The following is a 58,126-nucleotide window of genomic DNA, read 5'->3' on the forward strand; positions in this document are numbered from 1 at the left end:
GGATTTGGTTCTAAGTAGCAGAATGGTTAAGGGATGTTTTCTTTCCACCCCTAAGTTGCCATAAAGATTTAAAAATGCAGCAGTGAGCGTGGCGCCACGAGCGGTAGTCGCTTATTAACAAAATTGCGGCAAAGAGGATGAAGTTATAAGGGTGTATGCACCCCCTGAACCCTTCAGTTGCTCAAAGGTAGTCGGGACGAGGCCAAAGGTGGGTTGTTTTTGCAGTTCTGATGGTTAGAACCAGAGATTAAGATTTGCAAAGATCACAAAAAGTGAAAAAAATTGACTTTATTTCACGTTTTTCGAAATTTTGCAACTCTATATCTCGCGTTCTGAGTATCTCGGTTGCAAAAACTACCCGTCGTTGAACTCGTATTAGTTTTCTCTATGGAACTGATAGGTTAAGAAGTGTTTACTCTCAACCCCTAAGCCGCAATAAAGCTTTAAATATGCGACATTGAGCGTGGCGCAACGTGCGGTATTCGTTTATTACCAAAATTGCAGCAAAAAGGAAGAAAGGGGAAGAATGGAAGAATGTATGCAACCCTTGAACAATTCAGTTGCTTAAAGGAGGTTGAGACGAGTCCAACGGTGGGTAGTTTTTGCTATTGAGGTGCTTAGTTCTTGAGAATTGGAGGTACAAACTACATAAAATCTCGAAAAATAGAAAACAATTTTACTTTTCGTTATTTTTGCTACTCGAAATCTCGGGTTCTAAAAGCATCAGAATTGCAAAAACTACCCATCATTGGACTCGTCTCAATCTCCTCTAACCAATGACACTATTTAAAGGGTGCCTACCACCATCCCCTTTCATCCCCATTGCCACAATTTTGATAATAAGCGACCGCCGTTTCTGCCGCCGCTCTCTGTAGTATCTTTCAAGCTGTGAGGCAACTTAAGGGTGGATAGCATGACCCGATGAACCCTTCAGCTGCTTAGAGAAGGTTAAGACTAATCTAAGGGTGGATTATTTTTGCATTTCTAACGCTTAGAAACCGAGATTTCAAGTTGCAAAAATTACAAAATGTGAAAAATTCCTTTTTGTTGCTATGATTTATTTGCAAAGCTCACACTTGTCATGTGATCGGAAAAAACTTAAACACGTTCGCTTAATTTAAAAAATAATATAATTAGGTTCACTTTATTCTAAATAATTTGACACATTTTGAACTATGTGCGGAATTATGTCCGTATCGTAGCTTATTTATTTATTTATTTAAATATTTATTCATGAAATAAAAAAATGGTATGCAACTCCAAAAACATAAATATATTTACGCTAAATAATAAAATATTTCGGATGTGCTGATTAAAATAAATTTACGGTTTCAATCGTAAATAAAAAACGGAATGTTATGCGTTACACAAAAACTTCATTTTATTACGGCAATTTTGTTCGGTCAGGAAGAAACTAAAAAAACCTTATATATTTCACACTTTGACATTTTTAAAAGTACAAAACTCTGAAGAACAGTTTACAAAATTAAAAACTCTTAATTTTAACTTGTTGAAAATCGGACAAGAAAACATTTTTCTTAAAACGATTTACTCAAGCCGGAATGAAACCTTTTTTGTCCAAAAACAAAACACTCGGAAATGTGTGAATATAGAGGGCAGTCTGTTTCGGGTGCTCAACCCACTCGCAACTAAACTTCAGTGCGGCTGAATGGTGAAACATAAATTGCGCTCCAACAAAAACTTTCAAGAACAACAAAAGGCAGCAACTAAAAGTAAGCTAAAAACAATATTTAGCAGATGCGGAAACGGAGATAGAAAAAAGGGTTCCACATTCCTGCGCTCTGTCCATGAAACGTCCAGGAGAGCCTTCCTCTCTCAATTCAAAGCACCATCAGGAGAGATTTTTCCGTCGTCGCGGTCAGATTTCAGTCCATAATCGCCAGGACCAAAAATGTTGTCCTCTCGATGACGCCTGTGTCGGTCGCAACGTAACAGACGTTTCGTTGCACCTTTCCATAATACAAATCGACGCCTTCCACCTCGACACTTCCGATGAACAAAGGCTCGTTCTGGGCAGTCCTGCCGACCTGAAGGGCCTTGAAGGGAAAAGGATCGCCCTGCTCGTATTCCAACCACTCGAGTTTTCCGCTGATGAAGAGTTGGAATTCCTTTTTGGTAACTACCTGGCCTTCGTGGGCGAAATAGGCGACCTGGCTGCTCAGCACCATGTACCCTGGCACGAGGCTTCTGCCGATCCACGTCCTGGCCATCCAAATCGGCTCCTCTCCGTTGACCCAAAATTCAGGTGGGATTTTCGACGCGTCCAACTTTCTGTCCGCTCGAATGTTCAACCACGAAGTCATCGAAGCCATAGTTGCGTGTGGCTCGGTTTGTGGTGAATTGCTGAATGAAGGAAGGAGATTCGAGTTTGTGTATAGATTTTTGTTTATGGGCCAAAGGTCCAGCAGGTAAACATTTCCTTTTATTACCATCCTGCAGCACTGCTACTACTTGTTTAATCGTGAAATAACAATAAACAGTACATAAATTTTGTTTAGAGAATAAATAACTAGTAAACAATTCTTTTGCGACCGTCATTTAAATATTTAACTTTGGAATTTCTTGCAAATGACGTGGATCATGACATCAAATACTTATACAATATCTGAGTTATATTATTTCTTAAAAATGTATTAATTGTTATATTGTTTCTTTATGAATTTTATCTTTAGATTTTTAAACGCACTATTTTGTGATCAAATTTAATTTATATAAAATGAATTTTAATTGAATTTAACTGGTTTGAATTTAAGGATTAATCTTACATAACTTTATTTTATTCTTAATTTTAAATGAAATTTACTAATATTTTCCTTCGCTTATCTAGAAATATAAAAAATTAAACTACTTTGTATTTTTACTATAATTTATATCTGTTTACTCAGCACTAACTTAATTTTGAACTACAGATCTGAAGCTAATATTACAATTGAAATTGTCGATTTTATGCTCCAAAAACAGTACATAATAGTTTAAGAACAAAAATACTTATAAATGTTAATAAATCAAAATTCAGCAAAGTCCCGAAACCACCCCGCAGCCTTCAACTCTTCATTCGCACCAGGATGGAAAAGGTTCTGCTCTCAAAAACTCCTTGGTCTGTCGCAACCGAACAAACGCTTCCTGTGACCTTTTTTATAACAAACATTGAAGCAAAAAATAATTTTTCATCAAAAAAATCGTCTTACCATTCCTAGTAAAGCCTCTCCGTTAACTTCAGCTTTCCCAAGGTATAAAGATTCCTGGCAGGTCTGCCCAACCTTCAGGGCGTTGTCTGGCAAGGAGTCCCCCTCTCCAACTTGCTGCCATTCCAGGCTCCCAGCATCCAGTAAAATTTGGTACTCGGATTTCTTTACCGCCTCGCGCCGGTCTACGAAGTACCCCACATGGCTGCTCAGGCGGACGTACCCTGGCAGAAGGTGGCCGCCGTGCCACGACCTTGCTATGCAGATGGGTGGTTCTCCATTGACGTAGTAAGCAGGGTCGATAATCGAGGTGTCCAAAGTCCTTCCTCGTCTCACGTTCAGCCAAAGGGTCGACATGTTTGTTGAGGAGTTGGAAGTAGTGTTGAGATCGAGCGAGATGAGAGGAGGTTGGCGGCTGATCAAGGAATGGCCCTGACGGCTTGAGTCGATGCTGTGTATACAGGTTGTTTGTTTAGGATTAAACAATTAACAACCTTGTACTTTGTACCTGCCTCAAAAATGCTCTCCCATATAGCCATCTTGAAATTTTACACATTATTTCCGATGTATTTGAATTAATTTTGATAAAACTAAATAAAAAAGGGTTTTCGGTAAAAACTGCAATTTTTTTCACTATTCCGGATAAGGTTCATGAATGAATTAATGCATTAACTGTGGGAATAAACAGAATACCATCGGTTTTAATTTTATTTGAGAATATTTAGCATAATGGTCTGTTTAAGTTTTCGGGAAACAGCTAAATTAAATAATTTTTATCCATAAAAATGTATTTACTAAAAACCAAAAATATATAGAGCACTAAAAATGTTATTGCTCAATAAGAGCATCATTTATTACGAAAAATTTTATATCGATGAATTTTCCTACCGTACTTTTCAGAAATGTTTTTAAATATTATGCAGCAATAAAGGGTTTAATACGAATTTAAAAGAAAAGCGCAGATTATAATAAAATAGCGAATACATTTCCGAGTTCCGACATTTTCTCGCTTCTTTATTCTAATGAAAAATGATTTTATTTTCTAGAAAAGTAACACTCCAAAATAGCATACAAAATTTTTTATTTAATTTGATTTGAGCAGGAAAACATAATATCTCGGTTGATAACGTGGATTTTAAATGATTTAAAAATATTTTTTCTGTTCTAAATTAGAGTTAAATATTTCCTACAATTTATTTGACATTAAAACTACAAAATTCTAATAAATAAGTATCAACTGGGATGTATAAAACTGCGTTTTCTAATTTTCCTTCTAAGAAATTATTCGTTAGTCAGCCACGAGGAGCTTCAACAAGAATTAAAAACGTCCTGGCTTCTAAAATCTTGTCCTTGATGGCAACAAAACATGATTCCGGCCTGTTTCCCGATTTGAAGAAAATAAAAAAATCCTTGACATTTTTTTCATGATTTTATTACGGCTGCAGCGGCAAATGGTATGCAACGCGTCGGTCCTTCCCGCTGCACCGGTTCGCTAGCCTTTCAGAATCATTTTTAAAGCTTCACCGTTGATGCTAATTTATTATTTTTCTCATGATATATTGTTTTTTTATTTTTCCTCTGATAAAAATTTAATTCCTGCCTGATCCATATTTTAGATCGATTCGTGTTGGAGGCGATTCCGACGCCGCAGCACCCGTCCGATCCGTACCTGCCGGCCTCCCCTGTCGCCTCCACCCTGGACATCCCGATTTCGATCCACCTGGACCACCTGCACAGCGTCTACATCGCCGTCGGCACCCTCGCCTGCGCCCTCCTCATCGTCTCCATCACAGTAAGAATACAAAAAATGTGAAAAATATTTAAAAAACTAATTAAAAAAATGTTTCAGGTGACCGTGTGCCACTGCCGACTGCACAAAACGTACAGGAACTGCTCGGTTTTGCCCTTCAGGAGTAGCAGACTCAGAGAGGAACATTGTCCTTCGAGGTAAGAAATCTTTTTTAATTTTGAAATTAATTTATTTAAATTAATCAGATTAATTTCCACTTAATTGTGATTTTTAAATACATAATTAAATTCTGAGCAGTGATCAAAATTAAAATCCTATTTATATTTATTTTGGAAATCATTTAAAAATGGAATTTACAAGCCAGTGATCAATCTTTAAATTTCTGAAATGCTCCTATTTGAAGCATTGTGCTGGGAAAGCTATAAATTTCCTTGTAAATGACTGGAAATAATTTCTTTAAATTTTCTGAGCTGATTATATTTTGGAAAACATATTTAATTCTAACTTTAATTCGTAATTTTTTCGAATAAGACTAAAAGAAAATTTTGAGTAGTCGAGAAATCCTGGAACGTACACTTTGAGTAATTATTTTAACTTGTAAAATAAAGAGTTTTCACAAAATCGTATTTTTCCAGACCATCAAATGAGCATGGATCTTGGGAATTTTGAGTTTTTCGGCATTTTGACACAATGCACAAATCGATTATTCTCGTTTCTCTGTCGCAAAACCGCGGGATCTGGGATGCTGTGCGGCGCGCGACACTTTTTGCGCGCGCTCAAATCTCTCGTGGTTCTCGAAGCAGCCACGTGACATTACAGCTGCCAGCGCCGAGACCAGCTAATCCAAGCAATGACGTCACTTTCACTACTGGCAGGTAGATGGCGCAAAATTCACTGTTGCAGGCGCACCACTTCTCTTGCTTGCTTCATTGTTTGTCTGTCGCCATTGTGCTTTAAAAACACCGCATCTGCATAATTTTTTTGCGCTTCTTCGCCTTCGTTTTTGAAAGGGTTTTATTCGCATAGGCGCTGAATTTTGGCAAGCGTCCTATTCTTGAGAATCTGTGCTCTGCGTTGAGGGTAAGTTTAGGGGATTAAGTCGCGCGAATCTCTTCGCAGAAGCGAGAGAAAATGCGGCTTGCTTACGATTAAATGACCACGGCCGTGTCGAATCGTCGTATTTTTGGTATTTTTGTTGATAAATTATGGAAATTGTCAACGCACAGAGGGAATTTCGGTGATATTTCATTGCGAGAACTAACCAGCAGTGCCCTGCTGCACCTCACATTGCCGACGCGTTTTGTCTGACTTGACTAAATATTATGTATGTATCTTTGTTTTGGCAGACGTTGGATGTCGTGCAGAGCAGATGCCTCATTCGTTCCAAGGCTGCGGCCGAAGTCTGGCGATGACTTCATTCAACAGGAGAGCCAGTCAGCGCTTGGACAAGAGGCGCGTCGTTGTCACACGCATCCCCGAGCTGGACGTACGCTCTGGGTCCTGCTCCCTTCGGAGGGCACTGAGGAAAACCTCCAAAAGACCCTCAACAACCTTGTGGGTTGCTGGTGGCTCACACTGTTACAAGCGCTACCCAACTGTCTTGAATCACTCGCCACCAGGTTTCCTCCCAGGTGACTATTCTTGTCCTGAAATATCAGTTTTTCTCTTTTCTTTAAATGCTGGTCTTCAAACTAACCATAAATTTATGTTATGACGGTGCAAAATGTGCCGGCAGTGAAAATAATAATATTTCAACTCGGGAAAACGAGGAACTAAAAATACTAAACAATATTACTCTTTGCGACCAATAAATTTTACAAGAATTTGGGCTGAATGCTCACAGAAGTGTCGTTGATATTTTTCTTATTAAATTCAGCACTAAAACCGGTGGAATCATTGAATTTCTGTGTTGCACCTCCTTCCTTCGGTATATCCGTTTCACGCAGATGGTTCATTTTTATTCTTGTGTGTTTCAGTGACATGAAGATCGCCCTCTGGCCTTCCCTGAGCAGTCTGCATAATTATGGAGGCGCTGCGTCGTGAGGCAAAAGGCGTTCAAGTTGATGGAAAAGCAGAAACTGCGTAGAGAGCTGGCGGCTGCGCGAATCTGTGAATAGATAGGACGAGGTGCAGACTGGGTGCAGATGTGGATACAGGCGCTGGTCCACCTCAAGGGAGACTACGCCAGCGCCATCGACGCCCTTTGAAAGGTGAAACACCACCTCTCTTAGAATTATATTAAAGTTCATTGCTTAATAATAGTAACACACTTTTAAAAATGTAGAAAGTAACGAAAAGCATTTTTAATTTCAGGTTCAAACGTTTCATCCGGTGGTTAGCGCTGGGCAGGACGTTTGTGAAGACTCTCTGTGACGCGAGAAACGTACCAAGGGATCGAGAAGCTGGTGTCGACCAGCGTTAAGGTGCAATTGGTGTTGACGCTCAGCTTAGCAAAGCCAGTCTCGATTCTCGGCGTCCACGGCCCTATATTCTGGGCTGCAGTCCCTTGGTAAGTGTTTCTCTTTAATTTTCAGCCATTTATCCATACTCCAAACCTCAAATCGTGTAGCTATTAGGTCCACCCGTTCGAGGGAACCACCTGGTGGCATGTGCCAAGAAAATCAGTTCGTCCGAGGCTAAAGCGTGGAGTCTTGACGCCGTCATTGCGTGCTGAGCGTGGCGCCGAAAATTTTCAAGACCGACGAGGGCCTCTTCAACAGCTAGCTGGCGGCGACTAAATTTTTGTATGAAAACATTTTTTAATTTGTTGTACTTTATTCCTTATTCAAAAATGGAAAAAAAACGAAATGAATTTTTCCTCTGCCGGCTTATTTGTTTGCGTCGCATAATGCCCCTGTCAGGTGAGATTTGCAACAAAATTATTTTGCAGTTTAGGCAGATGTTTCATTGTAATTTTCAAACGTACCTGTCCAGCCAATTGAGCATTTAGGTCAACTTTTAATTAATCCCATTAGCTATTTTTGGAAATTAGGACAGATTGTAATCGTTCCCGAAAGAGGGCGGATCACGGCAAGCGTTTGTAAAAAGTATCGGTCGATACTGGGCGAAAAGTCGATATCCCGCCGTTAAAGAATAGGGAAGTATCGATATATCGCCAAGTATTGACAGATATTTTGTAAAACGCTTTCTATTGAAAATTTTGTATTTTTTAATAATTATTGCTCGAAATTATGTACTCTTGTGCTATTATATTATTATTTATTTGTATGGCATTTTCAAGAATAAACAAATATTACGCAAAAATGAAGTATTTATTTGAAAGGAGAGCACCAACTAGCCGAGGAGGTACCTACCAGCTGTTTTCACCTGAAAATACAATAATAGCAAGCATCAGTGTCTACGTCTTTATTCCGTTAAAATCGGGCTTTTGTATCAGGTACGCAGGCAGCAAGAGGAGGTAAAAACACCGCTTGATACCCTCTACGATCTCCTGCTGGCTGGATACAACACGCTCCATTTTTAATGTAACGGGATCCCTATGCTAAAACCGCTTTAATCGAGGTTGTGTACGCGGTCAGCATGAGGCTGTAGAAGGTATCAAAAGGAGTATTCTGAGTACCTCCTCCTCTAGCCAGCTAACCTAATACAAGTGGGGCATTTTCACGCCAGAAAGAGAGCCATGCTTGCTTTTTCTCTTCAAAATAAGGCACTTGATACCAGGCTGGCATGCGATACAAGGAGGTACTTTTGTACCTACTATTTCCCCTCCTTACCTTTTAGCAAAGGCCTGATGAAGTAGGATATTAAGGGGGAATGGCTCACGGCAACGCTTCCTTGGAACGCCAGTCGATACTGGGCGATTAATCGATATTTTCCTATCCGTAAACACGGTGCGATTTCGGTACATCGCCCAGTATTGACCGATATTTCTCAAGATCGCTGTGATTCGCTCATTCCTTTGGGTTAATATAATCTTGTAGAAATAATAATAAAACGAATAATTATCTCAGATTGAAATAGTTATATTTGTATTGAGAAAAGAAGATTACAAAAAAAGTAATAACAGGATTTCAGAAGTCGAAATTTCAGTAATACGGGTGATGATGCGAACAGCGCAGGGGCGGCCGCTGCCTCGCCTCAACCGACATCACCGACCAAGAGATGGACTTTGAGCAGGCGGAACTCCTCGACATCCGCATCGATGGCCCAAGGGCTCTGGTCATCAACACGTATGGCAGCACCGCGAGGAACACCTTCCAGCCATCCTTAACATGGCCCCTTCTTACCCTTTATCCAATTATTTTGATTAACGAAGAATATACGAGATTTTGGGCCAGTTTGCGCCTTCGCCTTCGTCTAATTGAAAATATAATAAAGAATTTTTCAATTAAAAATATTTATACAGTCATTTGCTGATGACAAAAAATAAACTGAAGCTTCAAAGGTCAAATTCAACAAATCAGGGGACATTTTGTCCATGTTGCTGTTGTCAAAGGCTTCTTAAACGTCAAGCTCTTGTCGGCATCCTTGACGCCGGGCCTTGACAGACAACATGGCGAGTTCATCAACCTGCTGGATTTGCCCTGCGCAGTCTGTATCTTATCTGCTCCCGCCTGCGCCAGCGCCACTCGGTTAAACATACCGAAAATGTACAAGACAAAAAATTGTGATGATGTGGCGCTGCAGCAGCGCAATTGCGTGGTCCTCCAGCATCTCTGCCAAAAGGAAAGGTTCAACGCCTCCTCTAAAGCACTGTTCGTCTATAACGTCTAATCTGGCTACTTCATCAGCACCTTTGTGCAAAGCCGCAGCTGAAATTGAAAAATGGGTCAATTTCAGAGACATGGCCATTGGTTGCGAATTTATTTAAAAAAATTGGAACTTTCTACTAAAAATGGCTTCGAGGATGCCTGTAACTAGCATTCTGCGCCTATGCAACAAATGCAACAGATGCCAGGAAAAAAACTGGGGCGTGGTTGAGCTTGCGACAGGAAGTGGCGGCCAGGGTGAGGGCCTCACGCTTCCTGTTGGGCGCCACCAGTTAGTTGTTGAAGAGGCCCTCAAAGGTCGTGAAAATTTTTGGCGCCACGGTCAGCACGTAATGACGGCGTCGAGTCTTTTCAACTGGCGCCACGTCTACACGCTTTAGCCTCAGAGGAACTGATTTTCTTGGCCTGTTCCCTGGCCAGGGGTTCACTTGAACGGGTGGACCTAGCTACACAATTTGAGGTTTTGAGTATGGTTAAATGGCTGAAAATTAAAAGAGAAACCCTCACAAAGCGACGGCAACCCAGACTCAAGGGCCGGGGACGCCGAGAGTCGAGACTGGCCTCGCTGAGCTGAGCGGATAGACACCAATTGCGCCGTAACGCTGGCTTCTCCAGTTCCTTGGTGCGTTTCTTGGGGTACAGCTAGTCTAGCTCTGCGTTTACTGTAAAATAAAACATTTTAACATAAAATTAAACAAGTATTTCAATATTTTTGTTTTAAATTAGTCGATTTCCAAATTACTACATGCTTATTAAGATTGATAGACTTCAAATATCAAAATCAAAGCAGCAGTTCTCTTATAAAGGTGGTGATTGACCTTCTGAAGGGCGTCGATGGCGCTGGCCTGGTCTCCCTTGAGATATGGAGCAAGCAGCAACAGAGGATTATTTTATAGTCGTGATGCAGGTAGCCGGGCGCACGCACCCAGTCTGCAGTGCCTCCAATCTATTCACAGATTCGCGCAGCCACCAGCTCTCAACGCAGCTTCTGCAGCTTAGCCATTAGCTGCTGGTCCATCTTCCGAAAAGCCTTTTGCCTCCTGACACACCAACTCCATTTCCACATATAAGGAGTTTCTGCTGCTCAGTGAAGGTCAGAGGGCGATCTTCAAGTCGCTGAAACCGACAAGAATAAAAATTAGCCATCTGCATGAAGCCGAAATATTGGAAAAAGGAGGTGCAAAACAAAAATTTGATATTTCCACCGACTTGTGAAGAATTTTCTAGAAAATGATATCTAGTCACTTTAATGAGCATTCAAGCTTTAAATCATTTTAACAGTTATTTGGTAGCAGGCGAATTTTTTAGTATTTTAAATCCTCAGTTTGTCGCAATAAATCAATTTTAATGTTTTTTTGGAAGCAAGCACTTAATGCACTGCCATAACTGCGGTATATAACTTTTAAATTATTTAAAAAGGATTTATTGGAAACCCTTCTTTCATCATCAGTTTGAAGATTAGCATTTTAAATAGAAAAACTCATTAAATTTTATAGCAAGAAAAGTTCCAACCACCAGCAACCAAGCGTGGTTCAGGGTCTCTTGGTGGGTTTCCTCGTTGGCCTCTGAAAGGAGCAGGACCCAGGGCAAGGGCGTCCAGCTCTGGAATGCGTGTGGCAACGACACGCGGCTCTTTTCCAAGCGCTGGCTGGCTCTCCTGTTTTGCTCCCTGAAGAATGAACAAGTCATCACCACAGCCTTCGGCCGCAGCTTTGGGAAGGAAAGAGGCCTCTGCATCTGCATCATCCAACGATGCCAAAACAAAAATATACATATTTAGTCTTTAATCAAGTCAGACAAAACGCGTCGGAAATAATGTGAGGTCCAGCAGACCACTGCTGGTGAATTCCCGCAATGAAATATCACCGAAATTCCCTCTGTGCGTAGGCAATTTCCCTAATTTATCAACAAAAATACGATGATCAGACGCGGCCGTGGTCATATCATAATCGTTACCAAGCCTCACTTTTAACTCGCTTGTGTAAAGAGAATCGCGCAACTTAATCCCCTAAACTTACCATCAGCGCGGAGCACAGATTCTCGAGAGCAAACTGCTGCCAAAATTCAGCGCCTATGCGTCTCAAAACCAAAGGCGAAGGAGCGGAAAAGTTATGCAAACGCGGTTATCTCGAACACAAACACAATATGGCGGCAGACAAGCGACAAGCAAAACAAAAGTGAGCTTGGAGCGCATGCGTGTCAGCTTGAGGGGCAAGAAGTAGTGTAAGTGACGTCATCGCTTGGATCAGCGACCCGCGAGGAACAGCGCTGCCAACTGTGTCTCGTGACTGGCTCAAGAGAGAAAGAAGCGCGAAAGAATCGCATTAAATTTATTTTCTTTGTATCGTGATGAGAGCAGCACGCGCAGCACAGGTCGGTGCATCCCGTGTATCCATTCAATTCAAGTTCACTACGCCTGGCGGCCAATGACTGGCTGATTGGGAAAGCGTCCAATTCAGGACAGGCCTGCCACCAAATTTTGATTAAATATCAACAAACTAACAAGATTGACATGAGATTAACAAAAGAATTTTAATTAATTTAATTTATCTTTATTTCACTTACAAAAATGAAACAGGCAAGTACATATTCATACGCCGATTCCTCTGCGTGTCAGGCATCTGATGATGAAACCAGATTTTTCAAACGGACAGTCCACGATTCTGCAACAAAAGATAAGAAAATATGATTAATAACACTGTGAGAGTTGAAAAAAAATTAGTTAAAAAATAATGGTTATATCAGATTGGTTTCTCGTCACGGCATTATTTGCTCAACATATCAAGGCATTTTCCTTACAAGCTAGTACATAAATACAACTTAACAAATAAATAATAACAAAACAAAAATTAAATAATAACATGGTAACAAAAAAGAAAAATGCAGTCCGTCTATTGAAATTCTATATAAATTAATAAATAAATAACAACAAAGAAAAAATCAACAAAAAAGAAACATTAATAAAAACGTTGAATCCGGGGAAAAGAAATAAAAACTGCAGCAAAAAACCGCGTTAAAAATTTGTACTATTCGTGCATTGAGCATCAACAAAATAAGAAAATAAACTCGTAAAATGACTAGAATTAAGTTTCGGTTACTATCACAGTCCGTTTCATGCCTTTAGTCTTCTGAGCAATAATAACATATCAGTGCGCACCAGGAATCATTCATCACGCATTAAAGAATAAATATAAAAAGTCTAAGATTTAATTCTCACCTTTTTTATGCTGGCGCGCTGTGTTGGACACAACCCCCCCGTTCGACAGCCATCCGAATACTGAAACGAATCCTTCTCGTTCTCCCTTCTTTCGCCTCTCGCTTCCCCCTCTTTGTAGCTTGGCCGAGGCGCTCTCTCATTGGTCAATCTTTGATTCTCTCCTCTCGCAGGTGAAGCCCAAGTTGAAAGGAGCGCGGGAAAAAAATCACGCGAAACACAACAAACGTGAATCCGAAAATTTGAAATATTTATTTGTCTCGAAAGGGGCATGCAGACATTAATATAAATTTAAATTCCTAGGCGTTCCCAACTCTACGACCCATAGAAACCGAGCTATTAATTTGGGCCAGTCGACGCCCCTCGGTTGGGACTCGAGCTCTCGTGTTCAGTTTGTATAATTCGTATAATAATTCGACGGATTGATGGATTTTAAGTCACGAAACCTAAAATGAAAGGTCTCGCCGAGTCATATCACCTGACTAACCTTGACGACCTTTTTCAGGGTGCCCTCACCCTGAAATCGGTCCTCTTTACGATTCCCGGTCTCATTTTAAAAATACGCAAAAATCCAGGATATTTATCTGTTGTTCGTTCAAAAAGGATCAGTCTCGTGGTTTCTGAACCTGTAAAAAGTCTCGATTTGAGTTATTACAAGCATATTTTTGGATAAATTTCGAGAAAAGTTATTTCATGTTTTTTTCAAAGTAGAGGAAAATAAATATTTTGAAGATCATTTGAACTTTTGACCTCAAATTTGGGCAAGGTTCTTGATTGTCCCAAGCTGGATTAAACCAACCCTGTTTTTACGGTTTTAACCGCGCTAAAAAACCAATAAAACCCAATATTTTACCCAAGGCTCCAATATTTTTAGTATAAAAAATAAATAATTGAGTTTTTGGCAGTTTTTACTCTAAAAAGGAAGTGCTGCACTTTTGCGCTTTGCAAAATTGGCAAGCCCTCTGGCATTCAAAAGCAAACTGCTTGGCGCTGGTTCAAATGTCCTCTTTCTTTTCTACAAATCTCGGTCACTCTTAGCATTAACTTCGTATTTTCAGTTTCAAGAGCAAAAAATTATAGATGAGATTCAGTTGGACGCTGCCCTAACAAAAAAAGCGAAATTAAATTCTCGATTTTTTTCCAATCTAAACTCTCGATAAATTTTCTGAAAATAAATAAATTATTTATTCCTTTATTCCTGTGACGTTACAAAGGAGCTTAACAATATTTTATCCAATTGGTGAATCAATCCTTTTTTTCCGGAGAAAAAATAATTCATACGAAACGAGAGTTTCGTGATAATTTTAAATGGTTAATTGCGGTTCCAATAATCATTCCTGATTTATTTTAAGAGGCAGCAATCAAACGGGGCCTGAAGACCGGAACAGAGGTCTCTAATTACTCACGTTGAAATATTTAAGCGCTGTAGGGCCGGCGATCGAATTGTGAGCCTCCGTCTCCCTGGCAGGCACCAAAATTCAACGATGAGCGCTTTTCTCTGCTTTTTGGGAACAATCGATTTGAGCCGTGTTTATTCTCAATTTTTTCGCACTCAAATAGCCATTATTTTTACAAGTTTGGAATTTTGCCTGTGTTCCATTTTTATTCCTCATCAACTTGCCTAATTTGCTAAATCTGTGTTCCTTAATCCAAATTATTCCATCTCCGGTATTTAGTGTTCGCAATGCAGGCGTAATTAATTAAATTTAACTGCTGGCTTGAGAACCCGACCACTTTTTTATTTTTGGTTAAACGCCTTTCTGCTGTCTCCTTTACTGTCACAATTCCATTTGCTATTTTTTATTGTATTTAAATCGCTGATCTCGAATAACAAGAGTGTACTTTGATTTTTGTCTATTTTTAATATGTATTTTAAATCAGTTATAATGATCAGAAACTGTTATTTTTGCTCAGTTTTGGCTTTTTGTTGTTCACGAAAACTGTGATTTAAACAATTGAAAACATTAGACTGTTTGGGGTGAGATTTAAATATATAAAATCAAATTTTAAAATTATTTTTTTTTTCATAAAACCTGACGAAAAACACCTTTTGGGCTAGAAAATGTCAGTTAGAATGCGTGTTTTTTGCTAGAGCTTGGGTCTTTGGGAGATATGAAGAGGGTTGAAATGATGAAGACCGATGAATTCAGATGAAGAATTTGGTTGGTGTATTGGTTTACAGTTGGAAATCCGATCGGATGCTTAATCAAATACAAGAACTGAAATTGTTTTACAATAATAAGTGATAAATTCTTTTGCTAACTGACGGTTGGACTCACCCCTTTGAATCGGGTTCTGCACTATTAAACGAATCACGTCAGCACCGTGTGGCTGACGGACGAAAACTGAATTCTTATTTTAAAATCATATTTCTGCTGTTAAACAATAATGCAAAATTACAATAATTCAAACAGCCGACAATTGTTGGCTTCCAACAAAAAGCAAGACCGCGTTGTTATACCGCTACAGGTCTATAATGATAAAAATTCAAGCTGGGTAGAAACCCGTATTTTCTCGCTAATTAATTGATTTAAAATGTTTAGCACTATCAATTTTAATTAGAAACATAAGAACAACTTTGATCGCGATGCAAATTAACAATAATTACTCATTTTAATCTATGAAATTTCCTCCTTTTTTCAATTTATCTCTAAAGGTGGAATTTTCCATGAGAAAGAGAATTGCTTGGCAACTGGTATAATTCGTCTTATATGCGCTTCTCGTCCCAACAGAACAGCAGCACTATTTCAGGTTCAAGAGGAGAGCATAACAAAAAGGCTTATTGTTAGATAGCGGCGGCGGAGCGGAAGGCAGGGGAAAAAGTACAGATGATACCATAAATATTTCGTCCATTAGCCGCTGGCCCAAGAGCGACAATCAGTCTCTGTCTTCTGTATCCTCTTTTGCTGCTTTGAAGTGCATGCCCCGTTTATTTTTTAGTTTTCACTCGCAAGGAAAATTCATTCAAATAATATCATGAAATTTAAATCGATTAAAATACGAAGCGTTGGTCTTGACGACGAGAGAATCACAACTCTCGTCCCAAAAAAAGTCTGATATAATTTACATTGTTTCTCTTGCGCCTGCCAATCTCGTTTATTCTTTCCGCCCGACACGCTTTTCACGCCACTTGCGGAGCTAAAAGGAGAGTTTATTAAAATTTGCTTTGTCTCCCAGCTGGCCTCGCCGCCAACAAGCCGCGTGCAATACTTATGTCACAATTATACTCGTTTTCAATGGCTCTCTGACATTTCGACTACTTGCAATAATTATTAAAAGGAAGAGAAGGTAACAATGTGACATTCAGGGGATTTGTTAATTTATTTTTCCGCTTTCACGAACAATACATATAGCTAATGTTCTTGGTAAAGAATTAAAGTTTGTTCAATTCGCTCCTTTTTTCCTATTTCTCTGTTGAGCTTGAAGCAAGAGTGGAATTTTCCAGAAGAGAGCCACGGCAGCTTGGCAGCTAGCTAGAAAAATATATTTGGCTTTTGTCAAGGGAGACAGCTGCCGCACTTTCAGGTACAAAAGCCGAGCTAACAAAGACGCGGCCGTTCGCTGTAATTTGGAGGCTCACGAAAGAAACCTGAACAAAGGCGCAGAGGAAAGGAATAGAGGGTCACGTACAGTTGCTCCTTGAATAATTTTACAAAGAAGACTGTCCGTGGGAATTCATGAAAATATGTTGCCCTAAATTTTTAACTATTAAACCGTGGAGATGCAGCTGACGCAAACACAATTCCCCAGAGCAGGCACTGAAAGGGACAAAACAATTCTAATTTACTGAAATTAACTGTTATTAGCATGGACCATGTGTTCACCTTTTCTCTCAAATAAATACAGAATTCAGAGAAAATGTTAATATTCAAAAGCAGTTATATACTTAATGCTCAATTTAGAACCACCAATTGATTGATGTTGCCTTTGTAAACAATTTAAAAAATTGGTTCACCCCAAAAAGTATAGGAGTTTTCCCTTTCAATATTTAAAGTTTCATGATGAATAGATTTTTCGATTGATTTCTGTGCTCTCCCAACAATTTCTCAAGAGCTCAATTCGTCCAATAATCTCGTGGCGTTTTCCTCTCGCTTCAATTTTCATTCATAAGCGTCTTGTCAATAAATGTAACAAACAATAATCGTAATTTCCTTTGTTACGACATTTGTTTCTGAACGCTCAATTGAAATTAAATTAAACGTTTAAAAATCAGCCAGCTGTTGGCCACCAGGAAGGCCCGGACTGGCGCCAAATTTTTTACTGGGTACATTTGAAATATTCCATTGTTCTGCTCGTGGCGCTTTTATTTATAAAATTTGAGGTAAAAAAATGTTAACACACCATTTTTTTTAAGAAAATCGAATGCATGACATGTGGGGTTATACACATCAAATTCGGCCGTGAATCACGAATAAAAATATTAAAAGACGTCGTTTTGCTCTCTCTGCGCGCCCTCTAGCGTAAAAAACGGACTTGGCCGCTTGGCAGTCAAGTTTGGGAAATATTGGCCGGTCTGGGGTCTGCGGCCCACCGGGGTTTCGCCCGGTGCGCCCGATTACCAGTCCGGGCCTGGTCCAATTTTAATTCAATTGAGCGGTCCGAAACAAATGTCGTAACAAAGGAAATTACGATTATTGTTTGTTACATTTATTGACAAGACGCTTATGAATGAAAATTGAAGCGAGAGGAGAACGCCACGCGAAATTATGGGGCGAATTGATCTGTCCTATAATTTTGTCTGAAAAATAGCTGCCAGAGTTAAGCTTGCCGCTTCTCGGTTGACGCGTAAATCAAAAGCGCGTGGATGCTCCGCTCTTTTTCGCTTTCCACCGAGCGCCAAGTCTCGCTCCTAAAGCTGCCTCCTGATTTAAAACCAAACTGGAGCACTCTTCCTCATTTTTTTAATAAAAAATGAAAACTTCGAAAAGCCTTGTTTTTCAAAGCTGGTAAAAAACGATGACCGACCAAATCTCAACTTCTAGTCATCCGAATTTAAAAAACCGCATACCGTTAGACTCCTCTCAACGTCCCTAAGTGCATTAAAGGGGTATGAGACCCACCAACCCCCAACCCCCATTTCGCCCCCTTAATAATGTGAAATTTAGCATTTTTTCGGTCGTTTCAACACCTTTTTCTTGACGTTGACGAGTAATTGTCTTCTTCAAACCAATTCAGCTACTTAGTTCACTCAAAGATGAGTCAAATGGAACTTATTTTTTGTAAATAGGACCACCACAACCTGAGATTCGGGTGCACAAAGATTTTTTTCCAAACGCAAAGCAATAAAATTCTGGATGATCGACCAAATCTCGACTTCTAATCATCTGATTTTGAAAAACCGCATACCGTTAGACTCGTCTTGACATCCCCAAGTGTACTAAAGGGGTATGAGACCCACCAACCCCCAACCCCCATTTCGCCCCCTTAATAATGTGAAATTTAGCATTTTTTCGGTCGTTTCAACACCTTATCATGACGTTGACGAGTAATTATCTTCTTCAAACCAATTCATTTACTTAGTTCACTTCAAAACGATTCGAACGATACTTAATTTTTGAAAATAGGACCACTACAACCTGATATTTGTGTGGCATAAAGTTTTTTATTAAGACGCGGATGCATTAAAATGCTCGGTGAGCACCAAATCTCGAACAAAACACAAAAAGGTGGTCCTATTTACAAAAATTAAGTACCGTTTGACTCGTATTGAAGTGAACTAAGTAACTAAATTGGTTTAAAGAAGACAATTACTCGTCAACGTCGTGCTAAGGTGTTGAAACGGACGAAAGAATGCTAAATTTCCCGTTATTAAGGGGGTTAAATGGGGGTTGGGGATTGGTGGGTCTCATACCCCTTTAGTACACTTGGGGATGTCAAGACGAGTCTAACGGTATGCGGTTTTTCAAAATCAGATGATTAGAAGTCGAGATTTGGTCGATCATCCAGAATTTTATTGCTTTGCGTTTGGAAAAAAATCTTTGTGCACCCGAATCTCAGGTTGTGGTGGTCCTATTTACAAAAAATAAGTTCCATTTGACTCATCTTTGAGTGAACTAAGTAGCTGAATTGGTTTGAAGGAGACAATTACTCGTCAACGTCATGATAAGGTGTTGAAACGGACGAAAAATTCTAAATTTCACGTTATTTAGGGGGTTAAAAGGGGGTTGGGGGTTGGTGGGTCTCATACCCCTTTAATGCACTTAGGGACGTTGAGAGGAGTCTAACGGTATGCGGTTTTTTAAATTCGGATGACTAGAAGTCGAGATTTGGTCAATCATCGTTTTTTACCAACCTCGAAAAACAAGGTTTTTCAAAGTTTTCATTTTTTATTAAAAAAATGAGGCAAAACGCCATTCCAAATTTTAACGTATTTAACTCAATTTTTTATGCTCTACAAAATGGTCATGAAAAAAATAAAAATTTTCGATATATTCATTTTCAAATTTGAGTTCAAAATAAAAAAATCAATTTTTATGACCTTGACCTTTGACCTACCACTTTGAGGTCAATGTAAAAGTTGTTTGTCTTGTTAAGACGAGTTTGCGGGTTTTTTAATTTTTGTTCTAGGACCACCCTGAGCCTGAGCAAAGTTATGAAGTACTCAAAATTCCCAGATTTTGACCCTTTAACGCCCGCAAAACCCGCAAAAATTGGAAAGTCGGAGTTTTCTCAATTGTATTGTAGTACAATTAGGGCCAAATTACCGCAAAAAAAAATTCATCAAAATCCATCGACCCCCGGACAGAAATTTGTTGCTTTGACGGAATGTGGCTCATTAATAGGATTGTGAATTATAGACTACCAATTTCAAATGAAAATGAACCGTTTAGTTTAATTTTAATAATATTCAGTATTAAATTATACATTCCACGTCAGCCACCCGGGCATTGAATTATGAGCCTGCCTGTATCAACCCTTTACCAGCTCGATTCTGTCAAAGTAAACGCGACACAAAGACCCATCGCGCATTCCAACAACCTCTTTTGTGTTTTTCCCTTGGCATGCAGCTGTGCGGGAGAATGAGTAAGCATTTTATTTTTTTTCGTGCTCCAAAAATATATCTACTCGGCTGCCTCGCGTTTGCAGCCCCAAATTAGAAAATAGGTTATTTGGCTCCAGAATTAAACAAAAAATATCAAACAAAAAATATGAGGGAAGAAAAATTCACCAGAAAATGAATACAATGCATAAGAAACATTAAAGTAAATATTAAAAAGTAGACTAGTAAAATTTAAATTATTTAGTTGCATGTGACTACTTGAAATTGATGTTATAAATAATTAATTAATTGATATCCAATAGCACGTCTTTTGTCTTTGCTCAACTTGAATTTTACCCTTGCGGAAAAGGAAGGATATATCATTGCACAAGAATTTTTAATTTAAAAATATTATTTGAAACTGAATTATCTACTGTGCAAGGATTTTCACAAAATTGCTGGCCGCCAGTCGAATTATTACAGGCGCTCCACAATTAATTAAGTCAAGCGAGAAAAAATGGCCAGAAGGCCGCCAGGGAAAGAGACTGGTTGTCGTTCTTGGCCGCGGCGGCACTAAATTTAGCACCGGCTGTACTTTTCCCCCCTAGCACATTCCGCGCTCAGCCTGGATGCCTTTGTTCACTCCTTGCCCCTGCAAAGCGGCAGCTGCTTTTTTGGCAGGAGAATTACCCCAGCAAACTCTTTTTCTGGAAACTTCAACTCTTGCAACAAATCAGCCAAATTAAAAGATTGATTGAAAATAGAATAAAATAAAATTGGGGTCAAAATTGCACGATATGTTAATTTTCACCCTCGAACCCTGCTTTTGCGTACCCTTGAGGTCAAAAAAGACCGAGAGAACAGGCAAGAAATCGAACCCTAACAGTGTTGAAAAGGGTTTAAATGCAGTGCAGTGGTTAAAAAGGGGTTTTTCAACTTATACCAGTTTGCTGTAGGCCTGTTCTCGATAATTTATTAATTATTTTCTCATGCTCTCGACTTGAAAATTTGTCGGATCATTTTTAGTTGAGGCACAAAACGACAATTTTAAAGAAAAAATATGCACAATAAAGATTATTTTGACAACTCCTACCTCAAACTTTAGATTTTCCCGTGGAAATTTTGGAGAAAATTTGAGAAATTAGAATTTTTACATTGTAGATGAAATTGTTTATCGAACAACTTTTTATTCAATTGTACAAATCAAAAAGTTTTCTATTTTTTAAATGTACTAATAATCCACTTTAAACTGTTAAAAGTGCTGTAATTGATTAAAAAATTAGGAACGCCAAGGAATTTAAATTTATATTAATGTCTGCATGCCCCTTTCGAGACAAATAAATATTTCATTTGTTTAAATTTTCGGATCCACGTTTGTTGAGTTTCGCGTGATTTTTTTCCCGCGCTCCGTTCAACTTGGGCTTCACCTGCGAGAGGAGAGAATCAAAGATTGACCAATGAGAGAGCGCCTCGGCCACGCTACAAAGAGGGGGAAGCGAGAGAAGGGAGAATGAGAAGGATTCGTTTCAGTATTCGGATGGCTGGCGAACGGGGTGGTTGTGTCCAACACAGCGCGCCAGCATATATAAAAAAGGTGAGAATTAAATCTTAGACTTTTTATATTTATTCTTTAATACGTGATGAATGATTCCTGGTGCGCACTGATATGTTATTATTGCTCAGAAGACTAAAGGCATGAAACGGACTGTGATAGTAACCGAAACTTAATTCTAGTCATTTTACGAGTTTATTTTCTTATTTTGTTGACGCTCAATGCACGAATAGTACAAGTTTTTAACGCGGTTTTTTGCTGCAGTTTTTATTTCTTTTCCCCGGATTCAACGTTTTTATTAATGTTTCTTTTTTGTTGATTTTTTTCTTTGTTGTTATTTATTTATTAATTTATAGAGAACTTCAATAGACGGACAGCATTTTTCTTTTTTGTTACCATGTTATTATTTAATTTTTGTTTTGTTATTATTTATTTGTTAAGTTGTATTTATGTACTAGCTTGTAAGGAAAATGCCTTGATATGTTGAGCAATGCCGTGACGAGAAACCAATCTGATATAACCATTATTTTTTAACTAATTTTTTTTCAACTCTCACAGTGTTATTAATCATATTTTCTTATCTTTTGTTGCAGAATCGTGGACTGTCCGTTTGAAAAATCTGGTTTCATCATCAGATGCCTGACACGCAGAGGATTCAGCCTGTGTTATTGCTTTTCATTGACCGAGTCTGATTTGGGTTATGAGAGTGTTTGATCTTCTACAACCAATTCAGTCTCAGTCGATGCGCATTGCAAATATTTCATCACAGAAACAACATGGACAAAATCTCGAATGAAAATCTCCAGCTGGAAGTGATTTTATGTCATTTTGTGCTTTTTTTTTGTCAAACTTGTACGTTTATGTTCTGATTCAAATTTGCACAGAAATTGATTTGTTGCTCTGATTTTTGTAAATTAAAATAAAATCCGATTCTGGTTAATTTAATTCTGCGAGTTTTTCATAAAAAATTACAGACTTTAGACTTGTATCATGAATAATAAAACCCAAGCCACATCTAGAATGACTTGTGTCTCTTTGTTTCAATTTGTTGCAACAACCTCTTTTCACTACGTTGTTATTTTAGCTGATTTTCGGCTTACATTTTTTTTAATATTCCTGGCCCGAAACTTAAAAAAAAGGATATAGAACAAAATTCGCTTACGCGTGACTCAGGTGGATGAGATCTCGTTCTAAGCAAGGTTGTGCAAAAGGGCAGTAGATGGGCTGTTCAACCTAATGGAGCGGCGTCTTCAGTCGGTTCATCAGCCTCTGTCGATCCCAATAGTTCCAAGCGGTGGCCCTTGGTGATTAGAAAGTTCTGGAAAAAACACGAGTCTTTAGCTAGAAATTGAGGTGACCGGAATTTACTAATTTTATTAACAGCAGGGTAATCTTATTAAAAGCATTTAATTGAAAAATGTTAGAAGGAGCATTAACATAATGAACCCACGCAGGGCGTCTGCAATGGGGGGGGGGGGCATTCCGTCTGCGAACCAGCCACCTGCAGCCTTGAGGTCACCAAGGTGGTGCGCATTCTCGGCTTTTCATGCAGGTTTGCGAGGCTTGTTGTGCTTGATGGAGCCTTTTCCAAGAATTGCAGCCCAAAATTCACGCCAAGGAAGGGTGATTACCTTGCAAATTCAGGGAAATGCCTATTTTGCGTGCGTTGCAAAGCAGATGAGGGCGAGATGCAGGAATGGTCGGCGCTCACACATGAGGGCCGCCTTTTGCTCGTCGCTCACGGCTTTGGCGAGGTCACCTGATGACGCCAGATGCAAGATGCAAGATAATTTCAGGCTTCATGGCGCTGTACATGGTGTTTTGACCTTCTGGATCTTGGACTGGTCCGTGGCACCTGCCCTTGAGTGTAGGTGCTTCACCGCAGAGAGCCTGTTCACCAAGTCCTTCTTCCTCCGCATGCTGAAAGAATAATGATGTAGAAGATGGGATTTTATGCCAAGAATGGGCTTCAAAAGAAAAAACCGACCAACAGAGAGTCCCTTTCCGACAATTTTGTTTCTTCTCGGACTTGAGCTGATTCCAGATGTACCAGCAAGTAGTCAGGGATGGGGAAGGGCTTAAAGGGATTTCCCTGAATTATCTGAATTTTCTTTGAGTACGGCAGGCGGAGAGGAAGCTGTTAAGCAAGTGGTTGATGGCGGGTAAGAGGCTTTGCTTGCAGTTAATGAAATTTTGATTGACTGAGCTGCTGACCAGCTCGCACCTTAGACAGGTGAAAACCCTTCACCTTGAATAACTAAAAAAGAATTATTACTTCTCCTGGGTCGTCTGTCAGTGCCTTCTCTGGCGTTTTGGTCCTCAGGACTGGCCTTTCCAGAATCTTCAGGGGCGAAATTAACCAAAATTAATGCAAACCAAGGATAAAAAAAATAAAGAGGCGAGAAATGGGTCAAAGGGACGACACATACCTCTCGAGTCTTCGTCCTGCCAGGGGGAGCCGCCCCCCTGCCAATTCTCCTGCTCGTCTCTGCGCTGCGCCTCGCGCAACTTGCTCGCCTCGTTTATCTGCACCACCTGTGGCCAAATCATGATAATAATTTCAATTCTTCATTATTAAATAAATATTTTACCTGTCTGAGCAGGGTTTTGTACTCGGTCATGTTGAGGGTGCCGTTGTTGAGTTGCTCGTCGGCCTGCGCTATCATCAGATTCATTTTCTCGCTGTTGTCCTGCGCGTCGTCGGCTGGCTCCGCTAACAGGGCCCGCAGGTCCACGTCCTCGGAGGAGCGACGCCGCTCCCTGCCCTCCTCTGAACAAAAACGGAAACATGAATAAGAAAAATATGCATTGCCAGCATTCTCGTTCAAATGGCACGATTCTAAGAATAATTGCAATTTTTTTAAGAAGAATTTGTTGAATTGCACACGCTTTCAATTCCAACAGACGGTTTTTTTTCTTTGAAATAGTCGAATTTGTAGCAATTTTAAGGAGAACAACTGAACCAATAGCCACAAAAACAAGGGCTGTATTTTCTTTGAAAATAATACCTGAAATCAGGCCCGGACTGACACCAATTTTTTTAATGGGGACTGTTGATTTTCGCGGCCCACCGAGCAACCGCGGCCCACTACCCCCCCCCCCCTCCCCGCCCAAAACTTTTATAATTTTCGATTGAATTATCTCGCGGTAGATAGCAGGGCTGCGAATGACCAGCATTAATAAACATTGCATGTCAGTGTTAAAAACCGTTTTTCTTTTAATTTTTTACCATTTTATTGTAGGCCATGTTTGCATCACAGTTTTCAATAATTTTCTAAAATTATTAGCTTGTGACCTCACCTTGAAAAATTGTTAGAGATAATTTTGTAAAGATTATGAGGTATTAAATGGCAATTTAAAAGAATATATCTGCACAGCAAAGGAAATTTTGATCACTCTGACCGCAAATTGAAGATTTACACGGGGGAAAATGGAAAAATTCATTTGTTGCGTAGGAAAATTGTAAAAAATAGTGGTGAAAAAACTGGGTGGAAAGCAAATAATGCAACTCTGACACTGTCAAGTTTCACGTTTACTATATTGCCAGCCGCAATAGCCGCCGGTAAACTGGTCAGCCACCGCCGCAGGGCAAAAAGTTGGGCTGAGGGGATCCGCTCCTCGGTCACGAGCACGTCTGAAATGTCACAACAAGCATTTAATTAATTTTTTTTTAGAGGTCTCTGCATTGTCAGCCGCGAGATTTCAGGCAGCAGCTGGTGGAATCAGCCTGGCTGCGGCCTTTGGTCATTTTTACCAGCGACTGCGATACTTAAAACGTTAACTTTGATAGTTCTTAACGGCTCAAATGACCGGAAGACAATTTTTTCTGCTGCAGCTTGGCCAGATTCATGAATCATGGCGGCTGGCGGCTGCCCACGTGACCAAAAAATATGCAGGCTGGCGCAGGGCAGTACAGCTGGTTATTTGAACAGACTGTCGGCTCCAATTTCTTAACATTTTTGGCACCAAACTAAGAACAGAGCAAACAGTTAGAAAAACATTATTTGCTTACGGACGGACGGACGACTGAGGACTGAGTTGCGTGACGTTCAAGGTAGCGGCAGCAGATGGACTGTTGAAACTCGTGAAGGTTGAAGTTGGCGCACAGCGTGACTGGAATGCTGATCAGTAGGCTCTTCAGCCTCAGCAGCCACTCGCAACAGTGCCAAGCGGCAGCCCTCCATGATTGGCAAGCTCTGGGAAAAAACATGAGTTAATCAATCATTTTGCGCTACATGAGCACAGGGGGAAGCTGACTAAATGTCCATACTATGTGCATTTCCCGAAGAAAAGTCTCCAACGCCGTTCTCGCTTTCGGTGTCAACTCTATATCAGTCGCCATCATGTAATTTATCGTTGGCTCATTTCTGTTGATGACCTTGTGCCCTTGGAGGGCGTCTGCATCTGGGTGGGCGGCCTTTCCTTCTACAAACTGCAAGTGGACCGCCTGCAGTGTCAGTAAGCGCACACACACTTCCTTCCACAGGAGCAGGGTCACTCCTGAATCAAAATAATAAGGGTCTCCTCGGCATCGACAGGCTCCTTCAACGCCAGCTTGGGGAGGTGCATGTCCAGCCGCGGCTCTAGCACCTTGAAAAACTGGACATTCTTCAACGTTTGGGTTGTACGGCAAAGGAATTCTCGCATTGGCTCGTCCACCACCATCGGAGCCACTTTCCGGCTATCCAGACGCACCCACAGGGCTGGAAAATTATTTGCAAAGCGTGATGAATTTTTTCGAATGCCGGATTTCGCGGGTGTATGTTATGTACCTTGGAGTGTGATGCCATCCAAGCCTTCCTTCCAGGGCCCAGGGCGATCAATTTCCTCCATCAAAAGAGCTCTATGTACATAGTTCGCCAACATGATGGCGGGTTTTCAGTCGGAAAACTCAAGGCTCTAGCTCCGCAAAACAGTCAGCATCTATGCGACTTTAAACCTTGAACAATCGAAAGCGTGCAAAAATTGGGCAGAGGGCAGATGATGGCAATGATCAAAAACAATGGCGGCAACATCAGCAATCACAACAACAGAGAAAGTTTCGTGGCGCGCATGCGTGTCAGCTTGATTGGCGATAAATAGAGAAAGTGACGTCATTAGGGCCAGCTTTGTCACGCCTTGACAATCGTGAGAGAAAGTTGCCATTTCCAAACTAATAAATATTTATTCATAATTTATCGACTTTAAGAAAATGAATGAAATTTCATATCAGTGTAAATTAAGCATAAAATTTCGATACCTTCTGATATATTTTAAAAAAGTCATGAGAAAATCACATTTTTAATTAAATTATTTCTTATTTGTCTACCAATAAAATAAATTTTTCAAAGAATGACCAGCTTAAGTATTTTTCCCTGCTTCTCCGATATTTCGAATGCCATCTAAACGAACCGGAATTGTTGACGTGCCTTTTAATCGTGTTGATCGACACACAGGAAAAGGAAGTTAAGAAATTAGAAATATTTTGGTTGGCGTTCGCATTACCCACTGTTAATGTTATGACTTTATTAATTTTTAATATTGTTTTTCTGCGAATTAAAATAATATTACAGCAATATTATTAAAAAAATCATTAGTATTATGAAAATATTTTTATATTTTTCTCGAAAAGAACAACATTTAAACAGTTTTCGCATTGCTCATAGTGATTTTAACCACGGTCGTGAAAACATGGCTCCTTATTTCTATTATGTTCAAACTGCTGAGGATTTTGATAGCATCGTTCCAGCTTTGCATACTGGTAAATTATTAGCTAGACTGTTGCACGTCGACCGTTACCTTCCTGGATTCGTTGACGTAAACACGAGGACAGGGGTGTTTATTAGAAAAGGGATAAAGCCACTCAACAAAAACATATAATCACGAAAGATAACTACGGTTACGACCTACTCGTTAATTGGACAGACACATTAGAATGGAAGATGCACCAAAACGAAGGCGATCATTTGGACTTGACAAACGCATTCCCAGCCGATCCGGAAGCGCCAGAGCATTTGTACTTTGGACGGCACATTCCAAGAGAAGGCGATATTTTTTACGGACAAGTGAGTGTTTCCCTAATGGCTTTAAAATTTGACAAATATTTATATATTGAAAGGTTTATGAAGATGGAACATGTTGCTTGAAAGTTTGTGACAACATCCTACTGAGGTGTCCGAGCTTCGAAATCCTGGAATATAAGCAACCCCTGCCCCACCAACTCTCCTAGAAATCACTTTTATTTCGGAATTGAGTCATTATTATAGTTTCAATCGTCAACAATTGATTTTTACTGGTTTTATATAGTTCTACAGAGCTTTTTGCTCAATGCATTGCAGATTCAAACACAAATAAATAATATTTATGCACATTTTATGCACTTTATGTAAATAAATACAAATTTTATACCAGAAAAACTATAAGTCTATAAATTCGTAATTTAGTTTGTTATCCTCTGAAATATTTTATTTCACTTGTGCAAGAAACGCTTGAGAATATCCAATACATTTTTTCATTCAATCTTTATACATTTGGCTATTAAAATATAAAAAGGAATTTGGAGAATTTTTATCATTCCAAAGATCGTCAGCTACAGCATACTTCCCTCTACTTGGTATTTCGAATACCATCTAAGCAAACCGAATTGTTTACGTGCCTAAATCGAGCTGATCGACTCACACCAAAAGTTTGATAAGATATATAAAGTGACTATATTAGATATATTAGTGACTCGAATTGCTCAACGGACTGGGAGGCGCACCGGCGCCGACTCGCTACTTGCTGGTTTGCACCTTTCCAGCATGCGTGATTTGGCTTCACGGGACGAATGTCTAGCGTTTCAAAAAAAGTCCTCGGTGCGGAGGCAAGTGGCCCTTCAGTAGGCTGGGTCCCTGTGCGGCCTCAGGTGCGCCCATTCAATCCGTTCGCGGTGTTATTGGCACCCGGGTTTCAGCATTCGTGCTAGTGCAGTAGTGCGCGCCCTTCCCGGTCCTCCGGTCCGCGGACAGGGATAAAAAAGAGCAAAAAAAAAGAAATTAAAAATATTTTGGTCAGCGTTCGCTTAACCGCTAATATTGTTTATAAGTTTCTGTTTATTCAGATTTAGGCAAGAGAAATTTGAATTTGTTTTCAATACGTAAAACATGTTTAGAATAATATGTCATTAAAGAATGCGATAATATCATACATAATTCCCATTTTAAAAATATTTTCACTGCTCATTCGGATTTCACCGCGGTCACGGTGGCTCCTTCTTCTTTCCGTCATGTTTCGACAGCTAAGGATTTTGATAGCCTCGTTTCAGAAGCTTTCAGGAACCATACTGGTAAATTAGTAGCAAGATTGTGGCACATCGATCGATACCTTTTATTAAAAAAATTGAATCATTTAAAACTCTGGATTTTTGTTTTAATTTGCATAGAATTAAAAAATATTTTATTTAGTTTTGAACTATAGGGCGAGTTGGTAATTTAGTAGAAAGTTATGGACATTTTAAATATTTTTAATCCCAGCAGAGGCATCATATACTAAATTTTTTACTATCAAAATTGTAGCTATGGGGTTGAGGGGGGATGAGGGTGGCACCCCCAAAGTACTTTAGCTGGTTAGTGGAGGTCAAGACGAGTCTAATGGTGGTTAGTTTATGCAATTCTGATGGTTAGAACCAAAGTTTTGGAGTTGCAAAAATAACGAAATTTGAACGATTCATATTTTTTCGTGTTTTTGGGTCATCTTTGCACATCCAAATCTCGGGTTCTCAGCATTAAAATTGCAAAAACTGCTCACCGTTGGACTCGTCTTGACCTCCTCTAGGTAACTGAAGGGTTTTGGGATGTTTTATCTCCACCACTAAGTTGCCATACAGCCTTGAACGATGCAACACTGAGCGGCGCCCGGAACGGTGGTCACTTATTAACAAAATTAAAAGTAATGGGGATGGGTTTTTCACCCCCTAAGTCCTTCAGCTGCTCAGAGGATGTCGAGACGAGTCTAACGGTGGGTAGTTTCCGCAATTCCGATGGTTAGAACCCGAGATTTAGAGGTGCAAAGAATCCGAAAAATGTCGTGTTTTTAATGAAAAATCTCGCAAAAACTAAAAATATTCTGAAATTTTCCCAACAAAAGCTCGCCAATTTCTGACAAATTCCTACTTTCGTGTTCCTGCTTTGAAATCCTGGAATATATGCAGCCCCTGCAATAGTAACTCACCTAGAAATTACTTTATAGATGGAATGGAGTAAATTTATTGTCATCAATTGATTTATACTGGTTTCTGTAATTTCAAAATTGTCTTTAATATGGTTCTCCAGGGCTATTTTGCGCTACACATTGCAAAATCGAAACACATAAATATTGATACAGAATTTATGCACTTTTTGTGAATAAATCATACTTTATGCCAGCAAAAGTAAGTCTATTGTATCGTTATATCTTCTCTGATACATTTTATTTCACGTATGTGAGAAACGCACCAGAATATCTAATACATTTATTTTTTACTTTGGCTATTAAAATAAAACCTGGAATTTGGAGAAGAATTCATATAAAATTCCAAAGATTTTCATCAAAAGTTTTCTTCCTGCTTCCCTTGTATTATTCGAATGTCATTCAAGAATTTGAATCATTGTCGTGCCTTGAAAATCAAGTGTATGAACACACCAAAAGTTTAATAAGAAATTAAGTACATAATTAAGTCACTGCGTTCACATTACCTGATGCTAGTTGTTGTCTAAAATTTAACATAACTTAAAATTAATGAATATCTGATGAAATATACCATAGATTTTAAACAAACAAACAATAACAAAATATTGGCTTCAATATATATTTAACCAGAACTAACGCATAGATTAGTCTAAAAAACTTAACTAATTCTGATGAAAAGCTAATTTTAATATTTTTCTCTGTTAATTTTCGAGCTAAGCAGATGGTAGAGCTAATTAAGATTTTTAAAACAACAATAGATCCACAAAACACGCCGAATATTTGGAAAAAATACGTATGCGCCTTTGAATTCAAAAGATACCAGAAGAAAGAATTCGATGAATTCTTCCCTGGAATTCTGAGGAGAATGTATTCCACTCTAAAGATTGCCAGAGAAGACATTCTTCCCCTGCTTTCCAGATATTTCAAATGCCATCCAAATAATCCGAGTTGTTGACGTGCCAATCTTCTTGTGTTCGAGTCATTACCACCAAAGACTATACCTATATTCTATGACTGGAAACATCTAGATATATTTTAAGGTACTCGAAAATTAATTTTATACAGCTTTAAATCCATTAGGCATAAAATAAACTTCAATATGGACGTTTATAACTTATTGTTTAAAAAATTGACATTCGCTCTGCAATTGAGAGGAAAAATAACATTCCTCTACTATTTTTTTTAATTATAATCTTACAAAATTTCAAAATCTTTTAACGCAATTCAAGAATTTCCTCAGCGTAAATATGATGAGCTAAAATTGTTTATTATTTCAGGCACTAGTATAACATGAAGCGACACAACCGACCCCTGCGATTAAAAAACATGGCTACCTTCGTAAAAATAATGAATGCCGAGGAATTTGATTACCACATACGTCATGCCCCGTTTGGCATCCGCATTATCTTGGCCAGGTATTGGCATGAAGATCGTTACCTTTCGGGAAGTGTGAATTTTCACACCCGGATCGGAAAATTTATCTGGAAGAATGAGGATTCTCGGGATGAAGTGATCAAGATTTACCATTACGGATACGAGCTTTTTATTGAGCCTAGATCGACGTTAAGCTGGAGGTATATTTGTAAAGGAAGAGATCCTCCAAACTTCACGCTCGCTCTCACAGCAGATGCAAATCCCAGTCTTGGTCCAGATGAGCGTTTTTTCTACGGAAAAGTCATCATTGACGACTTAACGTATTATGGACAAGTGAGTTTTTGATTAAAACAATTTATTGGATTGCAACTATGTTGGCAATTTTTTCTGTTCAAGGTCCGAGCAGATGGAAAGTGTTATGTTGCCAAATATTTCTCATTCATGCAAACCGATGTCGTACTTACGTTTGAAAAGTTTTACATCATTGAATATGCGAAACAAAAGCTGAGTTCCAAACGTATTTTCGCTCCACAACTTAAAAATTTACAGTATAAGGCTCCTTACTTCTATCCTATTCGGAAAGCTAAGGATTTTAATTTCCTCGTGCCAGAAGCTCACAGGAACCTAAATTGTGAATTTTTAGCTAGATTTTTGCACGACGGTCTTTACCTTCCTGGATTTGTTAACGTAAAAACGCGGATTGGGGTGTTTCTTAGAAGGAACGAAGCCAAACAACAAAAAAATCGAAAAAAAGATCACAGTGCTTGATTGCGGTTACGACCTACTCGTTAATTGGACAGACACATTAGAATGGAAGATGCACAACAGAGGAAATCATTTGGACTTGAAAAACGCATTCCCAGTCGATCCGGAAGCGCAAAAGAGATTGTACTTTGGACGGTGCACTCCACGCGAAGGCGAAATTTTTTATGGACAAGTGAGTGTTTTCCCTAATGTTGTATTGGCTATAATCTTTAATAAATATTTATATTGAAAGGTTTATGAAGATGGATTATATTGCGCGCAAATTTGTGACACCAGCCTAATTTGGTGTACCGCCTCCTTTGAAATCCTGGCATATAAGCAGCCCCTGTAACAGTAACTCACCTAGAAATTACCATTATTTTATAGATGGAATTGAGTCACTACTACAGATTTTATCGCCAACAATCGATTTATAATGGTTTGATGTAGTTTCAAAATTATTTTCAAAATGGTTCTCCAGTGTTATTTTGCTCTGTATATTGCCATATCCAAACAAATGAATTTTTATTCACAATTTATGCACCTTTTGCTAATAAATCATATTTTATACCAGTAAAAGTAAGTCTATAATATCGATATCCTCTGATATATTTAATTTCACGCACGAGAATATCTAATAAATTATTTTTTTTACTTTTGGCTTTTTAAATACAAACAGGAATTTGAAGAAGAATTTATACCATTCCAAAGATTTCCATCAAAAGATTTCTTCCCTGCTTCCCCTGTATTTCGAATGTCATCCAAAGAGTCCGAATTGTTGACGTGCCTTGAAAATCCAGTCGACCAACACACCAAAATTTCGATAAGAAATTAAATATATGTTTTGGTCGATATGCGTTCACATTACCTGATGCAAAATTTGCCGTCTAAGATTTGCCATAATTTAAAATTAATGTAAATCTGATGAAATATATACCATAGATTTTAAACAAACAATAATTAACAAAATATTGGCAACAAGATACATTTAACCAGAACTAACGCAATGAATGATAGATTGGTCTAAAAAACTTAACTGATTCTGATGAAAAGTTAATTTTAATATTTTTCTCCGTTAATTTTCGAGCTAAGCAGATGGTAGAATAATTTAGATTTTTAAAACAACAATAGATCCACAAAACACGCAGAATATTTGGAAAAAATACGTATGCCTTTGAATTCAAAAGATGCCAGAAGAAAGAATTTGATGAATTCTTCCCTGGAATTCTGAGGAGAATGTATTCCACTCTGAAGATTGCCAGAGAAGATATTTTTCGCCCTGCTTTCCAGATATTTCAAATGCCATCCAAACAATCCGAGTTGTTGACGTGCCAATCTTCTCGTGTTCGAGCCATTACATCTAAAGACCAGCTAGCAGCTCAACCCGATTTCACCACGGTTGGAAACATCTATAGATATATTTTAAGGTACTCATACATTAATTTTAATATAGCTTTAATCCATTAGGCATAAAATATACTTCAATATGGACTTAATTTTGTTGCCTTTATTTATAATCTTGGTTTAAGGTTTTATGTTAATTAAACACATATCCTTCAAAGTTGTAAATATCGGTACAAGTCCTTTAAACCTTAGTTGTTACTCCTTTGAAGTTGCAATTCAATGTCCTTTGTTTACAACTTATTGTTAAAAAATTGACATTCGTCCAATACAGCATTCATATACTATTTTTTTAATTACAGTTTACAAAATTTCAATAAATTTTAACACAATTCCCCAGTTGCATAGACCTTTTAATGTTCGAAGCCGCCAACAGATGGCACCACCGTAGACTTTCGATTTTAAGGCACTTCCGCTGCGATTTTAGACTCAATCTAGCTACTGTGCATTCTTCACTTAATATGCTTTCTTTCGACGTGCTGAAAACCTAAATCGGTCCAGCCATTCGCCATAGAATCGTCGGAAAAGATTTTTTATTTAAATAAATAGGTTTTCACGTTTCTACGGCGATTGGCAGAAGAAGATAGAAAGTGTTATGTCGCAAAATATTTCTCATTTATGGAAACCGATGTCATGCTTACGTTTGAAGAGTTTGAGATCTTGGAATATACGAATGCAGAGCCGGAGACCGCAATTTTCGCTCCACTTAATTTACTACTCGCTCACGGAAACACAGCTCCTTACTTCCATCCTATTCTTAAAGCTGAGGATTTTGATAGCCTCGTTCCAGTAGCCTACAGAAACCACAATTGTAAATTAATAGCCAGATTCAAGCACTCCGATCGTTACCTTCCAGGATTTGTTAATATGAGCACGCGGATCGGGATGTTTATACATAGAGACGAGGAAAAAAAATATGAAGTTATAAATCGTAACTACCATTATGAGCTGCTCGTGAATTGGAAATACAAATTACGATGGCAGGCATATGATATTGAAGCATGTAAAATGAACCTTGAATTAGGTTTCCCAGCTGATCCAATGGCCCAGATCCCATTACTATTCGCACGTAGCAGCGTTGATGGCGAAGACAAATATTTCTACGGCCAGGTAAGTCCAGTGTTTATATATAATAAGATTTTGACTTCAAACTCACGTTCATAGGGCCGCGCAGGTGGCGACTGCGCCTTTTTGTCAGACGACCTCCTTCCATTAACTAGTCCAATATTTGAAATCCTGGAATGGTGCTCTTCAAACGGCCAATAAATCTTAATTTAAAATCTCGATATAAGTCATTTTCACAATTTAAATCGTCAATTATGAATTTTACTGATTATAGTGTACGCGGTTCTCCTGGGCCATTTTGCCCATTTTATGAATTTTTTTTTCAAATAAATAATATTTTATACCAGCGAAACCTTATAGTCTTAAATGGAATTCCTTATCCTCTGATATATTTTATTAGTTCACGAGAACATGCCAATTTAATAAGTTGCACATTTTTTTAATATTTGGCTATCAATTAAAATAAAAACCGATTTAGAGAAGATTTTATACCATGTCTTCTTTGACAAAAGCCAAATATATTTTTCTAGCTAGCTGCCGTGGCTCTCTTCTGGAAAATTCCACTCTTGCTTCAAGCTCAACAGAGAAATAGGAAAAAAAGGAGCGAATTGAACGAAATTTAATTCTTTACCAAGAACATTAATAAAAAAAACACGTGAAAGAGGCTCAATTGCTCGAGAATTTCGCCTCTAGACAGTTCTTATTTTTTTTAAGGTCGTGTAGCAAAGATGGGGTGCCCTGCACCAGCTGAGAGACAAAGCAAATTTTAATAAACTCTCCTTTGAGCTACGCAAGTGGCGTGACACGCGTGTCGGGCGGAAAGAACGAGTTTGGCAACGAGTAATAGCAAGAGAAACAATTTAAATTATGTCGGACTCTTTTTTGGGACGAGAGTTGTGATTCTCTCGTCGTCAAGACCTACATTTCGTATTTTAATCGATTTAAATTTAATGATATTTGAATGAATTTTCCTTGCGAGTGAAAAACTAAAAAATAAACGGAGCACGAACTTCAAAAAAGCCAAAGAGGATACAGAAGACAGAGACTGATTGTCGCTCTTGGGCCAGCGGCTAATGGACTAAATATTTATGGTATCATCTGTACTTTTGCCCCTGCCTTCCGCTCGCCGACGCTATCTAACAATAAACCTTTTTGTTATGCTCTCCTCGTACCTGAAATAGTGCTGCTGCTCTTTTGGGCCGAGAAGCGCATAATACGAATTATACCAGTTGCTAAGCAATTCTTTTGCTCATGGAAAATTCCACCTTTAGAGATAAATTGAAAAAAGGAGGGAATTTTATAGAATAAAATGATTAATTGCTTATTTGCATCGCGATCAAAGTTGTTCTTATTTTTCCAAATAAAATTGATAGTGCTAAACATTTTAAATCAATTAATTAGCGAGAAAATACGGATTTCTGCCTAGCTTGAATTATATCCGTCTGGACGGCAAGGATTATTTATTGAACATTTTTATCATTATATGCCCAAGCTCCAGCAAAAAACACGCATTCTAACTGACATTTTTTATCTCCGGGAAAAAAAGAAATGATTCACCAATTGTATAAAATATTGTTAAGCTCCTTTGTAACGTAACAGGAATGCAGGAAAAAATCATTTGTTAATTTTCAGAAAATTTATCGAGTTTAAATTGGAAAGCAAGTTTTTTGTCGTGTTATAGTCGAGGAAAAAAATCGAGAATTTAATTTCGCTTTTTTTGTAAGGGCACCATCCAACTGAATCTCATCAATAATTTTTTGCTCTTCAAACTGAAAATATGAAGTTAATGCTAAGAGAGTCTGAGACTTCTAGAAAAGAAATTGGACATTTTAACCAGCGCCAAGCAGTTTGCTTTTGAATGCGCGCTCTTCTCACACAAAAGACGACCTGAATAAAACGAGGAATGTGCGTGTTTCGAACATACCAGTTCATCGATCATCTGTCAAGGAGAACGCGACCCTCCGCGAATTCCTTAAATCTTTTGTTCTCGTTTCCCAGAGATTCAGCTGCGCGGGAGAGGCGCGAGCATTTATTTTACCTGCTATAGAAAATACTACTCCCCTGCTGCAGGTCTGCTATTTTGAAGAAAACATGAATAAACCTTTCTCTAAATTTATCCAAAAAGGCACCTATCTGAACAAACAACCGACAAATATCCTCGATCCCGTGCTTGGGAATTGTACCCTAGGGGTGCCAGACTTCCAATGCTAAAACCCGGAGATTTTGGACTCTAAAACCCTAGAACTCGAGACCCCTATACTCCCGTGTTAAATTTTTCAGTCCCAAAGCCGGACATCTCCGGTCGAAACCCTGAGAATGGCAGCCCTATAGTACCCTTATCAAACGCTTCACGCTTGACGTTTGGTGATTTTTGGAACGGCGCCATTGGAAAAATCATGAAAAAAGGCTCTGGGACCGATTTCAGGGTGGGGTACCCTGAAAAAGGTCGGCAGGGTTAGTCAGGTGTATAACTCGGCGAGACCTTTCATTTAAGGCCTTGTGACTTTAAATCAACTAACCCAACGAATTTTTATAGAGAATTTTGCGAGAATTTCTGAAATACGGACATTCAAAAATTCGCAGTAATTCGAAAAATGGTAAGATTTTTAAAAACTGGACTCGAGAGCTCGTGTCCCACCGAGGGGCGTCGACTGGCCCGAAAATCTTCGCCGTAGAGCCCACAGGGCCACAGCTCGTTTTTGTTATGTCCGATTCAAATTAAATTAATAACTCGGCTCCCATTGGTCCTAGAGTCAAAAAATCTAATGATCGCGATGAAATTCTGCGTCAAACGTATCCTGATGCGAGCCCGCCACGCCCTGCTGCGCGATAAGCATCCAAAATCTGCAGGAAAAAACATATTTCATAAGATTTTTTTTATTAATACACCTCTGGGCCGGAGGGTTTTATTTTTCGCTTGATTTTCCTTCGTTTGGCACCGAGAGGCGTCGACTGGCTAGGTTTCCGAGTCAAAATAACATTCGGCAGTAACATTTTCGGCTCGATTTACAACCGGGGATAGGGGACACTCTGGTGTCGGACACTAATTGCTTGCCAAAAAGTCTCCACTGTTTATTTATAAGTTTCGAAACTGGCGCGCAGGTACAAAACAGGTTCATTCCGCGCCTTTTGCCGCGTCTACGTCTGCGAGCAGAGAGAGGGAGGAAATGGACCAATAAGAGAACGCGACGGCACTCAGCAGCAGAGGGGTGAGAGGAGTGGAAGCAAGGAAGGTTCGTTTCAGTTATCGCTTGGCTTTCGGACGGAGCGGTCGTGGGTCTTATGAGAGAGCGCTGTGCATTTACTGAGCGTGCTTGTGTTAAAGTTTTTGATCTTCTTAAACACATGCGCCCTCAGTCGATGCGCATTGCAAATATTTCAACGCAGAAACAACATCAACAGACACCTCAAGCTCTTTTTAGGTCGGTTTGCGTTTTTTGTTGCCGTGTTTCAGGTTTTCAGTTCGTCAATTCAGCGCATTTTGCTGTTTTTTGCTGAATTTGTTTGGGTCGAGAGTTTTTCTACCTCCTTGACTCATTCATATTCAGCATTTTAACGCAAAAACCATCAACAACCCCCTGAAGAGGAGGTCCGGCTGGAAGTGCTTTTCCTTTTTGAAATATTTTTAGTAATATGAATATGTACATTCGCCAGTTTCATTTTTGTAAGTGAAATAAAGATAAATCAAATTAATTAAAATTGTATTGTTAATCTCATGACAATCTTGTAGGTTTGTTGATATTTAATCAAAATTTAATTCGATGTTTTGCACAATAGTTTGTCGCCAAAGAAATAAATGAAGAACGAATAAAATAGCTCTTCAGTGGAGGTGGTTTTGCTCTTTGAAATATTTTTTAGGATTGTCGTAAGTGATGCTGATAAAATTGAACTCAATAAAAAACTGTATTGAACGAATAAAGCTTGAATTTCATTGATGATAGATTTTAAATTAACCAAATTTTTTAACAATGTAACATTCCGTGTATTTCATCCAATAGATAAATTAAATTTGTGAAATTTTGTTTTAATAAATTAAATCTGAGCCAAATATAATACAGAAAGGCTTTTTATTTTCAAAAAAAAAAAAAAAAAAAAAAAAAAAAGATTTTGAACATTTCTTAACAATATTCTGAGAATTTTTCGCTATTTAAACGTATACGAATAGAAAACAAAAATAATTCATCCCCAGAAATTCTCAGTGTCTCTCTTACACCTTCCTTTTAAGGGTTATTGACTGATACTCCATCCCACATCAGGGTTGGATTTCTTAAAACTAAAGTATCTCTAAATAAAAATCACTGTTCGTGCTGTCCTGTACGAAGCTAAAAGAAAATAAACTTATCGCAGCTTCAGAGGTGGATGGAGAGCTCGTGCATCGTCAGGTTGGCCTCGTTGTACAGCACAGATGGGCACAAAGGGCAGCAAACGGGCTGTCGAAGCTCGTTGAGGATAAAGTGGCGCAGGACGTGCGACGAAAGGCCTTCCATCGGCTTGCACCTGCCGCACAAAGGACACTGCGCTCCGTTTTTCAGGCAGACAGAGAGGTGCTTGACGAATTCCTTCACGCTCATTAGCCTCAGACACTCGCAACAGTGCACCTCCACGCGGCGGCCCTCGATGAGTGGGAAGTTCTGGAATAAAAAGGTTTGTTTATAAGAAGTGAAGGTTTAAATCTCTCGACAAGATTTTGGCTACAACTTGAGACAGCAATCACAGAAAACGATGGTTAATACGTTTTTCAAAAAATTCAATACATATTTGATTTTAAAATAGAGCTTTACAGGTCAACAATTAAGAAATTTTGCATTGTTGACTATAGAGAGAAGTTCAATATGGAGCTGATTGTTTGTGAAAATTAGCAACAGTTTATCTCTGAAATGAACAATAATTGAATCAGGACTAAGTAAGGAATAGTTAAATTTCAGGTTTTGCTAAATTCCCGAAAAGTAAAATTATTTTTCGCTTCTTTTCGATCCCTCTCGACGCATTCAATAAAACAGTGAACAAAGTTGCAGGAAAATTAGATAAATTGTGATTTGAAAATTAGGAAAGGTAAAATTTAAACTCGCCACTGGATTAGAAGTTGAATTTGTAAGAAATTTAAACTGGAATCTGGCAGAGTTAAAGATTTTTTCAATTTTCAGGGTAAATCAGGTAAAAGTTTTAAGGAAAATTCCCTCTCTCTCATTGTCAGAAAAACTACAATATTAATTTGTCAATTCATAAAAACTGTTTCGTGATTAGGCCTCCAGCAGAGGCAAAACCCCCGATAGAGATGGAAAAAAATCAGTTTTTCCTGAAATTCAGAGAAGAGAGGGGATTATTTATTTGGCAGACTGGACTGCAAAATATTAAAAAAACGATATTTTGAAATTTAACCGAGCTTAAGTAACATAATTTAAGCATTTTCCAAGACAAGAAGTTAAAACAGGAGATTTTCTAGCCACTGAATTGCTTGTGAAAAATCCTTTATTCAAAGTATTCTCTGGAATATAATTTTTTGGAATTTATACTGTAAAATGCCTACTCTAGAAATAGAAAGGTTTTGTCAGTTTTTAGATAATTGATTCCTTAGTTAGCTCTAATGAACACATTTAAATACGGTTTAAATGAAGAGGTCTCTACGTGGAGCAATCCGGAAAATTTTGGGACAGCCGCCAGCCGCTGGTGCAAGAGGGTCAAAAATTAAAAAGGGGAGGAGAAAAAATGTCTTCTGGCCAATTCGTCACTAAGCACAATCTAACTTAACGTTTGAAATATTCTCAGCTGGTGGTGAAAATGGCCAGTCACCGCCAGACAAATTTTTTTGGCTGATTGTGAGTGTCTCCTCCCCTCGGCACGCCAAAGTGTCCGGCACACATGAACTTGGTCCTGATTTTTGAATACCAGCAGAATGTCCATTTGGTGTGATCGAGCGGCCAGGAGAGCAGGAGGCGGCCATCGAGGCCGCGGGCTACAAGCAGCGGCCGCCTTAGCGCCTTTATTCGTCCGCCTCAGCCACAAATGCGCAGCAGCGAATTCTGTGAAAAGGGCCAGCCGCCTTTAATCTCAAGGCTGAGACCTCGAGCGAGAAAAGGTTCAAAACTTTAGATTTTATTTTGATTTTTTTTTTTTTTTTTTTTTTAAGAAATTAAGAGCCTTTGTTGTTTACTATTTAGAAATAAGAACCATTGGTGTCATCTATTGGTAAATTGGCAAAAATTCTATTGATAGAAAACTCAGGAATTTCAGAAACCAGGGAAGTGCATAAAAATAATTCTTAATTTTAAGACAAGAAACAAATTACTTTCCGCAAATTACTAGACTAAACTATACTGTTTGTCTTCAATTGGAGGGCCCTTTTCTGCTCTTATAAGATTTCATCGTATAATCTGGTCATTCTATAGAGAGGATCAATCTAAAAACAATGTTCCTCAGCCGAGAGATTTAAAGCAGAGGCTAGCAGGATCGGCTTAGCAGAATTTTCTACCCAGTGGCGACGACAAGCCATTTACACCGGCGGCCCTCACATTGAGAAGTAATCCTGATGTACAGGCAGACCAGTAACGACGGGATCAATCAGTCAACAAAGAAGCAAAACATACAGAATGCTGTTTTGACACGCCCTCAACGTTTTCTGTCTGACTTAACTTCCGAGGAGTTAATAATTTTTCGAGGAAATTAAAAAAAGAAAAAACTTTGAGTGAAGACGAACCTCATACAGACTTTGCCATGGTCTTCAAGCCACTCTCCTCGTTTTGCAGCTTCTCCTGCTAGAGGCCTTCCCTGAAAGAAAAGAAAAATCGCATTCAGAACCAATTTCTGGTTTTCAAAGAAAGAATTTGTTCCGATGAAATTTCCGGACCTTGGTCGGATGTTGCCGAGTTTGTCTTGATGGCCTCTGGAGGAAGCTGTACCCAGAGGGAGTGCTTTTGGACCAGGTGTCCAGCTGGCGGATATTTTTCTGAAAATTACACAGGTCCTCTTATCCAGCCACCGGCCGCCTCTTCTCCTGTTAGCGGCCACTGAAAAATTCATAACCGCAGTCTTTTGGAAGGATCAACGCCTCTGTACGAAACCCAACTCCTGAAAAAACAAAAATATAATTAAATTCTAACGCGACTGAAAGAGTTATTGCAATTTTTTCCGAATTGTTAGATTATGACCTTCACTTGAAAATATTTTAAGAGATTATTTTTTATAGATTTTAAGGTATTTACAAGAAAAATCTGAACACTAGAGGAAATTCTGACCAAATTGGTTAAAGCTGAGAGGTAACAACCAGTGGCGAATAAAAACGAGGTGGAAAGCAAATCCAACCCTCAAGAATAAAAATCAGCAGCCCCGAAAGCCAGCGGCAAAAATAGCCAGCGACGCCGGGCAAAAAATCAATCTCGCGGCTAGTATCTTCATATTAAAGGTAAATTTTCAAAAAAACTCTAAGATTGGTTCAATAACGTTATCGCCTTTTTCGAGACTTAAATTAATATATTTAAGAGTTTTTGAGTGTTGGTCGTTTGAAATTTAAAGCTCTCAAAGAACTGTAGGTGCCATCTATAGATGGATTGGAAATAATTATATAAACAGTAGTAACTTGAAAATCAGTCACCGGGACAGTTCATGACAAGCGTGTCTGGCACGACGGTTTATGATTCGTGGTTGGAAGTCCTCATAGAGCTTGAAAGCGGCGTCACTGTACTTAAACACACTGTCGCCCATCAGCTGCTTGGTGAAATCATACAACAAATAATTGTTGCAATCCCCAGATTTAAGGCTTTTTCGAACTCACAGCAATTTTGGCGTTGATTTAGGACAACGATGGGCAACCTAGAAGTACATGCCGACCTGCGACATGCAGGTCTCCAATTTGTTTAACATAATTTTCATCCTGTGAACGCTCGTTGATCGGCACCTTCACTTTCACTGGCACCGCGTCCAAAGACAGGAACATATCATGGCCGCCTTGCAGTTGCAGCAGCAGTAAACTGTCCTCCTCATGACTCCACTTGGTGCAGCTGAAACACGTCGGAGAGAAAGGTCAAATTGCTGATTCACGGCCCAATTTTGGAAAATCGTCAGTTACGAAAAAACCAAATCGATACTCACAAGCCTCTGAGAGCAGAGGCCTCCTCGCGATTCCTGGCCTTCAACATGGTCTGGTTGAGCACCTTGCAGGCGATGCACTTCCTGCCTGGGTTTGGCACCGGCATTGGCGGTGCCGGCTCTTCCTCTCAGCTTGACCTCAATTCTCTGCACGCGCACCTTTCTGCCGACCTTGCCCTTCCTCAGGGCCTGCACGACGAGTCACAGGTCCTTGGGCAGGATGCCGGCGTTCCAGTTGCGCTTCATGAAGCTGAAGAGCGCTGAGTCGAGGCCGCCGGCGCCCAGCTGGTCGCCAGGCAAAATGCCCACGTCCAACTTCGGCGCCTCCTACACTTGCTGAATAGCAAAGATAATCTAGTTCAACCAGAAAAATCAACAAAAATGAACATCTTTAGAAATTCACCTTAATAATAAAAGCACATAGCAAAATGCAATTTTGTCATAATTCAATTTGAGGTTTTGCACTCACTGGCTTGTGATGGGTAGCAAAGCGTCAAATATATATGGAAAAGAAACTTTTCTGCTCGGACCAATGATCAGTGTGGATCATCCTGCGAGCCAGCGAAGCCTGCAGGGTGTGCAGCAACCTCTTCTGATGTACTGGCGTAATGATTGTAAGGGCGTGTGGAACCTGGATAACTGGAACAGGTACGTGCGGCACATGGTGGCCGTGCCCTTCAGAATGTGCAGCTGCTTTGTGATGATGCCCTTCTCCAGCAGCTTGCTCCGCATGTAGAACATGTTCCGAGGGTCTGACTTCATCCGTTCCTGAGGTCAGAAGGTAAAGGGTGTAGAGACATTATTCAGGGCAGCTTTTCTTTCGTGTAATTTTAATTAGAAAAGAATTTTAAATGTTAATGAGCAGTCAGATTGATTTGTCCTCGTCACTACTGCGCAGGAATTTTCAAAATGGCGTCTGTTAGGGTCTCATCAATCTCAAAGAGTATTATGATTTAATAATTACAAATATCTAAAGTCTCCAGAAAAAAATATTGTGTACTCTAGGGATTGATAATTTAGACCAGACGCTTAAAGCGGCCATTTTTATCCGGTTAATTGCCAACTGGTCCTTGTAAACAAAATTACCTGTAAGCTTCCAGAGCCGTATGAATACGAACAGACTCCAAAGAGTCTACCTCTGCCGATGCACTCGAACATTGTATCTCGTAGGGCAGGATGGTCAGATGTCGTTCCAAACTAAATGGGAGCCAAAAAGAGCTGTCACCCGCGGCTCCTGACTGGCAACGATCACCTGACTGCCGCCATACCTTCAAAAATGATGTTATATCAAAACCCCAGTCAAACTACTCAAAATAATACTTTTCATTGCAAAGTGCCCAAGTCAACAAACCCAATTCCGAGCGTTGGAGCCGACTTCTGGATTTAAAGGTGCTTTAGGAACCCCTGATATTCTCCAAGTCCAGGATGTTGAAGGGATACAGGGCGTTCTATCCAAGAATTTTAGAAAAAAAAAACATTTTAAATAATTAAAAACTTATAAACCATTTGTTGCATAAAGGCGTAGAGTCTCCTCGGCATCGAGAGGTTCCTTCAAGACCAGCTAGGGGAGGTGCATGTCCAGCCACGGCTCTTGCAGCGTGAAGAACTGGACATTTTTCAACGATTGGATTTTGCGCCAAAGGAATTCCCGCATCGGCTCATCCATCATAATTGTGATTGAACCAATGCCGGTTTACTTTTCTCGCTTCTGGACAGAAAATCGAGAGAATTAATCGTCCTAACTTGCCATGAAAACAGACCTTGTGTTCCCATGGTTAAGGTGCCACCAAAAATTCAACATCTACGCTACTCAAAATCTTGAAAAAAAAAGAAAAATCGAGTGCCAGAATTACATAATGCAGATGAGCGAGGGTACTGATAAAAAACAATGGCGGCAGCCTTCGCAATCGCAATCAAAACAAAGGAGATAGTTTCGTGTCGCGCATGCGTGTCTGCGCGACTGTAGATTTATAGAGTAGTGATGAATGACGTAATTATCGCCAGCTGTGTCACGTGACGAGAAAGAAGCGCGAAAGAAGAAAGTGTTTTCTATGTATTGCGATCAGAGCAGTAGAGCAGTACGGCAGTACGCGTTGCACAGACCAGTGATCTTTTGATCCTCTCTCCCTAGTGATGCGCTGGTCTTGTTCCAAAAAGCGGAAAGAGGACGAAGCGGGTTGCAAATTGATAAAAACATTAATAAAATGATCTGGACTGCAATCTCTCTTCCTCCCTGTCTCGGATTTACTGCATTATTTTTTTTAAATTTTCTATAATATGCAGTTTTAAATGGAACAAACGACACTGACCTTTGTTAAAAATATATTTTTTATTTTGTACGTATTTTAACGGTTGGAAGCTAAAATAATTTCAGATAAATTAGATTTTTATTATTTTTAATATTCTATATTTTTTTAAAAATCGCGGTTGCTCGGTAGGTTTTGAAAATCAACAGTTCCCGGTAGAAAATTTTGTGCCAGTCTGGACCTGACAAGATTTTGGAGTAAATTGGCAAAATTTGAATTTTTATTGTAGGAAGGTCCATTTTTTATTATTGCAAATTGTTGAATAAATCGTCGATCAATAGTTTATGGCATCCAACAATTCAAATAATTTTCAATTGTTGCCCAGCATCATTCCACTTTCACAATCAGGCAGCTGTTGGCCACGCAGGCAGGCCCGGAATGGCGATAAATTTTTAACTTGGGACTGTTGATTTTCGTGGCCCACCGAGCATCCCCCCGAGATTTTAAGTTGTAAAAATAATGATACATTTGAAATATTCCATTTTTCTGCTCGTGGCGCTTTTATTTATAAAATTTGAGGTAAAAAAATGTTAACACACCATTGGAAAACTGTTTTATTTTTTTAAGAAAATCGAATGCCTGACATGTGGGGTTATACACATCAAATTCGGCCGTGAACCACGAATAAAAAATTAAAATACGCCGTTTTGCTCTCTCTGCGCGCCCTCTAGCCGGAAAAATGGACCCTCTAGCGTAAAAAACGAACTTTTTTGAGTCAAAAACGGACCGTCGATTTGGCCGGAAAAACGAACTTTTAGACTGAATCTAGCTACTATGCATTCTTCACTTAATTTATTTTCTTTCGACGTGCTCAAAACCAAAATCAGTCCAGCCATTCGCCGTAGAAACGTTGGAAAATATTTTTTCACGTTTCTGCGGAGAATTTTCCTTTGATTTAGAAATTATTTAAGCCAAAACAAAGTATTGAACAGGACGAACGAAGAACTTGTGTTCCCTTAAAGACATAAAAGCCACTAAATGATATATGGGCCGCGACAGCCACAAACGTGGCCCGCTAGGCAGTCAAGTTTGGGAAAAATTGGCCGGTCTGGGCGGCCCACCGGGTATTCGCGCCCGGAGCGCCCGATTACCAGTCCGGGCCTGAGTGCCCAGCTGGAGCAATATCGGTAGGTCACTTTCAAAAGCTGCTTGTTGCCCAAAAAAGCAAGCCTTTCCCCCAAAATTTGTTTGCTTTTTCGCTTTTGCTTCTTGCTCAAAAGCGATTTTCAATTTTTCTCGCTCTAGCCCTAGCCGCTTTTCCCTAATTGTAAGTTGCGCGTGCATTGCTTGTTTTTCTACCCAATTTTCTTGCTATTCTTTGATTTAACCCATTTAATTAATTTAAAAGAAGCGATGTATGAATATATTCATTATTTTTACGGTCGGATCGGTAGAGTTTTTAAAATTTTCTGAAGATAATACAGAGTAATAGGTAAATATGTTGTGCATTAATTGCTGCGACAATTTTTGAAATTTTCATCCTTTGCGGTAAAAAATAATATCGTGCGCCTAATTTTCTCCTGTAACTTTCGCAGGAAATTCTCGAGTTTGAGAATTAAAGGGTGTCACTTTTACGTATACATCGGCGGAAAATATTATTACTTTGTAAATTTAAACGCAGTCCCTATTGCATTTAACTTAATCCCTCTCGATGGTTCGGTTTATTCTGCGATAAATTTCCTGGCCTTTGTAATATTTGTAAGATTCTTCGAAGGTTAGGGTAGTAAGAGCTTGTTTGGGCGTTGAATCGCGGGAAACCTACTGTTCGACCCTTCATCCCTCTCCGCCTTTGTTCGTGCAGCAGCTGCTCTCTCGTGAGAAATAACAGCCTATTCAAACGCTCTGTGCTCTTTGTTCAAGATACCTTTGACTCTTCCACCTTTGGAAAAATGCTTCACGTGTGGTCGAGATACAATTTTTATTCTCTCACGAGAAACCTTTGGTTCTCGTCGTCTTTCGATGAAAACAGTTTTAAAATCGTGAACAACGCCTTACAGCGAGAATAATCATTAATTTTAGTCGGTCACGCCCGCGTTGTTTGATATTTTTGGTGTTTTTCTTGGTCTAAGGGTGCCACGCTGGAAGGCCGATAACACCTTTTGGCTCGGCAGCGATTAAATCGAATAATTAAATTCACCATTAGCTACCAAAAATATAAGTAGTGAACATTAAACGCTTAAATAAATTAATAAAAATCATGTACCTGACTCAGTTCTACTGTTTTCCATTAAAAAGGACGTTAAAAAGTATGACAAGTTCATTTAAAAAGTGTATAATTTAGCCAGTAGAAATTTTGATCATCGAGAAATGGATATTGTGGACGAGCTGAGTGACCCTCTCTCTCTATTCCTTTTGTAGCAAAGATGGGGTGCACTGCACCAGCTAGGACACAAAGCAAATTTTAACAAACTCTCCTTTTAGCTCCGCAAGAGGCGTGAAACGCGAGTCGGGCGGAAGAATAAACGAGATTGGCAGGCGCAAGACATACAATTAAATTATGTCGGACTCTTTTTTGGGACGAGGGTTGCGATTCTCTCGTCGTCAAAACCAACGTTTCGTATTTTAATCAATTTGAATTTCATGATATTATTTGAATGAATTTTCCTTGCATGTGAAAACTAAAAAATAAACGGAGCATGCACTTCAAAGCAGCAAAAGAAGAGCAGGAGGGGCCGTCAGTGATTTTACTCTCTGGAAACGATCAGGTTTGATTAGAATTGGTCCAATAATTGTACAAATTTTAAAAACGTCACAAGAACGCAAGCAATAAGAATGAACATTTGTAATCAAATCATTTTCAGAACATTTATTGATAATTTAAATTTTAAAAACAAGATTTTTGTGAAGGAAAAAAATCCATTTAGTTTTAAATGCATAATTTAAATCCGCTTATTGTTAGGGAACCGTCCAAGTAAATCTCATCTCTATTTTTTTGCTCTTGAAACAGAAAATATCAAGTTAATGCTGACAATGAGTGTCCGAGATTTCTTGAAAAGAAATTGGACATTTTAACCAGCGCCAAAGTGTTTGCTTTTGAATGCGCGTTTTTCTCACACAATGAAGCAGCTGCCTTGCAGGAGTGCAGCCCTGAATAAAACGAGGAATGTGCGTGTTTCGAACATACCAGTTCATCGATCATCTGTCAAGGAGAACGCGACCCTCCGCGAATTCCTTAAATCTTTTGTTCTCGTTTCCCAGGGATTCAGCTGCGAGGGAGAGGAGCGAGCATTTATTTTACCTGCCATAGAAAATACTACTCCCCTGCTGCAGGTCTGCTTTTTTGAAGAAAACATGAATAAATAACCTTTCTCTAAATTTATCCAAAAAGGCACCCATCTGAACAAACAACCGACAAATATCCTGGATCCCGTGCTTGGGAATAGTACACTTATTCACGCTAGTCGTTTGGTGATTTTTGGAACGGCGCCATTGGAAAAATCATGAAAAAAGGCTCTGGGACCGATTTCAGGGTGAGGTACCCTGAAAAAGGTCGGCACGGTTAGCCAGTTGATATGACTCGGCGAGACCTTTCATTTAAGGCCTTGTGACTTTAAATCCACTAGCCCAATGAATTTTTATAGAGAATTTTTCGACAATTTCTGAAATACAGACATTAAAAAATTCGAAAAATGGTAGGATTTTAAAAAACTGGACACGAGAGCTCGTGTCCCACCGAGGGGCATCGACTGGACCGAAAATCATCACGGGGCCACAGCTCGTTTTTGTAATGTCCGATTCAAATTAAATTAATAACTCGGCTCCTATTGGTCGTAGAGTCAAAAAAATCTTTCTCGCGATAAAATTCTGCGTCGAACGGATCCAGATCCGGACCCCGCCCCGCCCTGCTGCGCGATAAGCATCTGAAATCTGCTGAAAACCCCATTTTTCATAAGATTTTTTTTATTATTACACCTCTGGGCCGGAGGGTATTATTTATTATTAATTTTTCGCTTGATTTTAGTTCGTTTGGCACCGAGAGACGTCGACTGGCTAGGTTTCCCAGTCAAAATAACATTCGGCAATAACATTTTCGGCTCGATTTACAACCGGGGATAGGGGACACTGGTGTCGGACACTAATTGGCTGCCAAGAAGTATCTACTGTTTATTTATTTTAAGTTTCGAAACTGGCACGCAGGTACAAAACAGGTTCATTTCGCGCCTTTTGCCGCGTCTACGTCTGCGAGTAGAGAGAGGGAGAAAATGGACCAATAAGAGAACGCGACGGCACTCAGCAGCAGAGGGGTGAGAGGAGTGGAAGCAAGGAAGGTTCGTTTCAGTTATCGCTTGGCTTTCGGACGGAGCGGTCGTGGGTCTTATGAGAGAGCGCTGTGCATTTACTGAGCGTGCTTGTGTTAAAGTTTTTGATCTTCTTAAACACATGCGCCCTCAGTCGATGCGCATTGCAAATATTTCAACGCAGAAACAACATCGACAGACACCTCAAGCTCTTTTTAGGTCGGTTTGCGTTTTTTGTTGCCGTGTTTCAGGTTTTCAGTTCGTCAATTCAGCGCATTTTGCTGTTTATTTGCTGAATTTGTTTGGGTCGAGAGTTTTTCTACCTCCTTGACTCATTCATATTCAGCATTTTAACGCAAAAACAATCAACAAACACCTGAAGAGGAGATCCGGCTGGAAGTGCTTTTCCTTTTTGAAATATTTTTAGTAATATGAATATGTACATTCGCCAGTTTCATTTTTGTAAGTGAAATAAAGATAAATAAATTAATTAAAATTGTATTGTTAATCTCATGACAATCTTGTAGGTTTGTTGATATTTAATCAAAATTTAATTCGATGTTTTGCACAATAGTTTGTCGACAAAGAAATAAATGAAGAACGAATAAAATAGCTCTTCAGTGGAGGTGGTTTTGCTCTTTAAAATATTTTTGAGTATTGTCGGAAGTGTACTGATAAAATAAACTCAATAAAAAACGGTATTGAACAAATAAAGCTTGAATTTCATTGATGATGGATTTTAAATTAACCAAATTTTTTAACAAGGTAACTTTCTGTGCTCCTCATCCAATAGATAAATTATTTTTGTGGAAATTTGTTTTTATAAATTAAATCTGAGCCAAATATAATACTGAAAAGCAATTTATTTTCAAAAATTAGAGATTTTGAACATTCCTCAACAATATTCAGTGAATTTTTCGATATTTAAGCGTAAACGAATAGAAAACAAAAAAAAATCAACCCCTGAAATTCTCAGTGTCTCTGTTACACCTTCTTTTTAAGGGTTATAGACTGATACTCCACCCCACATCAGGGTTGGATTTCTTAAAACCAAAGTATCTCGAAATAAAAATCACTGTTCGTGCTGTGCCGTACGAAGCTAAGAGAAAATAAACTTATCGCAGCTTCAGAGGTGGATGGAGAGCTCGTGCATCGTCAGGTTGGCCTCGTTGTACAGCACAGATTGGCACAAAGGGCAGCAAACGGGCTGTCGAAGCTCGTTGAGGATAAAGTGGCGCAGGACGTGGGACGAAAGGCCTTCCATCGGCTTGCACCTGCCGCACAAAGGACACTGCTCTCCGTTTTTCAAGCAGACAGAGAGGTGCTTGACGAATTCCTTCACGCTCATCAGCCTCAGACACTCGCAACAGTGCACCTCCACGCGGCGGCCCTCGATGCCTGGAAAGTTCTGGAATAAAAAGGTTAGTTTATAAAAAGTGAAATCTCTCGACAAAATTTTGGCTACAACTTGAGACAGCAATCACAGAAAACGATGGTTAAAACGTTTTTCAAAAAATTCAATATTTGATTTAAAAATAGAGCTTTACAGGTCAACAATTAAGAAATTTTGCATTGTTTAATATTGGGAGAAGTTCAATTATGGAGTTGATTGTTTGTGAAAATTAGCAACAGTTTATCTCTGCAATGAACAATATTTGAATCAGGACCAAGGAACTGTTCAATTTCAAGTATTGCTCAATCTCTCTCTGCGCCAAGCCATAGCCAGCAAATTTTGGGACAGCAGCTGGTGAGAGAGGATCAAAAATTAAAAAGGGCAGGAGAAAAATGTCTTTTGACCCATTCGTTCCAAAGCACAATCAAACTTAACGTTTGAAATATTTTCAGCCGCCGGTGAAAATGGCCAGCCACCGCCAGACAAAATATTTCGGCTGATTGTGAGTGTCTCCTCTCCTCGGCACGTCAAAAGTGTCTGGCATAACGGGAACTTGGTCCTGATTTTCGAATACCAGCACAATGTCCATTTGGTGTGATCGAGCGGCCAGGAGAGCAGCAGGCGGCCACCGAGGCCACCAAATTATTTTCCACAAATTACAGGACTAAACTATACTCAATTAAAACTGCTCCTAAAGGATTTCATGGTATAATCTGGTCACTCTATTAAGAGGATTTATCTAAAAAATATTGAAAGAGTTAATTTATTTTTATTTTACAGGCCTCATCTGAAAGATTTACGGGCAGCGACTAGCGGGATCGGCTTAGCAGAATTTTACTGTTGGCGGCGACTGGCCAATTTCACCGGCCTGGAAGACCGGAAGACATTTTCTCTGCCGCACCCTGCCCAAGATTGACTACGGCTGGCGGCTGCCTACGTGACCAAAAATATGCCGGCTGACACAGCACGGCTGGCTGAAACCTCATTTTTTCTTTCATTAATAATTTGTATCCTTTTTTACTGAATTTTTGCACTTTTCAAAAAGAAAATATTAAATATAGCTCTTAACACTTCATCGAATGTTTTTAATTTACACAAAACTCTGCGTAATCTAACATCAGCACAAGGTGTGAGGGATTGAGGTGCTGAAAGTGCCAAACACTGAGCAGTTATTTCAACCGAGGGGCGAATAAGGATAAACAGCTTCATTTTAAAGGTGTACAACAACACAACCAATGAAATATTCAAATTAATAGCCTCACCTTATCATAGAGGTCGACGTGAGGAGTTGGTTTTGGGAGAGTGGGAAAAGAAGTGAGTCCAAACGAGAATACGTCGATCTGCGAACAACACGGCTGAAAATTTGCTCATTTAAAATAACAATTCCTCTTTAAAACAATAATAATTACCGTCAGAACGTCAATGTCTGGCATGTCTTCAGGAGGAGCAGGCAGGCCAAGAGCGGCGAGATCGATCTGCAGCAAAAAATTCTAATTTTTATTTAATTCCTGAATTTACCGACATTCTGAGTCTGAGAAAAACTTGCTCAAAACGATGAAGACAGTTCTTTTGATGATTATATTATATGTTTGAACACATTGAAAGACAAATAAAAAAATGAACACGCAATTTCATAGGTTATTACGTATTATTTTTATCTTTTGTTTAAGAACTTCAGAAATTTTCAAATTAATATCACCTTGTAGAGCTTTGGTTCAGTCTTCAGGACATACTGCGGGTCTTCATCCACAGAAGGTTCACTCCTGAATAAAAATAAAAGCGACGATTTAATTAAAACCAATTCCTCGTTGTCCAAATTAAATTTCTGTCAGACCTGGTGTCATTGAGGGTCTTGCGCAAGTCTGCTTCGGTGGCCTCAGGGGGCAGCCGCACCGACGGCGTGTTCTTCGTCAGGGCGTCCAGCTCAGGTATTCGCGTGAGAACGACGCGGCACTTGTCCACGCGCAGACTGGCGCCTCCGTCGGCGGCCCGCTGGAACAGGCTTCGGCCCGAAGAACTCGTGCTCGCCACCGGGTCTTGCCGGAGCCACTGCGAGGAGCCACGCCTCCGCACCAAACCAACGCTGCCCGCGGCACCTGACAAATTCAAATATAATTATTCAATTCTGACGCAGCTGAAAGTGATTTCGACGAAATAAGTGATTTTTTGGGATATTTATTTTAAAAAATGTATTTAAAGAATGAAATTATAGTCTCAATCACATGATAATTTTGTTTGTAATATTACATAATTTTTAATAATTTTAATAAAAATTGTAGTGTACAGGTTGTAACGTTTTTAAAAAACACGTAATTTCACTTACTGTCATTGGCTGACTCCTGCCCGTTTGTTGACTTGGGTCCAGCGACCATCACTACGTACAGTGGCTAGAAGAGAGTAAAAACATTAGGAAACACGTTAAAATACCTAAAATACATTGACAGAGATGGAGTAAAAACAAATATAGACTGAAATAACCAGTCTGACAAAAAAGCAAAAAATCTGTGGTCCAGCTGAACATGAGGCCCTTTCAGTTTTATTCCCGCAGTAAAATTGCTTCAAAAGTACCCCTACAATGTTTTAATTCCCCGTCGTTTCTCACTAAACTCCTCTAATCAATCTAATCAATCAGCAATATATTTATGTTAGGTGGTCCTTTAATTTTCTGTATTGGACCGGCCGCGTGCACTTCTTCGCGCTGTTTGAGAGAAAAATGGGAAAATTCAGCCACTAAACTCACCATCAAAGCAAAGAACAAATCCTCCAGATGCGGATGCTGCCAAAATCAGCCCCTACGCCTCTCTAAAAACCTTGCAAAATCGAAAATGCAAAATAATTTAGCCGATTATGGAGACACCAAATCCCCAAAACAATAGCGAATGGCGGTAGCAGTCAGCAGACAGCAGCAGAAGAGAAAGAAGCGTGTTGCGCATGCGTGGATTGCAGATTTTTCGCCTTTGGACTGCAACTTACTGCTACTGCAAGTGCAAGTGGCGCCTTTGTTTTGCTAATCTGGCACCTGGCTACGGCGGCAGCAGCTGTATCACGTGACTGCCTGGCGAATGATCAGGGATTAAAACACAGCGTAGCACGAATTGTTCCGCCGCAGCGGAGAGAGGAGAGAGCGAGGCGGAGGCATTGCCGCCGTTGAACTCGCTGCCTCTTTCTGATGCGCAAAAAATATGAAAAATATTATTCTTGAAAAAGGAGAGACAGTTGGCACCGTGATTTCAGCAGAAATTTTTTTACATTTCTGATATTAATTTGAAGTCTGGGATTTTTAAACGGTGTTCTTGTCCATTTTTGTTTTGTTTTATGGCAGGAATACAAAAAAAAAATCGCAAATCGCCAAATTTAACCTTTTATTTAACCATTTATAATCTTTAAACGGCTAGGCAGTTTGAATATTTATTTAAATTTAAACATTTTAAACTAAAACACCGCACTCATTTATTATCACCATCACCGCTCGTGGACAATAATCGATGACAGTCACAAATTAAAATTTCTCGTCAAAAACACGACGTCATCACGTGTTCATCAAAATATTATTATATCCATAATTTCTGAATTTATGAATAGCCTATTTGTGTTTTGCTTACCAACACAGAGACATTAATAAAACAATTAAGTATTATTCCATTATAAGGAATCAAAAATAATTAAAGTGAATAATGCAAAACCCATGTTGCAGCTTTTGTTTATTCAATAACAACATTTAGAAAATACAAAAGAAAAATATATTTTTCGACTAAAAGCCTTATTCAAGCTTGTAATCGAGAACTGTCAACATGGTTCCCATCGACTCCGATGATTCGGATAATTCGTCCGGATCGTGGGACGACAGTTCGTCGTCTGAGGACTCGAGTGTCCAGATTGAGGATTATGACTCTGACTATGAGAATATCACACCTCCGGCTCGTCTCGACCGTAAGTTCTCCTTTATATAGCGAAATGGGACACGCACAGACGCTGTATATTAATACAATCACCAATTGAAAATATATAATCGCAGTCTCGACTAGACTGGAATTTTTAATAAAATTTCCCATCTTTTCGCCATTTTTACGCGGATTAAATAAAGAATTATATTTGTGTCTTTGACGAAATTTCTGAGCACACTATAATCGATTCTTGAGGGCCTTATTAGGTAAAATGGGTGTTTCCCGTCCAAAAAGTGTGGCGCGACGTGAAAACCTTTTTCCCGCCAAAACAATATGAACGTATCTACGAGAAGTGCGCATGCGTCAGAGCGGTTTATGAGCACTTGCAGAGAGACCGCAGCTGTACGAATGACCTTTTTGGAAGATACAGCCAGCTCTCACGCATGCGCAGCTCTCGCAAATACGTTCATATTGTTTTGGCGGGAAATAAAGTTCGCACATTGCACTGCGCTTTTTGGTCGGAAAAAATATCCACTTCACCTTATTCGAGCCTCGGGAATCGATTGGTGTGCATAGAAACTTCATCAAAGACGGCCTTTAAGGGAAAAATATAGATACTATAAGTTTTGAAGAGAGATAGATTAGATTATTTAAAAAAAAAATGAGGACATTCTCCATGTGACCATGACAAATATTATTATTTCAAATAATTTGAGAGATCGCATTGCTTTATTCTAAACCAGCCCTAAATTAAATATTGCTCGTTTTTTTACTAATTTTAAAGACCCACTGAAGCCACTTTTCGTGGAGATCAATCGATTCCTGAAGGTTCGAAATAATTTTTCCGATCGAAAAACATTTTGTGACGTGCGAGGCCGGAGAGGCGCAAAGCAAAACGCACGTTGCTTGAACCTTTTGGTTGCTACGGCGCATGCGTCACTCTCTTTTGTTATTATTATAAAATTATTTAAAAATTTTATTTAAAATATTTTTAATTACAGATGGACATTTATGTAATTTAAATTTAGAGATGTTATCCTGCAAATTATTGTTGGCAAAAGAGTGAAAAAATTGATCTGAAAGTCACACCAACAGGCTTCTGTAATAAAAAAAAAAATAATTTTTAGTGGCGGCTCGGTGGCAGAGCACGAGGAGCGGCCGCGTGCCTGACGAGGCGTTCATCGCCTTCTCGAAAAATCCTGATGGCAGGATCTACGTGGCCAGGGTTTGGCACCAGGGTCAGCTCTTGCCGGCCATGGCTTTACCGAGTGGCAGTGCCGTCACGTGCCACGATGGCCACGTGCTGCAGTTCACGAAATACGAGGCGCTCATGCTGAGTGAATCCTCGTTCTACTGGCAAATGACCCATCAGGACCAAGAGCAATTGCCTAACAACGCTCTTGCTGTCTCGAGGAGTAAGGAAGGAGAGCCTTATTTCGTCGCAAGGGTGTTTCTTCAGGAGAAGTGCTACGTTGGCAAGGTACGAATACGTTTCTTTTCTGAAACAAAAAAATAATGTAAATTCTGTTTCATTTTATACGGCTGTAATTTTATTTTTCTATGAATTTGTCTTGTACAATTTTAACATAATTCTATTTTAAAAGTTCCACTCTAAAACCACATTTTCGATTGTTAAAATCGACTGGAATATAAAAAATTATTTTTAGTCGGATTTAAACCTTCAATTTTTTTATAATTATTAAATATCGTCTTTGACAAAGCTCACCAACCGATTCCTGAGGGTCGAATTTAGTGCGTTCTTCGGGAGCAAATTTTTCTCCCTGGGAGTCCCGGTCCCGAAAAAATGTTTCCTCTGTTACCGGAATTTCCTGGTGCCCTTACCAAATATTTTTCCCGGGAATTCCCGCTCCCGACTCTTAATTCCCGATCCTTCCCGCTCCCGATTTCCCGCCAAAAATTTTAAAATCGAAAGTAGACACCAGCAATGTGCGTTGATAATTTTTAATTCTTAGCTCGCATATTTACAAATACAAACTTACTATGATCTTTTATTTTTCCGTGTTGAAGTTATAAATTATACTTTTCTTTGATAAAAAATCCACGGAGGCAATTTTTACTGGTCAACGTTAAATACTAAGTTTTAAATAAAATTCAATTTTCTGTAGATGCAGAAATTAGTAAAACTAAACCTAAAAAACTGCATTTTATTTAGATCAAGAACTTTTCTCCTGACTATTTTAAGTGGCGTGAATCATCAATGAAAGAAAATTCTGTATTCTGTAACATTTTTAGTTGTAGTGAATGACAAAAAAGAAATATTACAGCTTGAACTCCGCAAATTGAAATTAGGACAGTTCATAAAGTTATCAAACCGTGAAAAATATCTAATATACAAAACATTCCTAGCAATTTTTTAATCATTCTAGGAAAATTAAAAGCGAGTTGTGAATGTGAATTTTGACTAGGTTCCCGGGAATTCCCGCTCCCGGCAAAACTTTCCCGCTCCCGTCCCGACCGTGGCTCCCGCCTAAAAATTTGGGTCCTGGCGCCGGGAATTCCCGGGAGATTCCGGGAGTCCTGAGACATTCCCGTCCCGGCGAACGCACTACTCGAATTAGGTATAGTGGATATTTTTTGCAACCAAAAAGTCCAGCGCGACGTGGGAACTTTTTTCCCGCCAAAACAATATATGAACGTTAATTTGAGAAGTGCGCATGCGTCAGAGCTGGTTTGAGCACTTGCAGAGAGACCTCCTGTACCAATGACTTCTTTGTCAGATCCAGCCAGCTCTGACGCATGCGCACTTCTCGCAAATAGGTTGATATTGTTTTGGCGGGAAAGTAGTTTTCACGTCGCGCTGGACTTTTTGGTCAGAAAAAATATCCACTTTACCTAATTTGACCATCAAGAATCGATTGGTGTGCACAGAAACTTCGTCAAACACAGTCTTTATACTGTTATAAATGGGTTTCAAATTATTACTTTTTATATCTTCATGCGTTCATGGTTGGCGAGTCAGAAAATTATTCCAAGAAAACTACACTTTACATGAATTTTAATTTTTTTTATTGATTTTTCGAAATTTACCAGGAAAGAAATTTAATTAATAAATTTTGATCTAAAAATTTCATTTCTAGGTTTTCCAGAGAATTTGCTACATTCCTTTTCATGGCGAAGAAATTCAGTGTACAGAATTTGAAATTTTGAATGCGTCTTTCTAGATGATTTGTGCAAAGTCATTAATAAACAAAATGATTACTTACACCTAAACATGCAATAATAAATACATATAACATCACATTCATAACATAATACTTTTTTAAATAATTTGTAATGATATTTTTTCATAAAATTTTTCCCACCGCGCAGATCCAAGATGGCGTCTGAATGTGGAAAACAAAAAGCTCTCTTTTGATTCCCGTACTAGTGTCAAGAGTTTGTTTTTACGATCCAAGAGACACAATTAGTACAAGTAATGCAAATTATTTCACAAGATTGACCAAATCTTGCTTCTTTTCGCGCATTTTCAAATGACCGTTTTATCGTGCCATGCTCCACCGGACGCCATATCTGCGCGTCGCACCAATCTGGTCCCCGCTGACACGATAATTATAACTATGCATTCATAAAGAACATAGCAAAATGTTAATTTAATAAAATTAACATAACAGCCCAGTGCAACTAAACACATGCTTAAAATTTCCTTTTAAGCTAGCATTTTCATCAAATGATTTAATATTTTCATCCCTTTCCTAATAATTCGTCTACAGCAACAATCGTTGCAGTAGAACTAGTTGCATATACGACCTGTATATTTGAATGTTAAGACGTCGAAGGTTGTCTGACTTGTTACTTTTCCATTGGGTGCTGGAACTGAGCAGACCCCATCATGAACCTACAATAAAAAATTGATTGATCATTCCAGATTTTTATTTTGTCGAGAAAATAAACGAAAATGCCCTACTGGCTTTTTATTATGATATGATTTTTCTAACTGAGAAATAAGTTTAAATTTAATAGCACTTATATAAAATCAAGAAAAACATAGCTTAGTTAATCGTTT

The 58,126-nt window shown here is 39.1% G+C and overlaps 4 protein-coding genes and 4 long non-coding RNA genes across 11 annotated transcripts; 2 read left to right on the forward strand and 6 right to left on the reverse strand.

Annotated features, from left to right (window-relative positions):
* Positions 1 to 3,561: 3,561 nt before the first annotated feature.
* LOC135937570 (uncharacterized) lies at positions 3,562 to 5,157 on the forward strand. Its single transcript, XM_065480727.1, has 3 exons — positions 3,562 to 3,613; positions 4,823 to 4,998; positions 5,056 to 5,157. Exons 1-3 carry the CDS (start codon positions 3,562 to 3,564, stop codon positions 5,155 to 5,157), a joined length of 330 nt encoding a protein of 109 aa, XP_065336799.1.
* Positions 5,158 to 6,955: 1,798 nt separating this feature from the next.
* On the forward strand, positions 6,956 to 8,140 carry LOC135938204 (uncharacterized). The gene is made up of 3 exons (XR_010574620.1): positions 6,956 to 7,166; positions 7,270 to 7,465; positions 7,526 to 8,140. It is a non-coding gene; the product is annotated as an uncharacterized LOC135938204 (long non-coding RNA).
* A 788-nt stretch (positions 8,141 to 8,928) lies between these two features.
* On the reverse strand, positions 8,929 to 11,894 carry LOC135936405 (uncharacterized). Of its 2 annotated transcripts, none has more exons than XR_010574331.1 (5): positions 11,705 to 11,894; positions 11,202 to 11,423; positions 10,505 to 10,802; positions 10,194 to 10,348; positions 8,929 to 10,132 (listed from the first exon to the last, which is right to left on the reverse strand). It is a non-coding gene; the product is annotated as an uncharacterized LOC135936405 (long non-coding RNA). The 2 variants fall into 2 exon arrangements; XR_010574330.1 differs by having other exon boundaries at positions 11,199 to 11,423.
* Positions 11,895 to 22,599: 10,705 nt separating this feature from the next.
* On the reverse strand, positions 22,600 to 23,652 carry LOC135935013 (uncharacterized). The gene is made up of 3 exons (XR_010574166.1): positions 23,419 to 23,652; positions 23,063 to 23,351; positions 22,600 to 22,749 (listed from the first exon to the last, which is right to left on the reverse strand). It is a non-coding gene; the product is annotated as an uncharacterized LOC135935013 (long non-coding RNA).
* A 4-nt stretch (positions 23,653 to 23,656) lies between these two features.
* Positions 23,657 to 24,219, reverse strand: LOC135937572 (uncharacterized). Its single transcript, XM_065480728.1, has 3 exons — positions 24,023 to 24,219; positions 23,861 to 23,966; positions 23,657 to 23,772 (listed from the first exon to the last, which is right to left on the reverse strand). The coding sequence occupies exons 1-3, from the start codon at positions 24,104 to 24,106 to the stop codon at positions 23,657 to 23,659; spliced, it is 306 nt and encodes a 101-aa protein (XP_065336800.1). The 5' UTR covers positions 24,107 to 24,219.
* Positions 24,220 to 24,723: 504 nt separating this feature from the next.
* On the reverse strand, positions 24,724 to 26,357 carry LOC135938132 (uncharacterized). The gene is made up of 4 exons (XR_010574604.1): positions 26,204 to 26,357; positions 25,702 to 26,134; positions 25,444 to 25,627; positions 24,724 to 25,065 (listed from the first exon to the last, which is right to left on the reverse strand). It is a non-coding gene; the product is annotated as an uncharacterized LOC135938132 (long non-coding RNA).
* An 11,857-nt stretch (positions 26,358 to 38,214) lies between these two features.
* LOC135936329 (uncharacterized) lies at positions 38,215 to 44,152 on the reverse strand. Of its 3 annotated transcripts, XM_065479093.1 has the most exons (11): positions 44,042 to 44,152; positions 43,785 to 43,989; positions 43,602 to 43,729; positions 43,368 to 43,549; positions 42,751 to 43,049; positions 42,285 to 42,635; positions 41,968 to 42,193; positions 41,773 to 41,900; positions 41,044 to 41,264; positions 40,894 to 40,964; positions 38,215 to 38,830 (listed from the first exon to the last, which is right to left on the reverse strand). In XM_065479093.1, exons 6-7 carry the CDS (start codon positions 42,386 to 42,388, stop codon positions 41,986 to 41,988), a joined length of 312 nt encoding a protein of 103 aa, XP_065335165.1. In that variant the 5' UTR covers positions 42,389 to 42,635; positions 42,751 to 43,049; positions 43,368 to 43,549; positions 43,602 to 43,729; positions 43,785 to 43,989; positions 44,042 to 44,152; the 3' UTR covers positions 38,215 to 38,830; positions 40,894 to 40,964; positions 41,044 to 41,264; positions 41,773 to 41,900; positions 41,968 to 41,985. The 3 variants fall into 3 exon arrangements, with proteins under 3 accessions (XP_065335165.1, XP_065335167.1, XP_065335166.1); XM_065479095.1 differs by having other exon boundaries at positions 43,785 to 44,080; XM_065479094.1 differs by lacking the exon at positions 41,773 to 41,900 and having other exon boundaries at positions 38,219 to 38,830.
* Positions 44,153 to 49,668: 5,516 nt separating this feature from the next.
* Positions 49,669 to 53,101, reverse strand: LOC135936173 (uncharacterized). The gene is made up of 7 exons (XM_065478894.1): positions 52,959 to 53,101; positions 52,542 to 52,605; positions 52,053 to 52,314; positions 51,918 to 51,981; positions 51,628 to 51,693; positions 51,481 to 51,573; positions 49,669 to 50,233 (listed from the first exon to the last, which is right to left on the reverse strand). Exons 1-7 carry the CDS (start codon positions 52,959 to 52,961, stop codon positions 49,952 to 49,954), a joined length of 834 nt encoding a protein of 277 aa, XP_065334966.1. The 5' UTR covers positions 52,962 to 53,101; the 3' UTR covers positions 49,669 to 49,951.
* Positions 53,102 to 58,126: the final 5,025 nt, after the last annotated feature.

This window comes from Cloeon dipterum, chromosome 2, assembly GCF_949628265.1.
Source record: "Cloeon dipterum chromosome 2, ieCloDipt1.1, whole genome shotgun sequence".
NCBI classification, from domain to species: Eukaryota; Metazoa; Arthropoda; class Insecta; order Ephemeroptera; family Baetidae; genus Cloeon; species Cloeon dipterum.

What these genes read in the sequence shown, in the direction of transcription:
- LOC135937570 (XM_065480727.1), top strand. Translation starts at nt 3,562, where the DNA reads ATGTTTGTTGAGGAGTTGGAAGTAGTGTTGAGATCGAGCGAGATGAGA. An exon ending in ATCGAGCGAGATGAGAGGAG is followed by an intron (nt 3,614 to 4,822) that starts GTTGGCGGCTGA and finishes TCCATATTTTAG; the next exon opens with ATCGATTCGTGTTGGAGGCG. An exon ending in TCCTCATCGTCTCCATCACA is followed by an intron (nt 4,999 to 5,055) that starts GTAAGAATACAA and finishes AAAATGTTTCAG; the next exon opens with GTGACCGTGTGCCACTGCCG.
- LOC135937572 (XM_065480728.1), bottom strand. Translation starts at nt 24,106, where the DNA reads ATGAATCTGATGATAGCGCAGGCCGACGAGCAACTCAACAACGGCACC. An exon ending in ACAAAACCCTGCTCAGACAG is followed by an intron (nt 23,967 to 24,022) that starts GTAAAATATTTA and finishes ATTTGGCCACAG; the next exon opens with GTGGTGCAGATAAACGAGGC. An exon ending in GCAGGACGAAGACTCGAGAG is followed by an intron (nt 23,773 to 23,860) that starts GTATGTGTCGTC and finishes TCGCCCCTGAAG; the next exon opens with ATTCTGGAAAGGCCAGTCCT.
- LOC135936329 (XM_065479093.1), bottom strand. Translation starts at nt 42,388, where the DNA reads ATGCCGGTGCCAAACCCAGGCAGGAAGTGCATCGCCTGCAAGGTGCTC. An exon ending in GCCTCTGCTCTCAGAGGCTT is followed by an intron (nt 42,194 to 42,284) that starts GTGAGTATCGAT and finishes GACGTGTTTCAG; the next exon opens with CTGCACCAAGTGGAGTCATG.
- LOC135936173 (XM_065478894.1), bottom strand. An exon ending in GCAGGAGTCAGCCAATGACA is followed by an intron (nt 52,315 to 52,541) that starts GTAAGTGAAATT and finishes TGAATTTGTCAG; the next exon opens with GTGCCGCGGGCAGCGTTGGT. An exon ending in CTGAACCAAAGCTCTACAAG is followed by an intron (nt 51,694 to 51,917) that starts GTGATATTAATT and finishes TTTTTGCTGCAG; the next exon opens with ATCGATCTCGCCGCTCTTGG.